Source organism: Contarinia nasturtii, unplaced genomic scaffold, assembly GCF_009176525.2.
Source record: "Contarinia nasturtii isolate CC-2019 unplaced genomic scaffold, AAFC_CNas_1.1 Cnas_scaffold_1240, whole genome shotgun sequence".
Classification (NCBI taxonomy): domain Eukaryota; kingdom Metazoa; phylum Arthropoda; class Insecta; order Diptera; family Cecidomyiidae; genus Contarinia; species Contarinia nasturtii.
In genome coordinates, this window is record NW_022198581.1 from 1,755,108 (window position 1) to 1,827,196 (window position 72,089).

Consider the following 72,089-nt stretch of genomic DNA (forward strand, 5'->3'; position numbering starts at 1 on the left):
GTCAACCGAAATTGCAACTGAACCTATCAATACTCTCATTTTGTTCAGGGATTTTGTAAGTGTCTTGGCCACATTTTATCTAGATTATAATCTTGAGTTAGAAAAGATAATTTTCATTTGAAATTTTGCGATACTAGGTACGTCAATCAAAATACATACACAGCCGTGGTGTCAGGCATGATGACGTTAAGCCCGAAAATATATTGCTTCGAAAGCATCGAAGTTTCTTGATCGACTTCAATACTAGTGCAAAATTGCTTGAAACTACTGCATCCGGTACGATCAAATATGTGGCGAGAAGATTTTACAGGGAAAAACGATTGCGCTATCCGGTAGACGATTGGGAATGTTTTCTCTATTCGATATCTGAATTAAACGGCGTTAATCTACAATGGTTCGATGAAAAACAATTCAAAGGTCTTAAGGGAACGGAAGTTATCAATAAGGCAATTATGGAATTGAAATCCAATACAAACTTAACTATTGTATGTATTCACAAATTCTAATTTTAAATTCATTGCATAACATTATAATTAATCAGCTAAATTTTTTTCTCACCTAGGATCGAATCAAGGAAAAGATTCAAGATACACGACTGCAAGAGGTGTTTGTTGCATTTGCAAATGAAGCACTCAAACCCGATATTTTCTTCCCAGATTACAACCGTTTGGAGGATTTGATCATGAAAAAAATTAATGAAATAGTTGGAATAGGCAGGCCTGCGCTATTCACATGGTTGTCGACGACAGAGCGCGAAGAAGGAATTGCCGATTTGTATGCAAATCCACTTGTTACCGCGCATGAAATCCCTCAACCACAGAAAAATATCAAATACAAACCAGTTGATTATGATTATTTCGAAAAACGAAAGAAATTAATGCAGAAAAAGGTGGCAGAATTAAAGAAGAAAGGAAAAAATGGATTCATGAGCCACTTGATGCCCAAATTTGGTAAAAAGATTGTACCTGTTTAACTTACAAATGGATAGAGAGAGAATATTTACAATAATTTATGTACTTCATTTTCCTCCAAAAATCCAAATATTGTTCTTAAATGTAAAAATACATTTAACATTTTCTCTTTGCTGAAAATAAAATAAAATATTTCTTTTTTATTCATTGTCAAACGCTAAACTAGAATTTCAAAGTACTTTTATAGTTTCATAAGCACTGAAAACAGCGTAAATATCTATTTTGATGAACAGAACTTTTCTCTATCTAATAATGTCATTATGTGTTATTAGATGAAGGAATTTCTTTCGAAGAACCCAGTCAAAGTTTCCTATGTCAATATAATTATACACACTGCACTGTGTAAACGGTTTTTTCATCTAATTTTTTTCACTTTTTTTCAGGAATCCGATTAAAGGCGTGAACATATAACCTCGCACAAATATTAAATTGATTCCTGTATTTTGCATTTTTATAGCATCGTTTTTATCGATGTGGTTTTTTTGAAAATTTTGTTTTTTTTAGCACTTTTTAAATAAAAAAAACTGAATTTCAATGTTTCACGTTTTAATTATAATTATATATGATGAAGTTTTTTTTTTCAATAACGTTTGAAACTATTTACTTATTTTGTTTTGCGCAGACTTATATAGAAATTAATTGCCGATGGTCTAATTCGAAATACTTGTCCTACCGGTGGGGGGCCCCCCCCCGTTTCTTCATTTTGACGGAGATTGTTTCTCTTACAGTTAAACATGAATTTGATTTTAAAAGTGTTTGAAGTGACTGGATTCCAAGCATAATGTTTAAAAAAAGATTTCATTTACGCCATCGGCACTTCCAAAAAAACACTGTTCTTAGAAAAGAAATAAGTTGATATGAATTGAATATACAATATGGAGCCAAATATTTGTGTGATAAAATTTATATCTCCAATTGGAGTATTGAACTTGTTGAACCGGCTTTTGCGTATTAAGCACTTCAAGCACAATTTATTTTTTCCGACACAAATTCTTTTGTCCCACAAAATATTATTCTCGAAATAAACATAATTAAAATATTATTCACTATTACCTTATCAAATGTCATCAAAGATTTTTTGGTGGGGGAAGCTGGATCAATACCAATGTTGTTTCCTCAAAAAGTTGGAGTTCGACTAACCAAATGGAAACTTAAGGAAAGATGCGTACACAGAGAGAAATTTTATAAAGAAAACTAGATTTAATGTCGTATAAAATTTGGACCTAGATGACAATACATATAAAATTGTATTTGTCCATATAATCTTCATGTAAAATATCGTTTTTGTGTATTCTCTTTTGTGTAGATCTTCTTCAAAAGACAAACGAAGAAGAACCGCACAAAGAAGAATACACAAAAACAATATTTTGTATGAAATTATATGAACAAATACAATTCTACATGGAGTGTCAACTAGTTCCGAATTTTATACGATAAACCATCTAGTTTTCATATAGCAATATTTCTTTGTGTGTAGCCCAGAGAGTAGAAAACACTACCGCCAAAGCACGACGACAATGAAAGCTGGGCAACACAGCAACTTCAATATGGTTGTCACTGTTTATGTTGGGTGGCACAAATGTGTACCATTTTTGATTTAGGCGATCGAAATTTATGCCATTTTTTAGTTTCGCTGGCAACCGCACCATGGCGCTACTGTCAACGTTGCTTGTCATCGTCGCGCTTTGACCACCGCTATAGTAATACTATATTAACAGTGCCTATAAATAGTTACTATTTTTACACATTTCGATTGTGTGACCACAACAATTTTTGCGAACTCTAATGTGAACAATGCGACTCTTTGTATTTAAAATCTACATACAAACTTCGATGGTTCGATCATAATTCAAGGGTTTACATCCAAATGCTGCACATAAAAGAATGGGGGAAATGAAGGATGACACAAACCTGACAATTGTATGTATTTATTGAAGTGTGAGGTTTTATATATCTACATAAGGTTTTCTCTTCATACATATGTGTATATTTAGAGACAAATTGAAGATAGAAAAAAGAAGGGTTCTTTCCAAAATATAATGATTTGGACGAATTGGTGATGAAAAAAATTGAAGAATTAATTGGAAAAGATGAGCCAGCGCTGTTCACATGGCTAACAACCAAGGAACGTGCAGAAGCAATTCAGAATTCAAAAAATAATCCACTTATCAGTGCGAAAGATATCGAACAGCAAACCAATTTTAATTATAACACAGTGCAATACGATTATTTCGAAAACAAAAAAGAAGAAATGCTGCTCAAGGTAGCAGAAATGAAAGAGAGGGAAAAAAGAGGAAAATTTCACTTCATCAAAAATGCGATTAGTTGCTGTAATTGAAATTCTGTACCAGTTCAAAAATTGAAATAAAAAAGAAAACAAGCGTTGTTTTTTGCTAATGTTTTTGTAATTTTTCTCTGAAACTTTTGCTGAACAATGTATTTTTTGTGAGTTTCATTCTCTCTCGACCGAAATTCATATCGCCCCTTTGAATAACATATGGTGCATAAGTTTTGGCACTAAATTTGGACATTTCATGCGCTACAAAATCAAAAACAAAAATGTCAACCAATACACATAGGACACTTACCGTGACTCCTACTCCACTGTCAAACAAAAACCATTCAATTATATTCATTCGCAATGGCGTACAAATTGGATTTATGAAAAAGTGCCTCAAATGGTTTTGGACAGCTAAGTTCAAAACAAATTCTGCATGTGTCTAAAGATAAACCAATCTGTCTTCGAACCATGTATCGTGTTTCATGGACTTAATATGAATATAAAGATTCTAGAGAAAGCTGAAAGTACAGTCGTATTTCTAATTTAAATGCTCAATCCCTTCAAAATTGTCATCATCTTAGGTTCTGACATAGTTCGCATAGGTCGCATTGACCCCCCCCCAGCGCCCGAGGACCCCCTCCAGAATTTTGAGAAAATATTACATTTTGCTAGGGTTTTTTGTTGCCAGCTCTTGAACACTACCCCCCCCCCCCCCTTCCGGAAAAGATATAGCATCAGAAAAAAAAATTTGCTACAGATTTACAAATTTTCAGAAATATTCAATTTTGCTAGGGTTTTTTCGGCTGGGGACCCCCCGTCGATTTTTGGCCGTGACCCGTGACCCCCCCAAAGTTTTGTAGTGTCAGAACCTATGGTCATCATGTGCCGAAAACCGGGTTGGTCAAGCAAAAATTCATTTTTGGTGATTCTTATGGTTACAACACATCCAAATTTGAACCAAAACAATAGATTTAGACACGATTATTAGGAAATATAGCAGTAATGTGCGAGCAAAATTTTTCAGGAAGTGATTTTAATTTTTTTTTCACAAAACCAGAAGTCACAGGGGGTCCATTTTGAAGCGAGAGATGAGCGCAGTCAATATGATTGTATTGTGACGTCGCATATCTTACAGAAAAACGCCATTTGTATAAAACAGGCTTACTACAATATAAAAATATAGCGAGGGGAAGTAGATGAAGAAGAAGGGGAAACAGATATACGTTTGATTCACATTGTAGTCAGCGTTTTTTACGTAGATGGTGTTATAAGTATCTGTCCAAATTGCACCTGGCCTTTGTTTTGAAGTCCTTCGCACATTACTGCACTGAAAAATTCATCATTTTGGATAGTGAAACATTCATCGCCATATCCAAGGAAGCACAGCTATTCTTGTAAAGTTCTTAATGGAATATAGAACAGAATAGCAAGTTCTTCACTTGTTCTTATATCGCAGTATAAGAATCCACTAAGTACAAAGGGCCCCAAAAAGGCGGGGCTTAGCGTACTTAATACATTCTTACTATGAACTTATATAGCTATATAAGAACAATTAAGCACATAGTAAGAACTTCATTAAGAATATCAATATGAACTTGGTAGAATTGTTCTCACCATAACATAATTAAAAAATATATTTTTTTTGCAAATTTGACGTGTGATAAGTTACAATCAAGAAACATGGCAAGGAATAAATATGAGATTAAAATCATGAATTCGAACATATTTCCAGCCCAAATTTTGAAACGAAAACCATTTTACCGTCAAATGTTGATGTGATAGCTCTTAAAAAATCATGCGCCGTCGGAAAATTGGAAAATATCAGAAAAATTTTAAAATTACAAAATTTTCATGTTTGTAAATATCGATATATTGCAGCTTAAATTTGCAAAATATAATATTTTAAGGTTAGTTCAATTGATTTTAGTATAGATTGATTTTAATTTCGTTGAAAAATATTAAAATTTCAAAATTTATTTTTTTGTTTCAAACCTTGTTTTCTTTCGAACAGCAAATTGTCAGCGTTAAATATGGCAATTGTTAAATGTAATTTAAGAATTCTTTAAGAATAAAAAAAGAACTCGTAAGAATTAGGTTTCTTAGTGCGCGCTAAACTAGAACAATAATATGTTAAGCACTTGCAAAGAATAGTGCCTTAGTTCTTAAATTATATTTTTATTTTAACATTGTAAGAATAGCAAGAATATCTTAAGAACTGGATAAGAATACGTTATTCTATAAAACATGATAAGAACAGCTGTGCTTCCTGGGATGTAAGTAGTTTCTTTTGCACTGATAACGTAAGGGCACTTCTATATGATGCTAGAGACGTCGACAAACCGAACTTTGATAAAGGGGTGTTTGTATGGTAAGATCATACATCTAATGCGCTCTATACTTTAACATTGTGACGTCGCAAATCTGGCACAGTGCACATCTGACAGTTGCCGAGTGAACTATGCCAACATTGCATTGTACGATGTTGAGGTGCAAGTGCAAGCGAAATCTTTTTACATATAAAGTAATGTGGTTCACAAGACAACCATCAGGTGGCTACTTGGAGCTGTCAAAACAGCGCATGAAGACTATGGGTAGGATCTTCTATGGAAGGTGTCTTAGAGCCATTATTCGAAAAGGAGAATGGGACTTTGTGAGTCAGTCACTCTTATATTGGTAGCACTTGACATATAAACAAATGGAAATAATGTCAGTGATACCAACATAGAAATGAAAAAGTTCCATTCTCCTTTAGTGCTGAAACGTATGGTTAAACCTTCATTACCTGATCAATTATCAACCAATTATTGTTGAAATCAATAGAGTTCGTTGTGAACTATCGAATTAAAAGAATTTAATATTGTGTGTTTGTTGTTTAAATGACTTACGCTTGAATTTAGTGCCAAAACTTATGCACCCAATGTTAGATGTATATGCATGTCCTTTCATCAAGTGAATGGAAGTCGATAAATGGAGTATACTCGACAAAGATATTTTTGTTCAGAACCTGTGAACTTTGCTCTGGAGGTCTTCACTTTTCGACATTTGTTAAAGAGTAGCCGATCTCCGGATAGCTAAGCTAGAAGGAAGAAAGAAGAAAAAGATAGAGAAGAGGCGCAGAACAGAAAGAGTTCGTTGCCAGGTAAAACAAGCGAGATAATTTTTGTGGAATTTTTTCTTTATTTTATAATTTTTCTTGTTTGTATTTACATTTTCATTCAAAATATTATTTATAATTAGACATGAGTGTTATTGAGATGCTTGTATAAATATTCGCCTATATGAATGTTTCCACGTACAAAGTGTGTTTACATAATCGAACACAAACCTGAAGTTTCAAAGCCACGTCGAACAACTGGTTGCCGCTTGAATTGTACATGCTTTATAGAATCTTTGACTTCAAATTTGGTTTCTAAATTACTGGCAGCCGCAATAATGTTGCTTGAGTCATTTTCACATGGGTCTGTTTCGCTTCCGCTAGACTCGCTTGAAATGCTATTTAAACGTACATCTTTGGACAAATTAATTTTTATCTTACTTGTGCCGATCGTAACTACTTGCTGCTCTTCCTCGTCGATTTCGTCATCAAGCAATGTGATCAATGTTGTCTGTGTCGGCGATTGAATATCTTCGTATGTACCAACTTCTTCGAAGCAATCGTCCTCATTGTTGTCGTCCTCAAATCCTTCGTACATGGACTCCTCTTTGATTTTCACCACCGGCAGAAACTGCGATTCCTCATCTTTATTCCACGATGAATTGGTCTCTTCATACTCATCCAAGTTAACCATTGGAATGTGTGGGTCCAAAATGAGCACTTCATCAGCTGATAGAAGAAAATTTAATAAAAAAAAAAAATAATTGAAAACAATTTTAATAAAATGTAAAAAAATATAAGTGTGGCTATTAATTAATCAAACATACCATCGTAATCATTTTTTTCATTTGAATTTCTTTGATCTACAAACATTATATCTTCATCAATAGTATCATCATCCAAAATCGGGATGCGTTGATTGGTGTTGATAGGAAGTCCAGTCACTGCATTGTAGTCCATTAAAATAACTCGAGGGTGTGCCATTGTATTTTGATTTAAATATGGATTGAAAATTCCAGCAGCAAATACTTTCTGATAGAAATCATTTGTTTCGATTTTTTCAGCTTTTCGTGGTATCACTTCATCTTCGTACCGTCTTCTTTTGCATGACCTTTCTTCTTGTGGTGCTAATGACCATTTCTCTAGACGCGGTACGTTTTCATCTTCACTGCTTGATCCAAAATCGTCCTCACTTTCGGTAAAACAATTATTTCGTTTGCCGGTGATACTGCTACCGAACGATTCGGAAGCTTCCGAATCATTTCGTGATACATTATTTGGTTCGTATCCAACTGCATTTTCAGCATTCGAAGTTTGAGCTGAATAAGAGACGTGTGATGGGCCAGCGTGTGATGGGCCAGCATGTGATGGACCAGCATGTGTTGGGCCAGCATGTGTTGGGCCAGCATGTGTTGGGCCAGCATGTGTTGGGCCAGCATGTGTTGGGCCAGCATGTGATGGGCCAGCATGGGATGGGCCAGCATCTAGCCTATCTATTTCTGCCTGCATTTCTGCAATTTCCATTTTCAATTTTCGAATCTTTGACAATCCATCTTCGAAAATTTGACTACTCGTTGGATGGGCCAGTGATATATCGTTTGGGTCGAATCCAAGTGCCTTTTCAGAATTCAACGTTTCCGCTGGATAAACGACGACTGCCGCCTGTGATGGGCCTGCATCTAGCCTATCTATTTCTTTCCGTGTAGCTGCTATTTCCATTTCTATTTTTTCAATCTTCAATAAGTCATCTTGTTTCATTTTCGGCTCGATTTTATTATTTGCTGGCATCGGCCAACAGGGATCAATTGCATTTACTTCAACATCAAGTGCATATAGTATTTCCGCTGAAAATACGGCATCCCATGTTTTTCGTTGAAAATGCATTTTTTTACGAACATCTTCGTTCACCTGAAAAGATGATTACATAAGTACAAAACACTTCTTAAGATATTCAAATATAGGTGGCCGCTGAAGTTCACACTTTTACCAATTTTCACCAAATAAAAGAATGTTGTCGTTTCAAAATGTGCACATCGGCTCAAAATTGAGTGCGCTTTCGATCTATGAGGAAAAAAGCCAAGCCAGTCATACAGTTTTTCGAGATAAATGACGATTAACTTCGATTTTCTTCGATTTTTCCCCATTTTTCGAGGTTTAGTCATTCTGATCTAACCTTTTGTTCAAAATTTCTTTATTGATTCATCAAGGTGACCTTATTGTCTTTCCAATAAGCTAAGAATGGCGTGATTCCAAGGCAATGGCACGTATATGAGAGACATGGCGACGTGCCAAACCGTAACGCCATCTATCGGATAGAATCTGAATTACAAATTTCGTATTGACTATCTCATATTTGTGTAATTTTGTTCATAGAATCATAAGGTTTATTCCGATAAATTTGTAAGGTTTTTGTTCGCCAACATTTTATATAGCATGCCATACCCTTGCGTGATTCTGTTAAAAAACACGCCGTATACCTGTGATGAAAAATGGCAAAAAATTGAAAATTTGCCGAACATTTTTTTGAACTTCGGAATGAAATTTTTTCTTAAAACAAATTTACCCAGATACGACACATACGACGAAACATCACATATTTGGTCCTCAACAAACGCCCAGTTTTTTGATTTTTTCTATGAACGTAATTTTTCTAAAATTTGGATCACGTGAAAAAACTCATGGTCATTTTTCGCCGAAAATGTCACATAATACGCCGCCTGTTCAAATCATTGTTGTACCTTACAGATGACCAGAAAAATGTGCGATTGATGAAAAACTAAAAAAGAGGCATCTGAAAAATATTCGACCCCAGACCAAAACCACTTACGCAACTAATTTTTTGAAACTGAAAAATTAGTTTGCTCAGTTTTCAGTCTACTTTCAAATTGGTTTCATAACTGCCAACTAATATAAGTGAATTTTATTTTTTATCGTTTTAGGCTTATGGTTTTCTTATGGCTTCTTTTTAAATTTTGTTGCGTAAGTGCATAATAAGGTATGGATTCGAAAAATGTTCGGACGCATTTTTCAAATTTTCATCAATTAGCCTACTTTCTAAGTATATGAAAGGTGCGGGAATGATTCATATATCGTTGGAAAGCTACGAACTTCAGCTATCCGGATCTGAAGTCAGAATGGAAAAAATGTCGAAATTGACCACTAGATGGCGCTTCATGTGAGTCTTTTTTCCAAAAATGACCATGACTTTTTTCAAACCAACCAAAATTTAAAAAATTTCAGCATTAGTTTTACGGTGGAAAACTGAGTGTTTGTTGGATCGAGTACTATCTGTCAAAATATTTCCCCCTTTGCCAAGCGAAATTAATTCGATACACGGCGCTGATGTAAATGTCACTCTGCCATTTCACAATAATACATTTTTTGGCTTGACAATATATAAGCTCTTCATTTAAAATGCATACACATGCATAATCATTGAATCGTTGAAAAAAAAACATCTCATAAAATATTTTTCTAACATTTTTCATTAAAAATTTTATAAAAAATTTAATTTGTTTATAAATTACAATAATTCCAAAAAAAAAATGTTTCATCGATTTAATAAGAATCCAATGTAAATAGTAATAACAATGCGATACCCACCGTAAAAATGCAAAAAAAAAAACTTAGTTGGTCTCCATTGTAGCATTTTAGTCCGCCATGAAAGCATCTTCGTTTTACTTGACCAATCACAGAGAAGCAAAACGAAGATGCTGTCATGGCGGACCAAAATGCTGCAATCCCAAATAAGACATAGAGTGACATTTACATCAAAGGGGGAAACGTCGTACTCGGTCCTTTGTGATGTTTTGGTGTATGTGTCATGTCTGAGAAAATTCGTAACGAACCAATTTTTTTGCCCAAAGTAAAAAAAAATCGAAAATTTTCTGAGAATTTCTAGATACCGGTTAAATACCCGGTTCTAGATACCTGGCTAGCAGTGCTAGTGCGATACGCTCGACGCATGGAAGACGCGTGTCTATGTGAAAGAAGCATTCTATATGAAGCGCTATGTACGCTCGTATTTCGATTTATTTTATCCGCTGTACTTCTGTTATGTTTATGATTTTTTTAAATAAATATAAATCTTGTAATTGATTTTACTTGACTTAATTTTTTCTGATTGTTTAAATCAGGATTCAAAAAAAATATATTATGTTTGAAAAAACATACACAGTAAGCGTCGGCTGATATTTTTTTACTGTGTAGGTTTTTTTCAAACATAATATTTTTTATATAATAAGTAAAATCACTTCCAAGATTTATTTTTATTGCTGTTTTCATTTAAAAAAGTCATGAACATAACAGAAGTACAGCGGATAAAATAAATCGAAATACGAGCGTACATAGCGCTTCATATAGAATGCTTCTTTCACATAGACACGCGTCTTCCATGCGTCGAGCGTATCGCACTAGCACTGCTAGCCAGCAAATGCTGGCTAGCACATTACTCTAAGTAAGTCTTAGTGTCAATAGCAATTAACGAATCACTGAAAGCACCCAATTTTGAACCAATGTGCACATTTTTTAAAACCAACATTTTTCAAAATTGTTGTTCAAATGACCATATTGGAAAAAGCGTGTATTTTAGCCGATTTGTATTTTTTAAAGATTTTTTTAATAACCAACTACAACATGCTTGGATTTTTTTGGATATCACATAATTCGGTTCCAAGGAATCCAATGAGATAATCGGCCTGGATGATATTTTGAGGGATTTATTCAATTGAAGAAAATGAATTAAAACATTGGTGCAATTAGTTTTGAATAGATTTGGTAACCATACATACTACAAATTCACCGTAGAAATTTCTCCTTTTGTTTCGAAATTTTACAAAAACAATTGAAAATGCAAAAAAAGATTTCGAGAGCAAACAGAAAATTCTAATTCAATGTAAAAACAAATGTAAAAAGTATGGAAGGAAGCAAAAATAAAATAAAATTGGCGTGCATTGCAAGAAATCGATTAATATAAATATTTTTGATTTCCAATGTGATCAATAAAAGAATACAAACAGAAAAATTAAATTTAATGTTAAAACAAATGACATAAGTAAAAAACACTTCTTTGGAAGTTCTCATTGTGACGAAATACTGCACATCAGATCTAAAAATGATCTGATATAAATTTTCAGTGACGCTTGTAATCAAATACATCAAACAATTTAATATTGCGTTGCCTCTCGAGAAAAAATGTAAATGAAATGCATCGCCTTGACTGGTTTTCATATTTATGTCTTATTTATATCCATTTTTGATTTAGGCGATCGAAATTTGTGCCATTTTTTAGTTTCGCTGGCAACCGCACAATGGCGCTACTGTCAACGTTGCTTGTCATCGTCGCGCTTTGATTGCGTCACAGTGAGAACTTCCAAAGAAGTGCTTTTTACGTAAAGCACGTGTATCATAAGTTTTGTCACAACTTACATGCGTTTATTGCGCTACATAAACAACAACAAAAATGTCAACCAATGCACGCGGTGCATTTATCGGTACCTCGAGACTACTATCAAACTCAATTCGACGAAATACATCCATTCGCAATGTCGTACAAATTGGATTTACGAAAAAGTGTCTCAAATGGTTTTGGAAAGCTAAGTTCAAACAAATTCTGCATGTGTCTAAAGATGAACCAATCTGTCTTCGAACCATGTATCGTGTTTCATGGACTTAGTATGAAGACAAAGATTCTAGAGAAAGAAGTTCCGAAAACCGCGTTGGTCAAGCACAAATTCATTTTTGGTGATTCTTACAGCATATCCAAATTCGAACCAAAACAATAGATTTAGACACGATTATTAGTAATCAGGAAAATAAGTTACGCAAGAATTCCAAAGGGTGTCAAAAATTGGGTGTTTATTCACCGAGAGTCGAGCGCTATCCATATAAATACATTGTGACGTCACACATCTTACACAGAAACGACATCTTTGTAAAAATGGCTAACTACAATGTAAAAGTATAGTGAGAGGAGAAGGGAGTAAATAAAAAGGGGAAACAGATACGTTTGATTTACATTGTAGTTAGTCGATTATTAATAGATGGCGTTTATATAGTGTGCCCTTATTGCGCTTGACTCTCGTTATTCACCTTGCATGTTGCACTGAAAAATTCATCATTTTGGACGGTGAAACATTCAACGCTATATCGAACCACGAATCAAGTGCAAGCGGTTTCTTTTGCACTGATAACGTAAGGGCACTCCTATAAGAAACTAGAGACGTCGACAAACCGAACTTTGATAAAGGGGTGTTTGTATGATAGGATCTTCTTTGGAAGGTGTTTTAGAGCCATTATTCGAACATTTAGTGCTGAAACGTAAGGTTAAATCTCCATTGCTTGCTCTATTATCAACCAATTTTTGTTGAAATCGATAAAATTCGTTGAGAACAATCTGATAGATAAAATTGTCTTTTGCAAGAAGAAAAAGCCACAATAATGGCTCACTTCTCAAAAGATAGCATTCCCATGAAAAAGCCATCTTTTTAACATCACCAAAAGACACTTAATTAATTATTTCTCGTCTGTTTTTGGATGTATGTTATAGGCAAAGATTCAAAACACTTGGAACGAACAACAATCAGTGGAAAGGTTTGAGAAAAAGTTGATAGAAATTGACAAATCGTTTGTCCAGAACATAATTTTGATGGTTCGATACACACTTCGAAAAATCGGAGACAATGGTCCATTCAGTGTACTGTAAATGTGTTTTCGGATTGCCTATGAATAAAGCTGAATAGCATTGAGAGAAATTTTCGAAATGCTTCTTTGGTGCTTAAATAGCGTGCGTATGAATTTGTGACAAAACTTATGATACACATGTTATAGAGTGACGCAAAATATACATATTTCATATGTCCCCTGTGATAACATGATAAATGAAATATTTTTAAATAAAATTTACTGATTGACACTTAAATTAACATAAAAAAACGAAACTTACCTTTTTGAATACGTCAACAAAGATTCCAAAGATGCATTGATCAAACAAATCAATGTAAATGCCACGAACATTTTTAACAATCGAATCAATCAAATACAAAATTGGAAGTTTGAATTGAGGTTCCACCTGAGATATCTGCTGCTTGATCACATCAACTATTGTTTGGCCATGTTGGATGTTCTCCTCGGCCAAGAGCGATAACATGGTTATCATTGGTTTATTGGTGTCCCTTAGATCGACCAAACTTGATAAATAGGATTCTTCTACTTCACGATTTTTTTGATTAACGTAATCCATTTTCGTTCACTTCTTGATATTACACTTTCTTTCTTTTAACACTTTCTTTTAACTTGTTGAAAATTTGGATGTATTGTTTCTTGTACGTTTGAAGATTTTGCTTTCAACTGATTTGGGATGTATTTCTTTTAACTTTTCGAAGTTTTTTTTAAATTCGATTTTGCTTTTATTTCGCTCTTGCACTTTTGTGGCCAAGTGTAAAATATAATTCAATACTTGCAATATGAAAGATTTAAAATTTTCAACTTTTAAATAAAACGTTTTAAATAAAAAATCACAACTTGTCTTTGGGATAACTGATGTATACTAGAGCAAGGTAGAATTGAGATTCTGCTAAAATTCACTCTGGACACGTCTTAAATACCAGTTGAGACCTCATTTGAAAAACCATAATTATGGTTCGGAAAATGTGCATACTGACCTTCTCTCTTTCATTTGCGTTTTCTAAGTATTCTTTGGGAGAAATTACTTGGAAGCAGGTAATAAAAGCTACGAATGAAGGATAAGATTAAAGGGATTGGTGGTAAATGATATTTTCATGATTTTCTTTTGTCTTGATTAATGACTCATTAGGAGTTAAGCGGAAAACTAAGGTCAGAGATTCAAAGGACGAGTGGTTTGGGTCAATATTCATGTCAAATTTCTCATTTTCAGGTAGTTCTTTTTCAAATCTACGAATCAATACGACTATTTCGAAAACAAAAAGAGAGAAATGATGCTAAATGTACCTGAAATGAAAGGGCAGGAAAAATATGGAAAACTTCATGAAGAAAATAGTTGTTGATAGTAGAATTGATATTCTGTATCAGTTCACAAATTGAAATGAAAAAGAAAAAAAACATTGCAAGAGCGATTGTGATGATCAAATGTTAAGCTTTAAATATGTTTAAAATAGCTTTTCATTTGTTAGCCCTTCCAAGAAAGGAACTATTCTTGGAAAACTAAAATAAAATTTTATGAATTGAACATCGTATTCTTGGAATATACAGGTGCATTTGTATGTTTGAATACTTATACTTCAGCCGGAGTATTGAACTTGATGTACTCGTTTCTGAGTATTAAGTAATTGAAGCACAATTTATTTTTGTCTGACACAGTTTCTCTTGTCCGACAATGTATTTATTCATAAATGTCACATTATCAGATGTCATCGTTGAAATATACAGTTAAAGTCATTTCGGCGCATTGTAAGATATGGAATTTGTTAATATTTCTGTAAACATAAAATTATTCGGCCTCATTTAAGTCGAATAATGGTTGTTTGATAGTGAAACGAAAAAATCAGATTTTTTTTGCAATGATACTTGTCCACCTCACAATCGTACTGTCAACAAAATCTTTGTTTGATAATAATTCAAATGAATGAACCCTGATAGCTCATTGTTAACTGATTAAAATTGGAAATGTGTTAATCTTTTAATTTTACTAACACATTCGCATTATATCAGACCAAATATCGAGATAACAATCATTTAAATCATAAGCTCAATGTAAATGAAGTGGTTTCCACGTATGTAAACATGTGTACAACAAGAATAATAGCTGATACTGTTTTATAACAATGCATATAGAGAAGAAAGCTTAGTTTGTCATTAGATTTAATGGTTGCTACATTGTTTTGTGGTCAACACACTTGATACTTACACCACAACAACAAAAAAACATTTTACGAATAAAATGTATCGTTTGATAGGCGGCTTAAAAAAAGTGCTGGAATATTCCAATCAAACGTATCTAAAATTATCCGTACAAAATGCAAGTTTTTTAGCGGCCAAAACATCGGCCGACAAACGTTATATGATCGTTGACATCAATAAAAGTGAGAATACCGCAAATCAAAGTGAACAATTCAAATATCCGTTGATTTGGCTACGTGACAATTGTCAATGTTCAAATTGTTTTCATGACCAAACAAAAAGTCGTACGATAGATTGGACTCAATTTGACTTTAAAAATGCTCAACCAAAGTCTATTTCGGTAAGTAAATGTTAAAACAATTTTAAAAAAAATGTAAAATGATAATGAAAAAAAAAAAACAAAAACAACCATTTAAATCTAGATCGATAAGCAATTACAAGTAACATGGAACGACGATCACGTGTCAACATTCGAATCGGATTGGTTGTACGAACGAAATTTCACCGTAGAAAATCGAAAAAATTATTTAGATAATCATTATCGGCCAACGCCGAAGCTATGGTCCAAAGATCAATTTGAAATGAAAGAATTTAATGCGGCCGATGTATTAAAAAATGATGATGGTAAGCATGCTGAAAAATACTTATCGCCGTTTTTTTGCTGCTGCTGCAATGATTGCTAATTTTAACACATTTTTATTGGTAGCATTACATGATTGGTTGATGACATTAACGAAATACGGTGTGGTAATGTTAAAAAATGCTGTTTTGACTGAAGATCAAGTCAGACGAGTTATCGATCGCGTTGGATTCATTCGCGAAACGCATTATGGAAAGGAATATGCTGTACGAGCTGATCCAAATGCAACAAATGTCGCATACACATCAAATCCATTACAATTACATACAGACCTACCTTATTATGATTACACACCGGGTGTCACGTTATTGCATTGCATTTCACAAACAAAATCGGCGGGCGCATTCAATTCCCTCGTGGACGGCTTCTATGTAGCGGAAAAATTGAAGAAAGAAAATCCGAAAGCATTTGAATGCTTAAGTACAACTATCGTGAATTGGTCGGACTATGGCACCCAAGATGATTTTCGATTTGAAAAAATTATGCGAAAGCCGGTCATTTGGTAAGTAATTCAGCGCGTTAAAAAACGATATCTGTTCTGCATATAATCAGAGCTGTTATAGGCACCGTAAAGGTGGAGACACTTTTATCATGCGGCATTTGAAAAAGTATATGGATAAGTGCTTCAGGTAGTTTTCGAACTTCACTGGTGCCAATAACAACTCTGCACACCATTTCAGTAGTTAAGAAAATTCATTATTTCATGTTCTGAAGTAATTTTAAATCAAGATCCTTCTTTCCCCTCCCGACGTCTTGATAAATATAGTTTAGATTATGAAGGCAACATGATCCACATAAATCACAGCATACCACAACGAGATACAATATTTTCAATTGATGTGGAAAAAGTGGACGAATGGTATTAATTATTATTTTTCGATTATTTTTCGATTATTTGTCGATTACTTTAAATTAATTCTATTCTTTTCTTTTGTGATTCTCCTCTTAGGTATCATTCATTGAAAGCCTACGTTGATCTATTATACAAAGAATCAGTTTACTTTAAAACTGAACAAGGTTTGTTTGGCCGCCTCACGAAAATAAAGATCGATTCTTATTGTTTTTTCTGTTGGTTCTAGGTTCTATCTTGGCCTTCTCAAATACTCGGCTCCTACATGGCCGGACTGGTTATGAGGATAAAGAAGGTAACGTACGTCATTTGGTCGGTGGATATCTTGACTGGGATGAAATTTATTCACGGTTACGCGTTCTAGCAACTGACAAGCGAAAGAAAAGTTAAAAGATACACAAAAACCACTCAATATTTTTGCAGCAACAGTTTATTTTAAATATTTGTTTTTTAACTGGATTTGTCCAACATCATTTAATCAATAATTTTAAAATGTGTACAAGATCATCGACGAGATGCTGGATTTGTAGCCAAGAAAAACTATGAAAATCAATAACAATAAATTGACATATTATAATACGATCATTATCGTATAAGATCTAATTCAGCATTTTCTAATTGTCTGTCAATGTGTTTTCTGTTTAAGATCAAGCTTTTTTAAAATAACGACGAAGAAATATAGTATAATATAATAATAATAATGTGTATTGTATATATCAAATATTGCATCCCTCACTCAACGCGTGTCGCATTCAAATCAAATATCACAATTCGTTTCGATCAAAACAAAAATGAAATCTCCGTGGTTGGAGATCACTGGTGAAAACAATGCCAGATGAGTAACTTGCACGTGAACCCATAATTTGTGTTGTTCTTTTTTAAATTCATGGCCTAGTTAGGGTGTCTATGTCGTGTTCCAGAGTTAACGGAAAGTATTTCTCTTTCAGACTGCGATGAAAGTCATCGATTTTTGTGATTGGCAACTGGCATTGTCGATTGTGACATAAATAGACGGTTGGCTCATTTCGTACCATTTTGAATTTTGAAATGGCTGGACGCGTCAGCATTTCAGGTGCTTGCTCTGGATCATAATGCATCAATAAGAGTCCAGGTATATAAAAATCACGTGCCACATCGCATAAATTATCAAGTGCTTCACTCTTTGGTCCTGTATGGAGGGAATGACAAAATTCAAAAATCAATTAAATTGATTCAGTATATTTTGGTTGAAAATGTCACATACCAACAACAACCATCATAGCCAAACTGTCGGCTCGCATCATTTGTGCGGAAAACATTTCCGGCAACGTGTAACCAAATGGTTTTTTCGATGAAAATGATTGCATTAATTTGCATGCCCGCTCTTTGTAGCTTTTATCATGAAAATATGCCGATATAAGAAGGAGATTTCGTGCAGAAACACTATTTCCCGATGGTTCAGCTCCATCGTGATCGTCTTTCAGGCGTAAAATTACGTTTGCCGAATCTGCTTGCGAATAAAAGTATCCACCGTTTTCGTTGTCCCAAAATAGACGATCCTGGGTATCTTGGAGGTCTTTGGCCCACTTCAATGCATCCATGTCTAGTGTTGCCAAGTAGTAATCAAGCAGACCTTTTATCAAGAATGCATAATCGTCTAAGAATCCTTCGATCGGATTGTCCCTGTAAAACACATTTCAATTATGTTGCAGCAATTTATTCAATTTTCAAATGGTATCGGAAGAAATAAGAAAAAAACTTACAAAATCGTTAATGTTTCATCATTTACGCCTTCTCCATAACACGATCGAATTAATGTTTTCTCATTCGGTCGATATGCATACTTTTGCAGGAATTTGACCAGATCTTTTGCAGTTTGAATATATTCATCGCGTCGTCGAGTATGATTAATTGTGGACAAAGCTGATATGCCCGACAAAGCCAATCCATTCCATGCGGTGATTATTTTCGTATCCCTGTAAAAACACATTTAAATTAAAGTCAATTTGTTCAATTTTCAAATGATATTTTTGAAGAAATAAGAAATAACTTACAAATGTGGACGTGGACGCTTGCAACGTTCAGTGTGTAAAATTTTATTGCCTTTATTTAAAACGTCTGTGACAACTTCCTCATCGACATCATATTTGTTGGCCGTTTCACCAAGAGTGGTACGAACCCGAAGTATATTACGACCAAGCAGATGACCATGTGGATCACTATGTGGTTGTACATTTCCTTCATCTGTGATTCCATAATAATGACAAAAAATGTCTAAAGCTGTTGCGGCATTTGAAAATTGTTCAGCATTTTCGGTGAAAAGCATTTGAACTTCATCTTGTGTCCATGCATAAAATGCACCTTCAATTTTTTCCGTATCACCATGCTCACGATAGGAGTCAGCATCTTCACCGCTGAAAAATCCACCATATGGATGACGCAGATCAGTTATTAAATATTCAAAAATTTTATCAGCAACATCAATATAAAATTTATTTCTTGACAATTTGTGAGCATTCACATAAGCAGTTAATAGTTGACCTTGATCATAGAGCATTTTCTCAAAGTGTGGCACATGCCATTTTCGATCCTGTTAAGAAGAAAATCGATGGTTACAATGTCATATTGTTTTGACAATTTCGATCGAATTACTTACCACTGAATAACGACAAAAACCACCAAAAATGTGATCATTTATGCCGCCCTTTGCAATGTTCACCAGAGTCATCAATGCATATCTGCCCATATCACTGTCTGGCTTGTGAATTTGTGCATGAAATGCTAAATTCAATTTCGAAACTTCGGGAAATTTGGTTACTGAACCGAAACCACCCCAAACATCATCAAAATGTCGTTCATAAATTTGAACAACTTGATTGAATCGCACTTCAATATCGTCTTCAGATGATTGGTCCGAACTATTTTCGCTTTGTTCTTTTTGTTTGATAATGTCAATGATTTTTTTGCCCATCAACACCAATTCGTCACCTTTTTCACGCCACATTTCGGCTATTTTCTCCAAAACAGTTGTAAAACCAGACACACCCCATCGATCATTTGGTGGAAAGTATGTGCCAGCCGTAATTGGTGCCAAATCATTTGGTGTCAACCAAACAGACATTGGCCAACCACCCGTTCCCGAACACATCTGAACAAAATGCATATAAATCTTATCGATATCGGGACGCTCTTCTCGATCGACTTTAATGTTTACAAAATGTCGATTCATGATGGCCGCTACTTCTGGATTTTCAAACGATTCTTTTTCCATAACATGACACCAATGGCATGTCGAATATCCAACGGACAAGAAAATCACTTTATTTTCAGCTTTTGCCTTTTCAAATGCCTCCTCACCTAAGGGGAAATATATATTTTTGTTATGCAATGAGAATTTTTGTCAAGTTTATTTTTGTTATTTTGGCAATTAAGGCTCACCCCAGGGATACCAGTCGACGGGATTGTGAGCATGTTGCAAAAGATACGGTGATTTTTCATTGATTAGTCGATTCGTATTCATCTCTTCTGGTTTTGATGCATACAATCGTTCGTGTTGTTCAATTTTTTTCTCGTCAGGTAAAACAGCCGTTGTTGATGTACGCGCCGACCCAGAGCTATCCAAATGATTTTTCGGTGGCCAAGAACTGTGCGATCTGCAATGTGTGCTGGGAGGAGAGAGAGTGAGAGAAAACAGAGGAAGTAAGTTAAATGCAGTTTTTCAATTTAATTATGAACAATAAAACGAGAAAAAAAATGTCAATTTTATCTTTAATTATATTCAAGTGGATGAAAAAAAAAATACACACAGCTGCATTGCCCTCAGCGAATACAATCAACTCAAATACGAATAATAATATAATTAGTGATCAATGAAATTCGATTTTTATTGAACTGGAAAACTTGTCCGCGCTCAATATTATATACAAAAGTCATGTCAGGTATGTACGCACAATACCAGCTATAAGTGTAGGTATAATGTGTGTGCTGTGTCTGTGTCTTGTAATAAAATCATGATATTTTCATATCGCATGCAATGCATGTGATTCTAAAATCATCAAATTTATTTCCTCGATCGAAGCGCGTATTGCCTTGCATCAAAACATCAAACAACAACAAAACGCAGAAAAAAAAACGAAAACTAGAAATTTCTGTGTCGATGTTCAAATCACTTTAATGCATAAAGCCGCACGAAAAAAAAGTTCACATTATTGCTTTATACGGTTAAACGTGAATTTCTCGATTCGTTGTTGATCATTTTTTTTGCAGTTCTTTCAATCTATTCGTGTATATTAATTTTTCCGTTTTTAATCAGATCTTGTTGTTGCCTTGTGTTTTGACATATGTTTGAAGATATGCACGGTGCATACAGTATTTTGATGCTATCTCACTTCCACCAATTGCCACACGATTTCCCATCAAACCACACAACACTCGCATCACTCGTGTGTATATTTTTTACTTCTTTTTCTTATTCGTGTGTTGTTTTTTATTCGCTTTGCTTCATTATTATTTTATTTTGTGTTTTTTTTCTCGCTTGTTCAATCAGGCAATTCTCACACACAACTGAGTGTACGTTCGCTCATTTAGTGATGTAAATGTTTTGGCGTGCGTTTGGTGTGTTAATGTTATGTTTTTTTTTCTTTGCTTGACTATTATTGGCAATGTTGTTGTGGCTGTTGTTGTTGTTGGAACTAAATTCAAATGAATTCGTTTACCTTTTGTCCTCGAAATTGATTATGCTTAGATTACTGTTGCCATTGCCGATACCGATGCCACTGAAGCTATAGTAGCAGCAATTTGTATTTTGACTATTGTTGTGGTTATTGTTGTTATTTTTCACGTAACACTTTCTCAAACAATTGCGATGATTTGCAATCCGGCCGCTCAATCGGAGTGTACAATTCAACATATCAGCAATTCGGCACGTGAAGACGTCAACAAATGACACACGATGATTGCGAAACTGCGAGAAATGGCGCCGAATAAACACGAACACCTACAGATTCACAACACCACAGTTTGACGACACAAAATATTCCAAAAACTATTGTTTTTTTTAAATTAAAAACGCACAATTGTTCTTTTGACGCTATCTCGCTCTCTCTGGCTCGCGTTGTTCAATTATAGCCGAAGATAAACAACGAAAGAAAAACAAAATCGAACAATTTTTTCCAAGTAAAATCCTGAAAGGTTTCTTCCGTTTATTATTATATATTTTTTTTTCGTGTGTCTTTCCAGTAAGAAATCCGGTTCACGCGGTAAACAACTCAAAAGAAGACTCTGATAGATTATTTTCACCTTGAATTTATAGTATTCTTTTTTCTTTTCCTTATTCGCTTTCACTCTCAACTAAAATGTGCTTTTTTTAAAATAATTCTTCTATGTGTGTTGATCGTTTTGGGCAATGGTATCGTATTAAATTTTCAGCATTTTATTATTGCGTTTCAATTTTTTTGGACCGAAATTTTGTACCGAATTAGCGCCACCGTATCACTGCACTTGATGTGTATGTTTTTTTTTTAACTCAATTATTATAAACAATGCCCTTCTATCTGAATGACTTTGTTTCAGTTTTTATTGTCTATTTGAAACTGAATACCAAATGAAATAAATATCTATATTTAAACAACGATGATTGTAATGTAATCAGTGATTATTAATCACATAAACGGTTTATTCCTGCACAATTGTCACTGCAAAACTGTCGACTGCGATTTGCGACGCAATGCCGATTATATGATTCTCTTGTCTTCTCTCCACTGTCAGTCGTCTATACTGTGATTTTTTTTCTTTCAATTTCCAACACAAATGAGAAGAAGAAAAAAAATAATAATAACAACAATCACATCAATGTGTTTATTCGAAAAAATTAGACCATCCAACTTAAATGTGATAGACGATTCGAAATTTTTGTTAAGTTTGCAAAGATGAAAGTTAATCCACTTGAATTTTTATCGTATTTTTCATGTTTTGATTTTTAACACATGCAATGTATATTTATTTATTATTCACTTTGATTTGTAATTGTATGTGTATTCAATAACCGAATGACAGAAGTCACACAAACAAACAAAACACTCACTTGTGACTGGTTTACATGCAGAATAAATGTCAATTTTAAGCACATGGAAAAGCTTCTAGATATATCTATTCAACGTCATCTTCCTATTTAGACACAAAGTTCTTCCTATCATATGGAAGCTGAGAAAACGTGTAGCGCCATCGTGTGACTTATCATTTAAAGTTAAGAAAGCGACATAGAAACAACACACTGCTCGTATTTTAAAGTCCAAAAAGCGTTTGTGCTCAAACCAAATATGAGGCATTGCAGTTTCAATGACAAACTTTTTATTATTCAGCTTAAACCCGTTATTTATCTTCGAAAACGGCGAAGTGGAATGATATAAATATTTTTTATTATTAAATTTATTTCTTTTTATCGGTTCCTTTATTTTATCATATGTTTTTCAATAAAAAATGTTGAGTGAATTTATTTTAATGAATAGTGGAGACAATCAAAAAAATGATTCAAATGTATTAAATTATATTTCAGAGAATTCCATAACTGAAGCAGGAAATGTGGAATAAAAACTACGATTAAAAAAAAACCTATCAAAGAAAGATATGTTACAAGAATGTGTTTTAGAAATTCAAACACAGATGGCATTTTAACTTCGAAACTCTTTAAAGATATTATTTTCAAATGGAAATATTTCAATTTTATATATTACATACAAAGACAAACAGATGCACAGATAAATTATGACTTTGATGTCATTTAATAAGAAACAAAGAGCTTTCAATTGACCAATTTGGTTTTTTCTCACCTTTATTGTATCAGCATTTAATTAAGTTTCGGTGCTATTGCATTCACCATGACTGAAACGGAAGAAAACGAAAGAAAACTTGAATCCATAATGATGAAAATGAAATAATCAATGTTAATTATGTGATAGAGAATATTTATTTCATATGAAGTGGATAGTCTGTGTGTCACAGACTCTGTGATAGAAACGACTCAGTAACGTTTAACGTTTTGCTAAGAGATGTCACATGCCAAATAATTATTTTTGATAATCAAAATCAAATATTAAAAGAAATTAACCAGCAAGTATTTTTGGCCACATGTACTGCAACGATGCCATATGGCATTGCCAAAAAAGGAAATTGTTTCAAGCAAACCCAAATTATATTATATATTCACAGACAAATTGGACTATAAAAGCAAATAAATAATGATAATATGGAGAATTTCGCCAAAGGCTATTGTAATGAATTTAAAATAAGTATTTTATACCCCTATTCAATCTACCATTCCATGCAGCAAACTTTGCCTAGAATATTAAAAAAAGAAGTAATTTCTGCCACAGTGTCCGTTTTTCTAGAAAATTGTTTTCTTTTTGGTCCGTAAGAGAAGTCAGGTTTTAATTATTATGTAACTCACATAATAATAATTAATTCATAAGCCACCCACATGATAGAATTTTTCGAATTGTCTTGTTAAAAATTCATTAACATAAATATTCAGTATTAATTAATAATAATTAGACATGAAGTCAATGTTTTATGTCTCTCTTATACCACTGTGTTTTCATTAAACTTCTTGTACACCCATGCATATTGTTGATAAGAGTGACAGAAACCATAAAAAAAGCAAGAAAGCAAAAAAAAAATGCAACCCCAAAAATGTTTATTAATTACTGTCACCGGAGTAGGCGGCGATAATCATTGCGATTGGATGAAATGTACACATTTTCCAAAGAATGCATTGCACACCCTCCAGTATGTTACTTCAGCTTCTAGCTGAAAATGGCCTAAATGAGAATTTTATCCCTTTTCTAAGTTGTTCATGCTGTTTCGCTTTGCCTCTCCTTCTCTCTTGCATACTATTTAACCCTAACAAATAAGCAATCCACTTTCATTAACTATGCTCCGCGTTCACACAATCATATGTATATATGAGGCGAACGTGCGCATAAAGAAGTAAATGTATCAATAGAACAAGAGTACTGGAAAACTGGTAGCGGCATCGGCGTTCGGTAATATATTTCGGTTGGCTAAAAAAAGGCTGCATAAGGCAAAAAGACGATGGATGGTAAATTAAATGAGTTGAGCCGAGAACGAAAACGGACGGGATGGTGGTACCGAATGTCGAAACAATACAACCAAATGCATGGATGCTTGTGTGTGTGTGCGTGCATGTGTTAATGCCTTTCGAAGATGTAAAAACAATACTTTTATCGCGCGCGCGTATGCTTGTGTTTGAATGGACCGTACACCATCCCCTGAATCATTGTTGTCGCTTCGTTTCACACTTTCAGCTTTCAACTGGATAAATGAGAATGAGAGAAATATTTCTATGCATCGCTTTGCATGTATTTGATATGCGAGCTCAAATGAAAGTGAATGGATATTCTTTCGTATATATGCACATACATATACACCGATATTGACTCTATTGGGGTTGTTGCCACAATCTACAACGGTCAAAATGTGTGTGTACATTTTTTGAACGCGCAAACACAAATGCTGTAATTAAACACAGTTCTATAAGAGGGAAGCAATTTTTCCAACTCAACGCAAGCACATATACATGCATAGTAACATATATGTGCATAAAAACACATGGACAAACACTTCTCGTTCGTAAATAGTTTGCATACCCTTTTTCTAACTGGCCATTGGCTGTTTTCACCAGCTTCGAAAGAGAAAAATGCAATTAGTTCGCTTACACCGCATGTGTAATGACTAACTGAATGATGATGATTCATCGATGGTATAGGGTACACTCTATTTTGATTGGTAACTTCATTTTGTTTTTGTAACCCATAACATTCGATGATTTATTCACTTTCACACCAAACATAATGGAGTTAAATGCATACAAGTGATGAAATCTCACGGCATAGAATCTGTTTTATTAAAATACTCCATGAAAGAAATAAAAATTTGTTTTTTTTTTTTTTATTTGACCATGATTTGAAAATTAAACGGTGTTCGGTTTTCATATCGCAATCGTTATGCTGCAAGTGTGCCTTTGTTCATTCAAAATGTTTATCCAATTAATTTGTGCATCAGAACGACTCGGCATACGTTAAGTGCAAGCAAAGCTACATGTCAAAATTGTTTGAATATTAATTTGGTGTTAATTCAATTTGCACATCAATTAGTCGCAATCGTTTAGCTTGAATATGTTTAGTAAACATTGTTTACCAACAAGAAAGATTGTTGTAACACCTCTTTTTAAAACAATAATTAATTAATTGTCAATTAACAAGATTTAACCATACCATCTGATACATTCACATTATCATTACACATGGAATTAAATCGAACTGAAAATTTTGTCAAGTAAAATAAGTAGAGAGTTGCTATAAATTTAACATTTTTTTAATCTTTTTTAGAATATATTCCAAAACATCGATCTGTATTTTATTCAAGATTTACAAGTTTTTAGTAACCCGTTTTGATTGCCAGAATCATCAACAAACCGTTCAATCTGAATGAGTTTTGTTTTCAGAATTACACGAAATTTTGAAAGAAAACAAAATTTCGTGTTTTCTTTCAAAAACACAGCCGTTATTTAGCCAATTATACAGAATGTCACCGTTAGCAAACAAATGCTTACATCGAGAAAATATGTACAATTGTTCGAACGGAAAAAATGCGATAAATTTAATTAAAATCGATGTGAAAGTTGATGGTTTTCTTTATATTATGTACAATTGTATTTTGTATCGTTGACAACTCGGTTCGATTGCTAAGAATACTTTTTAAAAAAATTATCGTTGTTGCCGGGCCGAATATTTTAAATTTTACTAATAAATTATGCGTGGCTATAATTTTGATTTAGCTTTGTTGTATCGATTCACACTTTTCCAACTAGCTTTGAATGAGTTACGTATACGCGACCGAGACGATAAACAACCGATTCCATATAATACGAGTCTTGTTATGAACATGGAGATCTCTTTTTCATTCAGATACGATTCGTAAGCGATAACAACTGTATGAAACAACCAGATTGATCTTACGATCAATGAATTATACGCCGAAATAAGTTTTTGGGAAGGGAGAGAAAGACTTGAACGGCAGAAAAGGTTCACGTTCACGTCGAAGAGAATGAATTGCTGCGCAAGCAAGCAAACACGTTGATCTTGAGGCTGAGGAAATTAGTCAACAAACAGAGTTATCAAAGAATACAAGACACAATCGACACAGCATTGTGCTTCGAACACCATAGTGAGGGAATTTAAATTTTTAAGTGTTTTGTTGTGTGATTTTGATGTGTGTTCTTTTTCAACGAATTTTTTCTTTTCATTCCAAAATAAATACAGTGAAATTATTTGGAATTTTTTAAAAGAAAATCTGTCAAGTGGACTACAAAAAAGAAAAGAGTAAGTCGAATAAAGCAACAGACAAATAACAGTTATGCAATTTTAAGTAAATAAAAAAAAAATAACGTTTTCAAATTGATAAATCAGTTGCCGTGTAGACGTACGATAGAAACTAAAAACACTTAATGGTCAAATAATATTCTTAAAATAAACTGTGCGCATCACAAAATATCAAAACATCATTAATTTCGAATCGAAAATCGACTCAAAATCAAAAATAGTTTTATTGTTATAACAAATGAATGTAGTCCAGACAGTAAACATCGTTTAAATGAAAATAAAAAAAAATAAATTTTATTTTTCTCGAAAATGTTCAGTTTAAAGTCGAATGTACCACATTGTAGTTGAAAACAAAAACAATATCGGTTATTATAGATGGTATCACAACATTGTATTTTATTCATGTGTGAGTATATTTAAATAGCACCCAGTGCACGGCAGACACCTTGAATGATCTTACTTTCAATTGTGAAATGTAGTTGCGATGAGAGTCTCTTTGACTGCTTGTTCACTTTTCTCGGGCAAATAATTTGAGAGTGAATTGAATGTCCGGATTTTGTTTATTTTTATTTAACCAAACCAATTCTAAGCATTCAATAATTCGAATTTGAATAAAATTCTAGAAGGTTTTAAAATCATGATCATGCACACGTCGGAAGAAAATGTTATTGCTCAAGCAACTGGCACTGGTCTTTCTGGTATGCGTAATTCGTATTGCGCACACAACGATAATTAAACTTAATCATTTAATCGGCATTTATGTGATTCATCGCATCTCTATTAAGTTTGAATTTTGTTTATCGCATCATAAAATCGCACACGAACATAGCGAGCACTTAAAATGAAACGGTTCACATCATTCAAGTTTTAAAAGTACGAACGTAAGCACAGCGTTTTGTTTACTTGTGGATTTTCGGTTTTTTGTTTGCTCCCAATCGTTTCTACATCCATACATACGGTATTCAGTTTTTTCCACGCATTTTTTTTCTCTGTGTTTTCTTTTTTTCTCTGCTGGTCTGACCTTGGTAACGCAAACCCGATATATGCATACACGATACAAGTTGAAAACGACAGAAGAAAAAACGCACGAACTAAACGCAAATCAAGTGCTAAGTTGACATCTCCATTGAATGTTTTCATGTTTTACACCCATGTGAGCGAGCGCTCATTGCAAATAACATGTGAGATTGCTTGTCGTGGCCGTTTGTTTGTTTTTGCTCTTCATAACTATATAATTTTATAACGCTGCCATTTAATCCATTAAAATAGCCATGATTATGAATTTAAGATCGTGGATCAAATTTTGATTGCCATGCATTGACAGATCAACTAGCATTGAAATTTTAAACATCGAAAAAAAATATGATTAACTTCTGCAGATGCACATGATCAAATGACTGAGTTGACGATCAATAATAAAAAATAATTGAACTTGAATGACCGGCGTAAGATTTGGACCCAAAGCCAAGGCCCAAGAATAAGATACGTTTGAATACGTAAGTACAATTTACTGGGTACAATGTATTGATATGGAAACGAGTTTAAATTTAAAAAAAATATTTTTGCGCCGACAAACTGAGCAATTTTTAATCAAAATCGTAGAATTTGAACACGATTATAGTTATTTTTATCTGAAAATTCATGAAAATACACAGAAATTTCGTGTTTTGTTGTACTAGAGATACTCTTCATAAGTTTAATTGAGTATTCTGGCTATGTTTTTTCAAAAGAGCATTTCAAAATATAGAATCTGAACAATTTAAAAAAAAAATATCCCATTTTCAAAGAAAATCACTTTTCTGGATGAATTTTTCAATAGAAAGGTTTCACGTGGATAGCTCAAGGGCTCTTGCAAACAAATCGAAAACGGTTTTAAAACTTGATGATACATCAAGCAAAAGAAACATTGATGATTGCATTTGAAATAGCTAAAAACCGGTCATCAATTAAACATTTTACAGAACAAACACCATAAAAATGTTATTGGCATTTCCATTTCAATGCTCGATGCTCGAAGTGTAATTGAGGAACAAGAATTTATTTGTTATCTTTATCAGAAGAGAATACGTGCGATTCAACCAACATTGCAATGTGCACATTAATCCACGCGAAATAATTGACATTTTACTTTTAAATATCAACATCTCTTCTTTTCCAAATAATGATTGCTTTTTCTTAATGTTTATTCAAGAACTAAAGAAGAAAATGTCATCAAGCCTATGCGATGAAAAATAATAATCGTAAATGAAGATGCAATGAAAATAATGCAATTTAAACCGGATGCAAAACCTTTGAGTTATCTTATTATATCGACAATTACACAAAATATCATGAACTTTTTTACATTTATTTATTGCATTTGCTCGATAAATGTTTTTTTCATGTATGAATTGAACCTTCAATTGATTCCATCGTCGTCGTCGTCGTCGTCGCCATCGCATCAATACTGTGGGCTTGTATTCAAATTCCATTTTTGAATGGCACACATTGACAATAGAATGGGCTGCCGATGAATAATCACAAAAAATGACCCTTACGTTCAATGTCTTATCATCGACTTAAATCATTTAAATTCGCATGCATATTTTAGATCTTGAGCGAATGAAATTTTTTGTCGCGTAATAGAAAAACTGGTTTATGATTTTTTTTTTGATAACAACACCACACCGAAATTTGAATATAAATAAAATAAAATGTCGTGTTAAGTCAATTAATGCGCGAATTCATGTGTCAATGATAGCATGCGATTATCAATACACGCACCTTAACCTTAACACAATTTTTTCGGTTATCTACGTTTGTGAAGAAAAATGTTCGCTACAACAACAAAAAAATCTGACTATTTGCCATTAAGATTTAGCACTACATGTTCATAGAGTTCGTTGATATTTTATAACTCAAAACAAAAAATTCGACCAAAAAAAAACAACAAAACATTTCAGACGATAAAGAATCAACACACTCAAAAAAGCTACACTCATTCAAGAAGTGATGGCAACACTCATTCGAATAGTAAAGTCACTGTGATGCGTTTTGTACAAATGAAAAAGAAAAGAAGATGATGAAGAAGAAACCGGGAAAAATGAATACGCTTGAAATGAACGAAACATATGTGTATTTTGCAATACATGAATTTCGATTGAAATTTTTATTTTCACAATAATACCATTGCTATTAAAATGTGTTTCAAGCATTCAGTAATTATATTGCTTGCATCTAAATGAGGCTCACAACTGAACACATACATCGTATACATAGACGATCATAATCATCTTCAGACGGTAAAAATGTCTTGATTTCTTTCTCTCTTCTTTCTCACTCGCTTTGGTTTTTTCTCGGCGTTTCAAATTAATCATGGCAGCGTGAGGTGCGCTTTTTTTCTAAGGTCAATAGGCGTTTCAAAATTTGAAAATTGAGGAACGTCATATGAAATGTTTTGAAGGCCTTCAGCAGATGAAAAGTGTTACGCATGCGAATCAAATGAAAACGAAACAAAAAAAAAACAACATATTCACGATTTATATGTGCAACGGTCAAACGTGCCATCAACTTGATTGTTTCAACAATATTTTCAATGTCATTGCGTCAAATGTGAGCTAATGAATTGCGAATATCAATTGCAATCGATATGGAAAATTGATCGTATTTAAATTTAAATATTCCAATAAATTGTCAATTCAAATTGATATGGAAATGGAGGAATCACTGCGGTTACCGAACAAGATTAAAGTGTGCTCATTTCTCCAAAAAAAAAAAATATGCGTATTGCGTTTGCTTATGAAATCGATTTTAGGCATGCAAATATGCTGTGTCACAATGATCCGATTTTTTTCCAAAGTTTCCCAATGAATTACACTATAATACAAACATGAATTCACAATTGTGAATATTTTCAGCAAATTCTTGTGACACACGTTTGATAATGAATGTCAAGGCAGTGCCTTTGTTCCAGCTTCTAAAGATTGACTCATTTTATGCAGACTTCCGGCCTTGACTTCTTATTGGTAGACTCCCATCCGAAGCAAATACACCGATCGCGCATTAGCATTTTTCATGGTTTTTCCAAATGATTTGACAAACTGTAACATTAACATTAATTCGTAGATCCTTTCACTCAGCTCACAGTTTCTTATTGACAACGTGTCCGTACACGTACATCTCATCTTCATTCTTTGGCTCATTTAATTGCTTTGCCATTAAGCGCATGGTTCATTTCTTGTCAAAGAATAAATTGTGATTGTTATTTTTAATAGAGGCAGAATTATAAAAATAAAATTAAACAAAAAACATCAAAGACCTTCCGCATCCAAATTGTGGTCGCATTTCAGAATTAAGTCTTCGTCAATTGAGATTGTCGATAACCCTGAAAATCTATGGCCATAGACAAATTCACATCGCATCGTAATAGCAAGATGCGGATATATCAAAAAGACAAATTATCGCTTTGAAATTGTCACCAAATCATTATTTTTCTATAGTTTAATTGGTTGTGTGTACCAGCTGCAGACAGTGTTGCTTTTGTTTTATGAACGACATTCAGAAAATGCCAAACGAAAACGGTAGTTCGACAAAATTTGAAAACAAAAAGTGATTATAAAGTGATTGCCCTCAAGTCATTGTTTCGAATCATGTATGTGTATGTTTGTGTTGTGTGACAGACTGATACAATTAACGTGCACAGTTATTACCATTGACCGTGATTTTTTTTATTATCTTTCTGTCATTGTATCCCTTTCTATTCCATGTTTCATTCACCTTTTGCATTCGTCTTAGATGAGGCGTGTATCAAATTTTTTCATTTTCTTTCGATATTCTCACTTGATGTCAAACACTCTGGTTTCGTAATAAAACTTTCGATTCTTTACAATAACCTGATTAAAATGTGAAAAACTCAGAGACTGGTTATCGTAATAAATTTTAAATTTGTAGTGAATTTTTTTTCGGGTGTTTCTAAGACAAATCTGGTTCTGAACGATCGATCACCATAAAAACCGGTACGAAGAATAGTGGCGCATCACAATCATTTTACACTATCCACATGTCTCATGGTGTTATGTGAATAAATACCAGATGGAAACATAGAAAATTCACAGTCAATGCTTCGCAATTACATGAAATGGGCATAGATACATAAAGTTCAATGGATTTGTAAATAAATCAACGCAATTGATAATTTGTTGCGATCATAACGATAATGTAAATAGTCTTACGAATTGTTGAAAATCTCATTTGTAGACAATTTTTTTAATTCGAGTTCAAATTCACACAAAATCATTTTTAGCTATTTTTCTGCTTCACATCTTTTCAATCTAATAATACAAAAAAAAAATTAATGAGAAATTGCCTAACGACAAAGAGCAAACGATGCGGATATAAATCAAATTCATCATATTTTTCGATTTGGTTTTTTATGAGAATTACCCGAAAAAAACTGAACGTGAAGTCAGCAATATACAATTGAAATTTGTCACGGTTTTTCTTGGTATACATTTATGCTAAAAAATACGCGGAAGTTTTTAAAATGATGTGTCATCGAAACATAAATACAATTACTGTAGAAATAAGGTCTTTTGTTTGTTCAGGTCGTGATTGTTTAATAAGTTTATTGGTGCAATTTGGATCAAACTATAGAAATTAAATAAGGCCATAAATTGTAACATACTGATCGAAATTTATGTTGTTTTTCTCTTTTAGTTCATCAGTGACCATTGACCAGTGAATATTATTGTTACCGAACTCAAATTATAAAAGTCGGACGGAATAATCAGTGAAAATTGACAAAAGAAAATAGAGAAAAAAAATGGCGTTAAATAATAATGAAGTGAGTGAACCGTGCATCGCGGAATTTTATGCGGGAAAGAGTGTTTTTATCACAGGTGGTACTGGATTTCTTGGCACTGTACTTATTGAAGCGTTATTGACATCGACACCAAAAATTGGAACGATTTATCTACTTATACGCGATAAATATGGCTCAGACACACGCGAACGAATCAAGCGATTATTATCAAAACAGGTAAATCTCGTCGAAATTTACATTTACTTTTGAAGTACTCTCATTTTCGTCGATTATGATCAATGCATGTATATTAATAACAATGTGTCTGTGTGTGTTTGACTTATTTTCAGATTTTCCAATCGCATTCCGCCGAAACATTGAAAAAAGTTGTACCGGTTGTTGGTGTGATGGATGCCGAAAATATGGGTTTCAGTGATGAAATATTAAAGGAATTACGTGAAAATGTGAATATAATCTTTCATGTTGCTGCCACAATTAAATTCAATACGCATTTACGTGAAGCGATTCGAACAAATTTAACGGGCACAATGCGTTGCATTGAATTCGGAAAAAGTTTAAAAAAATTGGACGCATTTGTGCATTTATCGACGGCATTTTGTAATAGTAACTATGGTGGTTTATTAGAAGAAAAAGTTTATGCACCCGCTCAAGATCCATACGATATGCTGAAAATGGCCGAAAACAATGAGGCTTGGAATGATATTAAAGCACGCGCAGATTGGTTGCACATAACAAAAGATCATCCAAACACATATACATTTACGAAACAATTGGCGGAAAATTTAGTAATGAAAGAGTTGGCTGGTTTCCCTGCTGCCATTGTACGACCTTCGATCGGTTAGTGTTCACGGTGTGTGAATTATTATGCGTAAAACGCACTGCACGGATTCCAATGCATTCGTCATGCTCTCAAAATGGCTTGTGATGTAATTAACGCTGAGTTTTTGCTCTTTTCTCTCTCTCTTTTTCGTTTAGTTTATGGAACGTATGAGTATCCCGTTGAAGGTTGGGTTGGCAACGCAAGCAGCGGTCATCTTGGATTTTTCGCCGGCTATTACAAAGGTGAATATGAGAAATTTGTGTTTTATTATTTTTAAAAATAATCGGAATCAATCGACATAACATAATGAGCTAAAATCAAATTTATTTTCAGGTTTATTCCGTACAATTTATGGTAATTCACAATCAAAGATCGATCTTATACCGGTCGATTACACTATAAATGCTTCACTTGTGCTGGGCTGGTATGTTGGAACACGAAAATTAGAGTTGCCCGAAGTAGTTCATTCGACATCGGGCGATGTGAATCCAATCACATTGGGAGAGTACACAGACATTATAAATGATCGAGTTCGTGTACATCCCAGTCAAACAATGGTATGGATTCCAAGCGCTAAAATTCGTAATGGTCTACGGTATACCGTGTACTTTTATTTATTCCAAATTTTACCGACGATGCTTTGGTACTGGCCAGAAAAATTATTGGGCCTTGGCATCAAACACCACACGTATGTATATCAAACACTTCTATAACTAAAAACTTCAACTTCCTTATTATTAATTGTTTCGACTTTTTTTACCGAAAAAAAAAACAGGAGTTTGGAATTCATGCGTATTTTCAACAAAGGTATAAAAGCATTCCACTTTTTCTTGAATAAAAACTTCCAATATTCGACGAAGAATGCGATGCGCATTGGAACACTGATGCATCCTAAAGACATGGACAGATATAAGTTTGACGCAAGTGATATCGATTGGAGTGAAATGATTGAACGCAACTTCTCTGGTGTACGACGGTACTATTTCAGAGAAAAAGGCGAAACATCGTTAAAACATGCCATCATTTACGCAATGTAAGTAAATGTTTACTCGAATTTATGTGACACGACCGATTCGTTGAAACCTTTAATTTTAACAATAAATTCTCTTTTTCAGATTCAAAACTTTGCAATACATTGGACTAGCAATAATGATTTGGTGGTCATACAAATTGTGCACCGGAATTAATTGGATGTTTGGTTTGGATCTTTCATCACCGGTGTTGCTCAGTCTAGGCTTGTTGCTTGGAAGCTTTTTGATTTGGTTATAAGTTCTCTTGTTAGTTGATAAAATATGTTTTTCCGTTTTTTTATCACTTTTTGTTTACTTTAACACACGGCTCAGACACGGATCATTTTCGAGCACATCTTCCACTTTTGTGAAATGTTTGAGAAGAAGATCGCATTCTTTTTTTTGTATGATGTTTTGCGTCTGATCGATGAATGCAATCGAAATCAATTTTTGATTTTTTTGAATCACACAGACAATGATCATTCTCTTAAAGCAATTCATAATGGCGGAAATTGGAATTGAGAATTTTTTTTCGTGACAAGCAGCTTAAATCTAGGCTTTAATTAAGTATTTTTGTTTTTTATCTAAAACAAATAGTTATTTCGTTTCGCAATTGGTACTTTACGTATTCCAAACAAAAATCGAAAAATTAACAATCAGGAATGCATCAGTTTATATTGATCAAATTTGTCTTTATTATTTTTGATAGATATAGTAATTAAATGCGATCGCATTTTGATGACAATTTCAAAACTAGAATAATGTCAATTTAGCTGTATAAAAATATGCAATAAAAAGACAACGTTAGAAAATATACTAGTAAAAATAACAATTTTGTTTTTTTTTATATATATTAAAATTAAACTCCCCACAAGAGATTGGTTCCCGTTGGAAATATATAAATTGTGCGGTAATTATTTATGTAATTTGTGCGAATGTCTTAAAGTAAGGTCACGTTCAGCTAATTTGTAATCGACTATTTCTTGACGGTAGCTTGCATTTGTCTCAATCGATTCTTATTTAACGCAATCAGAACGTCGCCACGATAAAGTTGATCGTCGTTTTGCACCGGTATTCCCAACAGCTGAATATTCTCTTCATTTGGAATGACACTTGCCCGTAACGCTGACGATGTATCGAGACGATTTAATAGAATGGGCAATTGTGCTTTATTGATAAAAATCGGCTGATTTGGTGATGCCAGTGTATTCCATTTTTCGTTGAAATCCATTAAATCGTTGCTATGTAATTGTTTCGATTCGGTTTCGATTTGATGCGCTTCCGAATAATAATTAAGAACGATCGTAAGCACTAAATTAACAATTGTCAAAATGCAAATGAATAAAAATGACCAAAGATACAAGAAGATAACGAACGGATTGAAGTGATTATCTGCAACTAGAACGTCGTAAATGCCATCCCAACCGGCAGTGGTGCTTATTTGAATCAATAAAATTATAGCTCGTCCGGCCGTTTTGAATGAAATTTTATCGTTGATCAAAATAACATTTGGCACATTTTTAAATGCAACCACACCAATCAACGTATACACAAAAATCACCAACAATTGGAACAGGCACAGATTGTAAGCAGCGGTTACTGAACGACGTAATGCCTTTAAGCTTAAATTTAGTGCCGGCGAATATGTAACGAGAAGTGAATTGAAACGAAGAACTCGAATTACACGCAATAAACTAACAGATAGAACGCTCACACGACCAAATTCAATCATAAAAAGTTCTGAAAGTATGCAATAAAAGAATGGCGCAAGATAAATTTCGATTTAGTGGATAGAGGAATTGATTCAAACTTACCAATCAATAGCAGTATCACTGTAACCGAATCGTAAAAGTTCCAAAAACTTAATAAAAATATGCGTCGCAATGAATTCAAACGCAGCGCTGTTTCAATCATAAATAACACCGCACACACCAAATCAATGTACTGAATGGTATTGGCATATTTTTCAGATATTTGGTACTGATCGAAGGCAAGGCTTATAATGTAGAACAAACATATCGCAAATGCAACACAATCAAAGTATTGATTTCGCGCTAACATCGCCAGTTTCGATGCAGTCTGGAATATTATTGGAATTTAAAGAAGAAAAATAATGTTGATTTGAGAGGATATTTTGAATTAATTACCGATACATCATGAGCCCTTTCACCATTGTTTGATCCATTTTGGCTTAATCTATCTGTTGACAATTTTTTCGACGAACCAAATGCATCACTTAAATTTCCCACATTTAAAATATGCTTTATGAGAATTCCGATGATCAAATTTGCACAGATGAACACCCCAAATACGATGAAAATAACGAAATAAAGAAACATGTAGAGATTGGCATCTCTCAGTGGTTGAGAATCAACTTCCTGTAATTCAAACATTTATATAAGTTTGAAAGTGTTAAAATATTCAAAATCACAACAAATAACAAATATTTTATGGGAAAAAAAGCATTTGTAACGTTTTGTATCGTAATTTTTAATGGTATTACCATACATACATTACTGGTTACCTATTCGATGTTAGGTGGCGTTACATAACCACTTTTTTGTTTACATATCTTTTTTTTTAATCGGCAGAGTTTTATTTTCATTGCATTTGATTGATTTTGGGCTGCATAATTTGAAATCCAGATAAAACACAATTACAATAAAATGCAAATGTGGTAATATCATTTTTCTTTTTAAAATCGATAATAGAAGCGTACATCAAAAACGAATAAGATAAACATAAAATGCCAGACATTTTGTAAATTATGCATCTTATTTTAACATGAAAAGTGTAGAGAAAAATGCTTCACTCGAAAAATTTCAAAATGGATATTCATTAGTGTGAATATTCAAGAACCTTTAGAAAAATCCACAATAATGTTTTGTGTGTATGTGCTCCTCCTTTAGATCGTTGAATCTGTGTAATTTATACGTAAAAATATGTTTCTTTTTCAGCGAAGCGTGTTGCTCTTTTATTTACTTTACCGAAATCAAAGTCGACAATACATTGAATACACTTTAAACTAATGAACACGATGAACATCTCAATTTGGAGCACAAACACACACACACACACTCTGTCTCACAATAGTTTGGCTTTCATAAAGTTGCAAAATTTAATTAACCATTTTGCAGGAATTTTTCATCCTCTCTCCCACTCCGACGTCACGCACACAAAGATGGCTTTTGTTGAACTGAGCACCAAGCCAATTGAGATGAAAAATAGCTCTAAAGAAAAGTCACTTTAATAAATGTATGGATTTTTGTGTTTGACGCAATTGAAAGTTAGTTTCTCGTTTGCATTTTTCATTCTTCTTCTTTTTTTTTCTCTTAAAGAAAATGAAGAAAGCGAAAAAACGAAGTCAACAACGTCCATAGAAAACAAGAGAATGAAGTAGCTGAAAGCCAAACAACCTAACAAAAAATGATAAGAAAATTTCATGCGAATGGTATAAAAAACAATATCTAAAATAAAAAGGTTGCAACAAAATATGCGAAAAAGGGAAACGAGAAGAAAGTATGTGAACTGCACTGAAATTTCCCCGATGGCAATTCAAATCGTTCAATCCTCCTTTTTTCTCTCTCTCTTCTTAAAGGTAAACATTCAAAAGCTTGTTGCAAACTTTCTTTTTGATTTTTGTATTGTTTGCATACACGATAATCACTTTTAATATACTTTAAACAGGATGAACATGAAGAAAAAAATTCGCAAAAAAGGAACAACTGTTACGAAGAAACTGTGCAAAAAAAATCCACTGAAATCTAACAAAATCGTTCAAATGCAATGTAAACTGACCACAAGCCCATTTTGTATTTTTCGGTGTAAGGCGTCGTGTGGCACAGCGAATAGAGGGAGCGAGATAGAGGGATAAAGTGAAAAACCGCAATAAAACCGTTTGTCTGTGGTGAAAAGTGGAAAAGTGTATAAGTGGAGTGATCGACTTACCCGTGAATCGACGGCGTCTTGAATGACTCGAATCCATCCTTTAAATGTAGCCACTTGCAACAAACTGAGATAAGCCTCGATGACGTTGTCAAAATTGACCGCCGAATTCGTCCATTCATAGTGTTTATCAATGCATGTATTGCGAGAGTCCACAAAATCGATGCCCAATCTTGTTTGATTTCTATCAACGCACTGCGTCGCGCATATTGCATGTATATAAATTGGATATTGGCCGACACAATAGTATACACACATATAGATATAGCATGTGTTTGTGTTAGCATTGTTGTTATTATTGAGGATGCGAATTGTAAGTGTTGGTTTGAATCAGAGGGAGAGAAAGAAAAAAAAATATTAGCAGAGTTCAAAATACACTTGTGTAGCTACGCATACCGGGTGCAAACTGAGAAAAAATCACTTGTGTGCATGCATTCTTTTTTAGCTCTTTTTGGTCTTCAATAGTATTTGCTCAATGCTCGTTGTGTCTCGGATTACACACAAAAATTGCACTATTGAGCGTAAATCTTTTGAAAATAACCGAATCAAAATATCCATTGCCATCAAAAAGCCCAACACAAATTTACGGATTTTGAATGAAAATGAAATTGTTTTTCTCTTGCCAGTTCCTAGTTTTGCAAGAAACAGCTGTACAATTTACTGTATAAACATTACTTTATCTTTTTTGTATTTATAACAAAAAAGAAATAGAATACACGAAGATGACATTGACATACGGACGCATTTTATGGAATGGTTGCGCCACAAAATCGATTTATTTGACTGATGAGAAAATCGATGTTCAGAAATACCAAGGTTTTAAGCACAAAAAAAAGAAATATCTTTCCTTATCACGACGAGACATTACTCATTCTCATATAATTTTTATAAATATTCGACGAAATTTCTTTGTTTTATAATTTATTTGTTTTTTAGGATTTTAGCTTACCATTTCTAATCAACGATATCAAGACAGCAATAATAAGAAATTTCGCAAAGAATGATTTAGACGACATCTTAAAATATAGTCCGTTGTGCAAAAATGTTGGGGATTTTGATGGATCGAAAGACTTTTTTGCAGTTGGTGTAGAAAGTAAATATGAATTTTTAGGCAAATAAATAAATAGCTTAAACTAATTACCTGATAAAATTTGCCGGCAAACATTTGAACTCCCATTATTGCAAATATTAACCAGAATGCGCTGCAAATGAGTATTGAACTGAATAGCAATCGAGCCTGACGGGCAACTGTCACCGCAATTATCTACCAAAAGAATGAATAAATACAAGAATATTTGATTATTCCATGAGCAATAATTGCTGTCTGTTTTTCTTTGTGTAGAAATTAAATGTCACCATATTCACTATAAAAAGATTTGTTTGCAATCGATTTAAATACTCGATTGATTCGGTTATTCGATGTTTTGTTTGTTTGTTTGTTATATGAATGGAATACGAAGCCATATGGATAGAAATTTGCGTTTCCATTTAAATTATTACAATTGTAATTTAAAACTGTTTGTCGAACCTTCGATAAAATAGCTATATTTAATTTACGATTGATGGCGTTTTTTCTTCTGGTATATGTTTTTTTTTTAATTTGTTCCGTCTTCATTTCACTATTAATTTGCGATAAAATGTGAAGAGAAAAGAAAAAAAAAACCGCAAATGAAATGGAAATTCACTTGACACGAAACAAACATATGACAATAGCATCAAAGAAATGTGGTGAGGCGAGGGTATGCATAAAAATCGGTCTTGAAAAATTAATAACCAGCAAATCGAACGACAGCGAAAGGAGAACATAAAAAGAAATTACGACAAAGAAAATTGGTGGAAAAACGAAAAATGAAATCAAATATAAAAGCGATTTTGCAAATGAATTACCTTGAGTCCTGAACATCGTGACACCAACGATAACGGGCGCAGCGCATTCAAAATCAATATTGTCTGATTCACAGCAAACAAACCGACGATGGGCACCTATTTTCATTATGCATTGAAGAAAAATCGTGAAATCCCAATGACAAACAATTAATACAAATTTTTCAGTTTTGAAGTTATAATAAAAAAAATAGAAACGATAGCATATGCTACAACAAATGAGGAATGGAGTCAATATATGCATTGCATACGATTAAAAAAAATCATTTGCCGAAATGAATGGGAAATTGACTTGTAGCACAAAATGATAAATTAAAATAGTAAAATGAGCGAACACACGAATATATATGTATGATGGAACGAAGTGCGCGATTTAAGAATTTTTCGAATCGTTTTCATTTTCCTTCTCACTCTCCATCAAATTCATATCGTTCGCAACACATTTATTATGATTTTTAATAGAACTGCAAAAGCGAATAAAATATCAAATCAAATGAATAACGACGAATAACAAAAACGGCGAACGAACGAAAATATTTATAAAAATCCAAAATGAAATGAATTGAATTGAAAATGGAAATGAAAATACCTACAAGAATATCAATTGGGCAAAATGTGATACCCACACATGCACATGGATACACATAAAACACTTGCATGCAGAGAGAGAAAAAAAGTAACCCGTAGAAAAGTAAAAACAGAAGAAGAAGAAACAAAGGCACTTGACGAACTCAGATAGAGAGACAGAGAATACTCACAATGGTATTGAATAAATCGATCAAACACCAAATGTTTTTGAAATACGATTTCCAGCCACAGGATATGGTTTTCGATATAAATTCAATAATCATTACAATACAAAATGCTAATTCGACGAGTAATGTTCCCGCTAGTGTAAGGCTGTTTACCGTGTGTACCTGGATCAGAATGAAATGAAGAGAGAGAGAGAAAAAAACAAGGAAAATTCATTAAATTTTGTTTCTGCTTTTTTACCCGCTTTTGTTCTAATTTAAGAAGGGCACACGAACGAATGACACAGACAATGCATTCGTGTGCATCGCATGAGGAGGCAAAAACGCAAAATATATTCACTCCTGTGTGTGTGCATGCTTTTTTGTCGATATTCATTCCATTCGCTTTTGTTTGGCCTGATCCTAATTGTTTTTTTTTTTTTATTCGTATTTTGTTATTATGCCAAAAACAGCGCACCAAGTGCAACTTTCTGAGCACCACCACCGTCCCTATCTCTCTATATTTTGTGTGTCATTTTTTATTCCATTCCATTAACTATCTAACTTGAAAGGCTATTTTAACGTTGTTTTGCTTGCTTTTGATGCGATTGCGAATTAATACTAAATTTCATTTGTCTCGAGCCCGCTTGTTCTTCTCGCTCACTCCAAGTTTGGTCGGATGGAATTCCATTTTCGATTACAATTGAAATACGATTCAATATTGATGTGTATTCGTCTCTTACCAATGCTATTGAACCAATGAATATGATGGCCAAGACAATGTATCCAAAGTAAGTGCTTTGATTGAATTTCAATGCTTTAACGCGAAATTTGGACCACTTGTTAATTGTCGCATCGTCCTCATTGTCATCTTCGGTTGTGACTACTGGCGCACTCACAACCACACTACTTGCTCCAGTTTCTTTTACATCAGCACGGCCCACTAAAATACGGATACCAAAGAGAAGTAAAAACAACAACGATCAATGGATTTTTTTTTTTCGTTTCGTTTGAATCGACCAATCATCAGAACCATTGCGCAATGAAGCAAAGAACGGCCACAACAACGAATCATTTTTCAAAATGTGAATGTGAAAACGAAAGCTCAACAGAACATTTGATTATATGAGGAGGGAAACTCTAATATCGTTGGGTGATATGTTTTTTTTTTCTTCTTCGTTGTTTGTTTGGTTTTCACTGCATCGTTTCTCGATTGGAAAAAATCTCAGTCTTACCCGATTGTTTTTTACTGTCCTTAGTTTGACTGTGATTCTTATCGTCCGGTTCATTCGATGAAAGTGTAATTGTTGTGGATGGTGCATCAACTGGCAGCGACTCCATATCATTTTTAATTGGCTTATTTGCATCTATTCGAAACGAAATCGTTCGAAGTAAAGAGATAGAATAAGAGAGGCCATAGTAAGAGAGGATATATAAACAAATCAACGAATGAGAATTCGTAACTTGTTTAATCTGCGCTTCGATTGGACTTGATGTTCTTTTAATGCAAATGAAATTCGAAATTGATCGAATTCATTTTGTGCCTGCTTACAAATGGGAAAATGCGGCACATAAAGCCAGGGCGCTAATAAACATTCCATTGACTACAGTCACTACAGTGAGCTTACCATAAATCTTTTGTATGTTCGGTTCAAGTAATTTTTCCTTCAAGAATATGTGCAAATTGAATTTTCTATTGGACGACAACGACGACGGTGACGACGACGACGACGATTTGATAGTTGATTGCTTTGCATGAGATTCTGGGATGGAATTTGGTACGATGTTGTTCGACATTGAAGAAAGCACAGACGAATCGTCATTTGTCAATATCAGAGCAACGAATATATGCATTATCTGTAACGCAGAAAATAAATGATTTGAAATTTTCAAACAAAGGCCATTACACATATAGATATTCTCTCTCTCTCATTTCGTCCCTCTATGCACGGTTTTATTCTTGTAATACACTCGCAAACAAATTCTTCTCTACATACAGAACGCATATACATAAAACACACGCTTGCATACAATCACACAAAACCAAATTCGATTGTATCAGTAAAATATATAGGCAATTGTCTTTTGAATTATGCATGCATGACTTAACCATTCGATGGAAACTGTCGGTGCGTGCACAGATCGGGTTGAAAATGCATGTGTGTATATATGTGCTTTCCGAATTTGATAGAGCGTAAATAGCAAAAACCGACCGATCGACATCGACATTCAACCAAAATATGCTTATTGTTGATTTCACGATTATTTCGGTCGTTCGGCTCTTTTTTTTTATTCCACGCCAATTTTACAGCTCACACCGATACCTGCACTCATAACACAACAACAAATATGAAAACCCATTCACATTCATACATATAGACAAAATCACACGCCAATAACATTGAAACAGTAAATAGCTGCCGTACCGAACACAAAGTAAATTACAATAATAAATCTATACAAAATATGTGTTCAAAATATGAATATGAAATTGCTCTAGTAAATCTAGTGAAAAATGTTTGTGTGTATGCAGTTCAACAATGCAGACAATATGAAGTGTTGAAAAACAAAAAAAAAAAACGAACCGTCCGGGCAACGCGAGTGTTTGGGGGAGAAAGAGAGAGAGCGAAAAAAATCAACACACCAAATAATAATAACTTACACTAAAACTTCCGATAAGTGCCAAAGCACAAAAATAGACAAAACTCGATGCATCCAAAACCAGCATATTACAATCATACAGTGATTCAACCCATTCGCCGCATAGTGAACGAAACACTACCATAAACGAGTGGAAAATGTCGGTTAAATTCCAACGAGGTAGCTCATGGACTGGATGTAGTTTTGTTGGCATTTGCATGTGTGAACCGAAAAAAAAAATGCAAAAAATTCATATATCTAACTGGAATTGGTTATGCGTGCGAAAATGTGTAAATTGATGAGTTGAAGAGCAGCAGCAGCAGCACACACATATACAGTACCAATCACGTGATGACTACAAGCAGTTCAGAAACACATTCAAAAATCCCAACACCAAACCCGTCGATGTGAGCAAACGAGATTCTGATTTAATATGACGACATCCAAATTAATAATGATACATTTTACATTTTGCGTTTTACTGTGGTTTTCCAATGCATTTGCGAAAATTTAGTTTGCTTTGGCATTTTGCTTATTTTCACAAAATTATGCTACCGATGCGTGTGTGCGTGTGCGCGGCGCTTTCACCCTTTTCCATTATGAAATATAATTTCCATATATGCATTGTGTGTGAGTGCCATACACGCCATACACAATTCACTTACCATTGTAGTTTTTGGCAAATGTACGGCAACCGAAAACAACGAATATGTAAATAAATATGCATAAAATAATTGTCTGGTTGCGCAATACCGAAAATAGATGACGGACACGTTTCATCAATAAATCGAATGCAGGCACAATTTTACCTAAACGCAATGGTCGCAACTGAGTTCCATCGAGAGAGAGAGAGAGAAAAAACATTACACAGGTGAAATTGAATTCGCAGAACAGCAACGTCATGAAAATAGAAATAATTAATATCATTTACTTCGAAAAAAAATATTCACAAACAACACATGCTCGAATTTATGATTTATTTAATATTTGTTTAATTTATGGAAAATAATTGTTAAATTTTATTGAAAGATTCGTATGGATTAGGGTATGAGTAAAAAGCGGAATAGAAAATGGTCTATAGAACGTTCCATATGGTTCCTTTGTGAATTGTGTGCGCATCACTCGAAGATGATTTTTCAATTTCTGTGGTGAAAAACGGCTTTAAATCGAAATTATCAAGAATTTTCCTAAAAACAAGACACTTATTTCTCGAAGTAGAAGCAACAAATCTACTAAATTAAATTCAAAGCGTTGAATGTATGTTGTTCCCTCTGTCGTTATCCGTTATTATTGTCCTCGGCAACAACTGTATCGAGTTGGTTGTTGTTGTTGCGATTGCTACTGCTATTATTGAATGTACTTTTGAAAATGAAGTCAAAAGCATAGACAGATAGAAGGAGAGACCAAGTGCGGGAGAGAAAAAACAGACCGACCGTTTGGCAGACAGTCGATACACCGACGAACGAAAAAGAGAAACAAGCGTGCACACACATATCACAAAAGCGAAATGGTGAAAACACTTACCAGTCGAAAAGCACGCAAAACAGATAAACCTTGAACATTTTCCACTCCCAATTCAATAACCCCGAGTGCTGTCACAATAAAGTCAAACGTATTCCATTCATCTCTAAAATATTGAGCCGGTCCAAGTGCAGTCAGCTTTAATATTGCTTCAATTACAAAAACCAATACGAAAACCTGTAGATGTGTTGCAATGCCATCACATTTTCATTTCAGGACAGTATCCAACAGGCATCAAGCAGGAACGGCGACCATCAGAAAAATGTATATAAAGAGGAAAAGAAGACGGAAAAATAAAAGAATGAATGATGATAAAACTGCCTAAAAATAGCCACTCATAAATTTAACTATAAAATCAAAATTGGAAGGAAACGGTTGAACGATGTTGAAAAGAAAACGCATGAGAAAACCACTTAAATGTGATCCACATGAAATCGTCGACGGCAACTTTTAAATAGGCACAATGAACGTCGATTCATTTCATTTTTCTGTCGTCGTTTTTCGACTATAAAATTCGCCCGGTCACATTCGATAACGCTTATTCATTAGACATTTCAACGTCCGCCGTCATTCGTCCGAAGTACGAATCATTTTTGTACGACGTGCATGTCAATTGGCATAAATAAAGATGATAATGCTTGCGGTTTTTTTTTATTTACGTCGATGCATGTGAATAACTTACGTAGTTTCCAACAGATAAAACATTCTCCAAATTTCGGGGCATGTTATGATGATCTAACGCCATGAACAATGTATTAAGCAGAATGCAACCAATTATGAAGAGCACAGCAAATGGATTGTAAATGATATTGAAGATAATGCGTTGAAATTTAGCACAACATCCTGGATCTGATCAAACGAAAACCACGCAAATGATTATAAATGCGAAATTGACCGTGCAATGATAATATTAATTAATGATCTCAAATTAATTCATATGCAAATTAAACTTACTTTTTGCTTTGTTTTCACTTGCTTTTGATTGTTCTTGTGCCTGAAATTTGAAATTGAAAAAAAAAACATCTCGCTGGTATTTTTTTCATTTTCTCGAATATTGTTTCGGTTTGTCGAACATTTTCTTAGGCTGTTTTTTTTTTTGCTATTTCGATTGATAGTTAATTTATCGAACCCTTGATCGAAGCAAAAGAAAATAAAGTGTGTGCAACCAGACACAAGCCTGGCAGCTATTGAACACCATTTACGATTTAAAAGAAAAAGCGACAAACCGAAACAATTTCTTGGTTACTGTGGGCCAGCGGCACCACCACAAACCTCATTCAAATCGTTCAATAAATCATTTTCCCACTGTTCGTCCTTTAAATAATTGTAGGCAAGAGCGATCGGTGTCCAGAGTAACGCACACAATTGAAATGAAATGTAGTAGATAAGCGCAATGAATAATAAAATGTGCCATTCTCCAGCTGTTGCAGTTACATATTGCATGGTCTCTTCCCAAAAGTCACGTTGAATTAAGCGTAGCACAACCAAAAATGAACGAAGAAACGTATCAAAGCTGGTAATACCGTAATTTGGATTTAAATTATTGCCTTGTAGGCAAACATAGTTTGTTGGACAATCTTGAGCACCAGATGAATTGCCACAGGCTGGATACACTCCACCCTCGTACAAGAAATGGACTGAAAAAAAGAGTGTGCGAGAGAGTGAGGGACAGAGAAAATGAGAATAAAAACAAAACACACATTGAGAGGGAAGAAGAGAAAAAGACTAAGCAACGGAACAAGAAAACTCATTTGAGACACTAAAAGTTCTGACTTTACATTTCAAATAACGCCGTCAAACATGCAAAACCACAAACACAAAGCCTCGGAAAGAAGAAAACGTATTAAAGAATTGTACAAGCTCGACGAAGAAAAAATGAATGAAAAAAAAGAAAGAGACCGAAAAAACAACAAACAAACGGACGACGATTGAAATGTGTACGAAGTAAAATTGGAAATGGTCCCGTGTGTAAAAATTAATAGTCACACATTTTCAGATTTTTATATGCATTTGTACGACACAAATGGCATATGACTTCAATCAAACATTTTTTCTTTACTTTGAACTATTTACATGCCATGAATGTGACAGTCAATCAATCACCCGACCAAATTCTATTTATACTCGTACGAGTCGATTCTATTCGTATTTAAATATTTCATTGAATTTGTGGCTTTTGGTTGCACTTGTCATACGGGTAAATGTGTTTTCATTGGATTTCAAGCGACCTTTTGGTTACGGAAAAAATGAAAAAGGTGAAAAGTGCCAAACAGAAAGTTAGATGAGCTTTCGAAATAACTTATTACATCCAAGCACTTAAGAATCAACATTTCACAGAATACCACAGAAATGACAGTGGTAGTGAGAGGGAGAGGGGAAGAGAGAGAGACGGTAAAAAGAAAAAGAAAAACAGATTATATTGGAAAAGTGGCAAAGGTAGCAATGGCAATGGCGCGAAAAAATAATAGAAACAACACGAATCCAATAAATTTGTAATAAAATGCATAACTTACCCGAATTGGTTGTAAAAGTTGACCAAAAATAATCGCTGGTCACCACAAGTGGTGTTTGAACACAATGCTGTGATAAGATTCCCATGTACATTTCAAGACACATTATTGATATTACGATTATGGCAAATGTGATGTACAATAGAAGGTCACGCATTTTCAACAACGATTCCAAATAAACGTTAACCGTGCGTCGAAGTGACAACGAAAGTGAGCATAGCTTAAGAACACGTAATTCACAAAGACTTGGACAACTGTAGATTGCCTTTTCTGGATTTACACATATGGCACTTATTCTGGTGGTGACATTTTGTTTGTGTTAAATTTAACAAAAAAAAAAAAACTGTTTTTTTGTGTATATGAATACTTACGCATGTATAATAATTAACAGATCAAAACAGTTCCATGGATCACGTAGATATGTGAATTTCTCTAATACAAATCCTCTGGCCAACACTTTTAATATAAATTCAAAAATGTAGATACACACGAAAATCAATCTGCAATCAAATTTTTATGTGAATTTAAGTAAAAAAAAAAATGTAGAAAAAAAATTGAAAAATAAAAAATTTACATACTCCCATGGAATATCCAGCAGTTTATTGGATCCAGTTATCAAAAGGGAGATGAAGCAGTTGACCAAAACGACTAAAATCATAAATGCTGTCCAAAGTGGGTCCGTCGAAATACGAGCTGATGTCCGACGTAATACATTGTTTGGTCGAAACAACCACAATGATTTTGGCACCGAAAAACGAAACAAATCTTTGTTTCGATTGACAATAATGAATGTCTGAAAATTATTTTTTTTTAAGGTAAAATCAACATTTCATTGAACTTTCTAAAAAAAAGGTGATTCGTGTTTTTATTTAGATAGTTTGTTTTCTCGTGTTGATTTCAATTTATAGAGTGCGAACTGTTTCGTTCCCATGAATGATTGTCATTAAGAAAATTACGGTTGCGCGTTATTCAAACAACAATGGTGAAATTAAATATGTTGTTTAATTTTTTAATTGCAATACACAGCGATGATGGACAGCGGTCAACTGAATTAAGTTGCAAATTATCGTCATTTCGTCAATAGAAAATCAAAATGACGATTTCGATGTGTGGAGAAAAGAGAACAAGAGCAAATCAGCGAAGTATACAAAGTAATTAACAGCACTCATAACACATTAGAGCGTTTCGTATCCCGAAATGAGGTAGAACAAAATTAACAAAAAAAATTCTGATTTGAAGAAGAAAAAACAGTGAGCAAATGAACGACCGAACGAACGATTGTTGTACATTACAATTAAACACATTACTATGCATTTCAAAGCACCAGCTACCCGCAACAAATATCTAACCAAATGAAATATGTTTAATAACCGGATATTAGTCTGTCTCATTCGCTCCAAAAAAAATACCGAAAGATTTGTTCGAACAAAGGCAAAAATTCAAACACAAAACATCGGCACGAAAACGAACCATCAACAGTTCGAACGAAAAAGAAAAAAAAAATCACTATTTAATAGTTTAAAAAAAAAATCATGAAGAATTACGTTAATTACTAATAATTTACGGTGTTCAATGTGACTATTATAAAAGACCAATATTCTTATATATGTGTAGATCATTGCATGGAACGAAAAATCACGTCACCATAAAATTTGACGCGGAAGAAATAATCCCACAAACAAATCATTTTTGAGCGAGATGAACAAACAAAAATTAGACCGAAATTAAACGAAAGAAAAAGAAACACACCAAATTCCAAAAAATGTTTCATTCGACAACGAAATCAAAAAGACCCAGCAATTATATTTTGTGTACAACTGTACATACTTTAGATTTGTCGGCGACAAATTGTCGATGGGTCTTTTCATTTTTTGGTCAATTTGGATCTTACCAATTCGAATAGAGATTTAAAAAAGAAACAAACTCTTACAAAATCTGTTAAGTCATTGCGGTCAGAAATATGATTTTAACGAGAGAAAAAACCGCATGGATTAAATCTATAATTATCGTTTACCTGTTTATCCTTGTAAAATGGGTCGATGTCTTCGAGTGGCGTTCCAATTAGATCTTTGGCCACATATTTGCTTAAACCCAATGGCAAAGTCGATAACTGTTTGAATCGTTCAAATTTTGCTTCCGATAATTGCGGTTGATCATCTTTATGACTGCCCGGTTTCGGTGCTTCTTGATCAGACAAATTGCTTTGCTTCTAAAGAAATAGAAATCATATTTTTAATTTGGCGTCTCTGTCATTATAGCCTCTTACACCTCCCTCCTTCTTTCTTTTTCTAAAGATTTTATAAAAATGCGATTTTCACAAACAACGAATTTTTTTAAAAGAAAAAATGAACGGGAAAAAAATCGTTCGGAAAAAGTTTGTCAATTTGGTTTTGTCTTAATTTGAGGTTGTTTCATTGTTTCCCCAATGCACACTAATGTGCAAAGTGTTTTCTTTTTATTCACAAAACAAAACAAAATATGATGACAAACAAATGCGCCCATCGTTAAAATTAAACTTGAGATAATTTTAGCTAAAACAAATTGTCGCTTACAACATTCAGCTCGACTGTGAGCAAAATGTAGTGAAAGATAGAACGAAAGCAGAAAAACAGACATATATTTAGAAGACTATGCGCTATAAAAAGTATATAATTATAAGTCGCTAAATACGTACAATTGGATCATTTGTTTTGTTGACATTCTTATTTTCTATGCCTACTGAGGGCACAATAAATGCTTGAAATAATGATGATTCTTGGTCGGTGCCACCAACATCCATTGTTCTTTTTTATGTCTCCTCTCTTTCTTTCTCGCTCTCTCTAACTCTCATTCACTTTGCACTATTTTTGTTTTCTTTATTTGTCCCACCTCAATTTAAGCTGCCGCGTATTGAAAAACTGGTTGTGTTGGTTTTTCTTCTTTTCTAGTTTCTGGAACAAAGACAACAGAAAAATAGATATATTAAATGAATGTGTATAATAAGAGTGTAATATAAAACATGTAAAGTGCCACTGCTGTTTTTTTGAAGATTTCCAATTTTGCATTAATACTAAGCTGATATGCGCTTGTGTGTCTGCCAAGGAATTAGTATGATTATTATTTGTTCCGCTACCGGATAGCGTATTTAAAATTATGACGATGTAGAAGAAAAATAAAAATGTTACAATAAAACACGCAGAGCAAAGAAAAGACAAAAGGAAAAAGTGGATATTTCAATGGCAAACATAATTAAACAGACAAAATGCAATTCAAGTCTTGAATTTAGACAGCGAAAGAGAGAGATAGAGAGAGAGAGAGAGAGAGAGAGAGAGAGAGAGTGAAGAAATTTATTCACTATATTACGACAAAGAAATAGATGAAGAAGGAGACGAGAAATGAAGAATGTACAAGTACACAGGGCACATCAAGAGAGCATCAATCGCTTAACGGTGCGGGGCTTAAGAATAATGCGTTCACTTATTATATTTTTCATTCGCTGTTGTTTCTACCGTTTGTACATTGTTCTCTCTCTCTCTGTGAGTTTTTTTCCTGCTCACTTTAAATCGTACAATTAAAAACCAAAACACATAATTAGAGGAGCTGAAAAAAGAGCGTACACTTTAAATTGCGATTGAGAAAATAAATGTATGAAATGACTTGTGTGCGCTTCAGAACTTATTGTTTGCCGGCTGTGTTAATTTAGTAAGATCAAAGTCATATCATCGAAATGGTTATTCCGGTTGCGGTAATCTGTTTGCCGTTTTTTTTTTTTTTTTTTTTTTGATTTCGAAAACAGTTGACAGTCGCTTGGAAAATTACTTGCACACGAAAAATGCCGTGTATCACTCTGGCTTCCTCGGAAATGCTTATTATTGTTCATTTTATTTATGTTTGCCGTATTCTTTTCTCTCTCCTTCTGCTCTCCGCTACAATGTTGTCTCTTTTGTAATTTATTATTACTTTTTTTTTCACTTCAGCTTGCATTTAAAGTTGTGAATTTGCTGAAATTATTAAATGTAAAGACAAACTTGCTTTGCTAACGGATGAGAGAAAAAACTGCCGATAGAGACGAAAAAACGCATGTTTCTCACATGCAGGCACAATGGCACACTTACATTTGGAAAGAAAATATATTTAAAAAAAAAATCGCCAAACGATGACAAAAAAAAAAACGCACGTAATAAATGGAACTAACGAAATTGGTCTTGGAAACAAAACAATGAGCGATGACAACTCAAGAAAACAATAACACAAAAGTTCGAAAGGCATACACACGAAATAGACATAACGACCAGGATGAAGCTCAGGAGTAAGAAACGAAAAAAAACGGCATAATTTAAATATAAACAAACTGAAGGCAGAAAAAACGCCGCAAACGAAAAGAAAAACAAAACGAAAAATGTGTGCGCTTACACACAAACACACTGCAAAACTGTTTATGTACACTAATGAATGGGCCTTAGCATCGAAAATTAAAACAAAGCTCAGTTTTCAACACGCAAAACGAATTGAAAAGATGATCAAACAAACAGCGGAACAGAAGGAAAAACTGTGTTGTTGAGACAGTGAACACGTTCGGCAATACTTCATCAATCGAAACACACAAGAGATGCCAAATAAACAAACAGAAATGAATGAATGATTTTCAATGGATTTACACTAACCGAAAAAATGGATCCGGCTTAGTTGATACACTCGAAATGCGAGACGCGAAAAAGCTGATTTGCGATGCGTTCAATTTGAGCACAAATTACGTTCTGACCCGTTGTCCACACGATCGATTGTATGCTTATTCACTTCTTGCCACGACCCGCTCTCTCATCTCTCACATCAATGATCAAATAACTCGGCTCACAATATGTTCGCTTGCACTTTGCATTTTTTTTTTATCTTCCTTTTGCTGCTCATATATCTTTTGCTCCCGAACAATTATTATCTTGTCTCGTCTCAGCTTTGGTGTATGGTTAATTTTAACAACAACACAAAATTAAAATGAATATCTTTCCATCCACTTGTACACATGCCAGAATGCAAAGATGCCATGAATTGATCGTTTTTCAACACATTGAAAATGATTTTAATCATAAAATACGTTCAGTGGTTGAGATCATAAACGAATCCAATATGTTATAACGCTTAAATGTGTGAACAAAACACACAAACGACGATCAGGGTTCAAATAGCAAAAGTATATATGCACACACAACGTTTTCAATTCGCCCATTTATGTTTCTATAGATATGAATTGTTTGTTGTTATCAAGCTATATTTTATTTAAACATTCGTAATATTTGTGCCTCATATTGGTTATGTTTGTATGTGTTTGTCGGTCGGTTTTGCAATTCTTACTTGCCAAATGTCTCGGTACTTTCTTCTTCTTTTTTCATTTCCAGTGAATCGAATACAGTGACTGATGAATGCTTCGGCAAATATTATGCTCTTATGCATTTAAATCGCAATCGGGATCATATAGAAAATGAGAATAGAATGGTGAAATGAATGTGATGTATAAATTACTGTGTAGGAATATATCAGTTTTGTCAGTAAATTCTCGCATTGTGCAAAAATAGCACTGGAAACGATTTCGTTGAAACAATTTAAATTGAAATATGGATGCGTGAATTTATATATATAAATGTGCTTATTCGATATGTGTTTTACTGTGTGTTGTGTTGGTCGCGCCATGATGAGCGCACGAATAAAAGAGAGTTATGCGCAAATGAACATCTTCTCGCCACAAAATAATCTCATTCACACATATACACGCACCATCAGGAAGAGAAAGAGACGCAAAGCGCAACCGACAGCCGAAAACAAAAGCCCACTGTTTTTAGTCATGCATTATATTGTCATTGTATTTTTCATTCCATTTCTCAAATGCAAACGAGTGTTGTCGCTGGTGTTTGTTTGCTTTTTTTTGCTTCAGCTCCCATCTCTCATTCTTGAGAATGATTATTTTTCAATGGCTGATTCCTGGCCAAAGTTTTCTCTCTTCTTCTCTAACGCTCACCGTTCTCCGTTTTCTATCTCAATTTTCTTTGGATTGTCTGTTGTCGTGGATGTCGTTGTCGTTCTTTTCGATTGACTTTTGTTTAAATGTTTATTTTTTTTAATGTGATAGAATTTATTAATAATACTCTTTTCTCTGTTTGGCATGTATGCTGAACGCATTTATTGTCGCTTCACCACATACATATTATTCTTTATAGTTCAGACTATTATGGTTTAGAATGTCGTCTTTAATTATAATTTTAATGTTGAGGGGGTGCGCGTTTCATTAACGAACGAACATGGAATGGATCTTTCTCTCACATATAATAAATGTACAGAGTCAGATCGGAACCCAACTAGAACCAATTTTTTGCTTCTGTTTTTTCTGTTCTTTGTATGTGGTTTTCGTTTTCGTTTTCAGGGAAAAGAAAATATCACAGACTGAGCTCACAATGAGATGACAGACAAATTGAATAGTCACAGTGGCTACTGGAATTTTGTTTTTGTTTGTTTTTGTTTTGCTTCGCGTCACATTCTCGAGATATGAACTGAAGCGACAAAAATGCAATGTACATGCGTACAAAACACAGGCACGTACTATTTAACAGAGCATTCTAATTGCATTGGATTTGGTTATTGAGAGAATGTGTTTTTTTGTTTGTTTCTTTCTATCGTTCACCGTTTGTAACCAAGAGAGAATCGAAGTCAAAACACAAACCAATCACAATCGGTGGGAGAAAATTTTCTATGGAAAAAGGTTTTTCTATGCCACAGAACGATATGATGCACCAAAGTTTCTTCGAAACCCATTAAAAACTGTGCAACAAATACAACTGCATCCAATATAAGCAAAAGTGCATGTTTTATGCGCGTGTAATGTTACAAATCGATTCTCACTACTTTCTTGATGACACTGTGGCGAATAAAGTGGCTTTGTTATGGGGAAACACAAAAACCTTGGAATGATTTCTTTACTTCTTCTCTCGCTCGCTCTTTTCTCTGGACGATGCGCTATGGCAATCCAATGCAAAATATTCGAAACGTAAAAGGAAAGCCGGTAAAACACGCGAGATGTGCAAAATATTTGTATGAATGTGAAGAGAAAAAAATGCGCGCGGCAGTATCATAGGCAGTAAACCGTTGAAACCGAAGGCAGTATCAGCAGCAGTAGCAGCACAGGCAGATTGACATTTCAGAAAAGTTCAAAATGGAATCAAGTTTCAAAAGGCAGCATAATCTGTACAGAAAACAATGAGCGATCGAGCATTTAGAGGAAGAAGAAGAAAAAAAAATCATGGAAATTCTCGCGCATGCCGATGTTTCAGGAACATCAATAGAGACATTTCAAGAACAACATTCCTTTTCGCCGTTTCGTTTGCAATCTTGTTCTTTGCTTTTGTTCGGTCGGTTTGATTCTTTTTGCGAGCGAGCGAAAAGATGAGCCAGATGCTTGTATTCCCATTGGTAATATAGTGTTTGACACAATCACTGCGTGTTCCGAGCATTCATTTTGATGTGCCAAAGGGAATTCTCGGCATTACAACAATTCATCCAGAGAACCGCATACATGCTATTGTGATTATGTTTTGTTTTCAATCATAAAATCGAAGTAATCAATTAACCGCATAACATGCTCCCGTATGCATAGTCCATATCGAGAAAGCGCCCGATTTGAATATTTACTCTCTCCCTCTCTCTTTCTCTTTCTCTATTTCTCTCTCTCTCTCTCTCTCTCTGTCTCAGTCACTATAGCTCAGTCAGTCTCTTTTCGAATCAACATACATTTTACAAACGAGTCGTGAACGAGCGCGTTGATTGAATCCAAACAACACAAGTAATTGTTTCACCATCTCGAAATTTCAATGCATTCTTGCAAAGAAATGGCCTTTGAATTGGTTTGATCGTGCGGCATTCGATAGTCATCGACTGTTAGTTTGGAATGGAATTTATCGAAAGTTTTGCGTCTATTTGATATGGCTATGGCAACAAAACGATCAACCAACAATTCAAAACGAATGAATGCAGTAAAATGACACACCAGCGACAGCATCAATTTCATTCGCAAACCAACAATGACAATTGCGTGTGTGCGTTGGCATCGTATATCTATTTAAAGAGATCGATTATAATGATGTCATTTCTTATACAACTAAAATACAAAAAAGAATCAGCAGTTACACATTATCGCATTGAAATGTGCAAAAAGATATGAGAATATCCATATATGACGAGGCTATACGGGATCCATTTAATGTAACATTCAACTAGACGCATTAAACCGCTTTCAATCCAGCTTCGTTGCAGTTCGTTTCGATGGAAAAATGCTTAAGAAGAAGAGAAAAAAAAAGAAAATGGCAACCGCTTGCCAGATCGTTTGTTTTTCTTTCTCAAATTTCGTTTTGGCGCGGTTTCAAATATGGTATTTGATGCGCGAAGAATCTTTCCATACACACACAAAAGGTGGTGGCGTCAGTGTTTGCCCAGAGATAACTAAAAATGTGTATGCTTAAAAGTTGAAATAAATGACAGCGAATCAATCATCATCATCAGCAGCAGCAGCATCACTGTATCATCATGAATGTTGTCACTTAATTCGCACACCCATACGCACACGCTTAAACTCATGCACACACACACACACACAATCAGAAAGCATCAGAAAGACTCACTCATTTTTGTGCAATATCATCAGTGACATTCATTTGTAAAAAGGAAGATAAGCTGATTTGGAACGCAACGCACACCGAACATTTCACATTAAATTGTGTTCGAGAGTGTAGAGCCAAATAATGACATAAAAAAAACTCTTCTCAAAAGTGGTCTTGCGAAAATTCGCCAAACAAAATGTAAGTATAACAAAATTCTAATCGAATCAAGTTCATTTTAATTATAATTTTTTTTCTTTGCATTCACATGTCGCACCACCTTCTAATGTGTCTAATTGAATGAACTCGACATTTTGATATAGAAGCAAATTGATGAAATTCAACTGCATGCAGAAAAAGAAACAATCAACATAAAAATAAACAAACGACGCTTTGACCGTTTAGTGTCATCGTGTCGTTTCTTCAATTCGAGCGATCTTAATTGAATTATCCAACTTTTAATCTAAATCATTTCAAACATTATCGCATCGGCTTAACAGCCATAGCAAGGCAAACGAATTAGATGAATATAAACTCTATCAGCAACAATGAAATTGAAAACTTCTCGAAATGCGAATAGAGGATACGAAACAAAATAAAAGAAGAAAAAAAAAGACGAGGAAGATGTTAGCAATGATACAAAAACATCGGACCGGCAAACAAGTGACTGTGTAAGTGCGGGCGCGAATAATTCAATTTGCTTTTTTTAGCAATGAATTACCGACCGCATGCTCATCAATTGATGGCTTTGTTTGCATTTAATTTGGTGTTGAAAGAAAACGAAATTAATGGAAATCTTTTTCTCGCTTTGTTAGCAATGCTAAGCCTATGTGTTCGTTTGTTTCTCATTTTCTTGGCTCTCGTTGATTTCTTTAATTCTTTCACAAAAAAAAAAAAAAAAAGAAAAAAGAATTCACTCCCACAATGCCAGCCGATGCAAGAGAATGTACGATTGAATGTGAGACTCGCCCTGATTCAGATTGCTCAGTTAATTTCGCTTTGTTTCGTTGATTGCCGGTAAGTAATCAACGGTAAGCATCGAACGCACACCGGAATGCTCTTCAGCCCAGAAAAGTGTTCGAGTTAGCATGTTTATAAACATATGTGAGTCCAGTGCAGCGTTGCTCTGTTTTTACATGTTTTTTTTTTCGGTCAATTTGAGTTTAGTGCATGTGAAAAACGATTCCCTATCTTAAACATCTTATCTATTCATCTACCACATCAATTTAGCTTACAGTTTAGTTAACTGCGTTCCCGATCTCTCTGTATATTGTTCGCTTTTTGGTTTCTTCTCTTTTCTCAATTCCATCGTATTCTCTCCCGTTTCGATTCGATTCCTTTCTTATTGTTTCCATTTATTTTCATCTGTTCACAGGTTGTTGTTACTTCACTGTTACCTTTTTATGTGTTTTAATTTGTATGAGCACATTGGTAATTTTGATATTGACCGATATGTGTGAGTTGGTGAGACAAAAGGGCGGAAAACGAAAGGAAACAGCAGCAACAACAACAACAACGATGGTGACAAAGGGAAAAAGGCGATTTTTAAAACGGCCAAATGAACAAGAGATTCGTTTGCCGTGTAACATGGTTTCTGAAAAATTTGCTGGGCCGAACAAACAAACGAGATTTATTTCGCCGTTTTCCGTTCCGCTTTTTTTTCTATCCATTCCTTTAACTTTTGATCAATTGTATGGATTGCGTGCGTGCTGCTCCAAAGCAAATTTGTTCGATATTTCACACAATTTGTAATTTTTGTGTGTGTGGTGCGCGCTTTTTTATCTACATTCCCTTCGAATTTTTGTTTGACCATCACTGCTCGTGTTTCTTTCTACTGCTTTATTCTTTCATTCGTACAATGGTTAGACTTAATTAACACATGCGAATGCCGTTACTCGTTTAAAATAGGCAAGAATCAAAAGAGAGAGAAAAAAGCGGTTCGACTGACCGTATGATAAGAGAATGCAGTGAAATAAACACGTCACGATTTTTTTTCGCCACTTTGTGATTGTAAGTCGAGACAGACGGACATACGGACGAACAAAAAAAAAACGGGAGAATAACACATGTATAGGATTATGTATTTTGGTCGATTTTCCCCTGTTTTTTTTTTTTGCTCTGAATCTATTGTGGTCAACGCACATTGAACGGCGCTATATTTTGAATGATCATTTAGCTGCTGTTGTTGTTGTTTACTTTTTTTTGTTCATTTCACTCTCTCTTTGGTCACTTTCATTATCACGACCCCAAAAGTCGTAGCATCAATTTCGACACGTCGAACAACAACAACAACAACAAAAAGTTTCTGTCGGTTTTGGTCGATTGCGTTGCAACACGGTTCTTCAATACTCGATTGCTCTTGTCTTATTTGGCAAACGAGTGTCACATATTGTATGTCAGTTTGTACTGGAGAATTGCCGGTATGTGTTTTTTTTTTTTGCTGGGCCACATTGTTTACAGTATATGAGGCGCGAAGCAACAAAAGCCAAAAAAAAGGTGACAGAAAACAACGGATCCAAACCAAAATCGTACTGCACAAATAGAATAGCGTAAAATTGACTGTCTTTCGTATTGTATTCTTCCGGAATGGAGTGTAATAATCAGTCTATCGGCGGTGGTATTACGGTTTTATTTGATTGAAGAGGAAAAAGCGCGATGAACTGGACACACAAAACCGGCAATCAAGATAATTGCTGTTTACACTTAACCAATCTGATTTTGAAGAAGAGATAAAAAAAAAATATATCCATCAGAAATTCGATTTTTTTTTTCTTCTAAAGATATCGAGTCCACGATGTAATTATACAATATTTTCTACGAATGTAATTTTATCAAAATTTGATTTATTTTGATTGAAACTATTGTGATGATTTTATCATCATTTTGTCCTTTGCTACAAGGACGATTGAAATGAAAAATTGAGCGTATAAATAAGAACAACGTTTGTCATCATAATTTGTTTGTATTAATTAAAAATTCAGTCTATGAACTACATCTTGATATCTTTCAATTATCAAATTAGATTTGTATATGGTCAATTGAAATTTGCAATTCACTTGAAATCACAAACGCGCGCGCACACACATACGGACACTGCAAATAGTTCAATCAATTGGAATGAAAAGTGCAATATTGTAAAAGATACATGTAGTTAAAATATATGCAAGAATTTATTCAGATTTAATGAATTCGAAATGACATCGCGACGATTCAATGGACAATTGTTTCAAAGTTGTTGCTTTTGTCGTCATCGTCTTCGTCGTTTCTTCTCTTTTTTTTTGCCTTGAACAATTTTCTAGCATTGATGATTTTCAATTTTGAATGAATAATAATCAATACATTATACACATTAAATGAGCAACGAGATATCTTTGGGAATAGTTTTGATTTCGTTGAGCTAAATGAGCAAGGGAATAAGAAAGAAAAAAAATGCATATTCATTGACAAATGGAATCAATGAGCCGTGGCATGTTTCGAATGCGATGACGATGATGACGACGACGGGCGACGGCAAGCAATGGTCATTGCTCAGCGTTTCTAATATTCATTTTACGTTCCATGGTGTATGGCACACCATATACTAAAATAACAATAGCTGCATTGGAATTCTGCCGTTAGTGCATTGTTTTCATGTGGAAAAAGAAATGCACGCTTAATTGAAATTAATTTTAATTACTTATTAAATAAGCTGTGGAATTTCGAATGTAATATAACAACCGTGACGATTGACATGGGCTTGTGGATGCGTGCATGCACACAATCATTGTGTATTAACAATTGTATTGTCGATTTTTTACGTGCTCAATTATTGACTTTTTGGGTAATTTGTTTATGTTCAATGGTCAAAAAGACGTCATTGTGCTCTCTGCAAGTGACGAGAAAGAGCAAAAAGTGGAAAGCAAGAGAAAGTACCGAGAGAAGAACAACAACAACAACAACACGGTGCGATGAACGTGAATGAATGCATGGTGGAAAAACTAACGAAAAACATATTGAACGCATTCATAAGGATACGCAGATAAAATAATAAACACACAATCAATAGATAAAGCATGAGCGACGTTGTGTTACATCAATATAATACACAAAAAAGAATCAAGAGCTAGAGAGACGGTATGAGCACAATGTTGTGTTTCAAATTCACCGAGACACACTCGGCCACGAGGATGGAAAGCGAGTATGATGCCAGTGTGAATGGGCGCATTCATAAAAAAAACCGCATTGTTGATCGAATCGCACCGAATTATTAACGTCCATATAAATGTAAGGCTCGGACATTCACTCACTCACTCTCTCTCTCTCTCTCCTGCTCTTATTCTCTCGGTCAGTGGATTCGGTTCGATTTAGCTTCTTGTGTGTACTGTTATATTCAGCAGTCAAAATGGTGCATTATTTTATGTGTACTTCTATTAACGGTTGCTACTGTTTGTCTAACATTGGTGGGTGCAAAAGTCCTTGTTTACTTTGTGTGTATGATGTTTCTTCTCTGTCGTTGGTTTTTTTTTTGGTGTTGTTGTTCTGTCCATTACCATCGCCGATAGAGAAGTTTCGCGCGTGTTTTCCGTATTGTATTGGTCTTTCCTTCCGTTTTTACCACCGACTCAACTATTGATGCCGCCGTCGTCGTTGCTATTGCCTGTTTTCTTTTTTTCTTAGTTTTTCTATGTATTTGCACATACACATATCACAATTGAACGATGTATCGCCCACGGTGTGGCAAAACTGATATCGGCGATTAGATTGTGTATATATACACGCACATTAAACGTAAGCCTATTGAGGCAAGATTGTGTGAAACTTAGCAGAAAACTAACACGATTATCCGGCAATTTATCGGCTTCGTGCCACTGTTTTTCTCACAAATGCTCTGTCTCTCTATTCATTTTTACCACGTAAAACATTCCATTCTCATTTTCACAAGAAAATCAGGTTTTTCTTTTATCTTTACAATTCGAACGTCGATTATTTGTTTATGTTAATCGATGAAACAAAGTCTAATGCATCGGAACGGAGTGCATTTCATGATCCATCGAATCGTCACTCAAGCGACATTTTATTCGAATGACCGATGTGAGATGATGACAGAGAGAGAGAGAGAGAGAGAGAGAGAGAGAGAGAGAACAGTTGTCCGCACCAATGGTCAATAGAAAGCAAAACAATGAGCATGAAAAATAAAAGAAAACGTGCAACATGTTAACCAATTAGAACATCACACCCAAATAAATCAATGCGTCCGAATATATTTTCTATAGTTAATTCAATAGTATTTTGTTTATTGTTTAGCTGTTTCGTGGCTTCACTTTGTTCTTTATTTAGCTTCTATTTTGAATTCCAAAATTGCCGTAATGGATGTACATTATTAAAAATGAATTTTCCTTTATTGATAAAGCTAACCATTCTTTCCCAACTAATTTTCGTCCATCAGTTATTTACTCAGTCATAATTACAAATGATAATTGTTCGATTAGGCAAACATGAGCGCACCTAACGAGAAAAAAACCTTTATAACAACATCAATATGCCATAATCAAAGCAGCTACAATAACAACAAAAAAAATCGACCAATATAATTTAACTGTCGTATGTTTTTCCCGTTTTTTTAATTGGAGTTGACTGAAAGAATGAAAAAAAAAAGACTCTAATAACTAGAAATCATTATTTATTTGAACGAACAAAAGGGTAGGCGCCTTCATGGCTTTGTCACACAAATCACAATGCACACACCGCATTTTCTGCCCCGAAATGAGCAAATAGCCCAAAGTACTAATTACTAAATTAGTATGTCGTAGTGGTGGTCGCGACTCGCCACTATTCACCCGCTTTCGGAATGATATATTCATTAGGATATCTTTCTGTCTCTCAGACGATGAAATATACATAAAAAAAGCAAATTCATAATTACTGCTACGAGATAATAATCGGGTATCAATATGACATTGAATATTGAGCTTAACATGTCCGGTCGATTGGTCATAAAGGGGCGCATTTGACTAGAAAATGTCAATGTAAAGTTTGCATTTCAAAACACAAACAAAAACGAACCACGACAACAGCAACAACGAACCGACATTAAATTATGTGTGTGTGTGTGGATCGTTTATTGATTAACACGAAACACAATTAAAATGAAGCATAACAAAACAATAACAACAACTCAGTGAATTTTGTCCCCCTCAATTGTGTGGCGCGAGCGCACAAATACATTGAAAATTGCAATAAGCGCTGGCGTTGAACACCTTTCACAATCTACCGTCACAAAGAATTATTAATCTCTCATATGGCAGCAATTATAAAACAGTAGCAACAGCACCATGTCTATCCAAACTATTCAAATATGGATTGTAATGTGCGACTTAATTGCTGGCATAAAAAAAAAATGTGCAACGTTGCACCCAAAACGGGGTAAAATACACAAACATATAATTAAAAATAAAGTCGGTGCTATCAGTTAGTCGGTTCAAAAGTCTCGATAGAAAGAACAATATAGAAATCGAAAAAACAAAAACAAAACACAGACATTGAGAAAAGCCAACGGAAGCAACAATCGTCGTATAGTCTCTCATAAACCGTTTCAATCTAATGGCATCGTAAATAGTGAGATTTGTCGCATTGATTTAACAAATCAAAGACATTAATTGTTACCAGACCGCGCGCGTCGTTTTCTTTGTTTACCGTGACTTGATTGTTCGATTCGTACACCCTGATTGTTCAAACAGCCGGCCATTTGACAGTGCACTCACCACGGTGTTGTGTACTTGTCTTCTTTTTATTATTGCTGTTGTTTCTTGCAAGCATATATATATTTTTTATTCATTTAAATGAGATTGATGTTTCGAATAGTTCGTTCAACGCAAGACAACATATGTTTGACATATTGAAAATTTATTACTCATGAATGAGGTAAAAATTGATTGTGTACGAGTGATGTAGAGAATGCAATTTCCACTTAAAAATTTGCATTGCTCACACTCAAACCATCCACATTCGATGGCTATGAACAACAATTGTAGCGGCAGTGATGACAACAACAACAACAGCGACGAGGCTAAAGTGACCGGAACAGAAAATGTGCAGAATACGTAACACACGAACCAACTAATTTGACAAGCACCAAAGAACCAAACATTGTACCAATGTGAATATAAAATGCGTAAATGCATATATATAGACGGTGCACTGTGCAAGTACACACGACCTCTGCTTTCTTTATTGAATAAATAATTGGTGGTGAGTGCTTGAGCTACCTTTTTCGATTGCACATTTTCGGTTCATTTATGATTCGGAATGTGTATAAAGTGTAATTATTGTGTTACACGCAATCGTCAGTGTTACTAATTCTGTTTGTTCAATCATGTGTACTGCCCTACACATACACAAAATATAATTTGGCGTAAAGATTCCATTCATTTCGCATTCATCAGTCGGGGCATTTCAATTTTAAAATCAATTAAATGTCATCGACTACAAATTGGTTAAATAGTTTTCTTTTTTTTTGATTTTTTCATTTATTCGCCGTGCATTTATTTATGCATTGTATGAGTAAAATACTTCAAATGGGAGTCTTCAATGTGTTTTTGATAAACGAAAATAATTCAATTCAAGCCCTCGTTTAACAGAAAAACTTTCTAAAGTTTGGATTATTATTGATTCGAACTAAATATGACCACTATTTTTTCATAAAATCAAAATTTAAATAATTTATAATATCGAAAACTAAAATAGATAAAATGATTATTATATTCAATTGAGTTTTGATTCAGACATAAAATTCGGTGTTTTTTCGTATTGGAAATCAATGTAATTAAATTAGAGTTGTTTGGAAAGTTGCCCATAGTTTTTAACGACATTTTTTTGAAAATGCTTCAGAGAGAAATTTCTTAGTACTTGCTTGATTGTTTTCCATTAAGGGGTTAAAATGGTTTTTAATAACATTGAATATTCATCATAGTTTTGTGCCATTGCAATATTTCTATCAATGACCATCAAATCACAGTCAAGTCCATTAAAATATTGATCTATTTATTTATAGCATACATTTCACGTTCTTCGACACTGTTTATTTCACATTTAATTGTCGTTGATGCATCGAGGCTACTAACGAATAATAAATGTATTTCAGAATGAATTTTACAATAATTTATCGAATAACAAAAAGTTTGCAAACATTTTTTCGTTAGTTTTGCTCTATTCTAAAGAAAGTGCTGTAAAAGAGGTCCGAGTGTATAATTCTTGGTAAAAAAGTATTCACTCTCATATCACGTTTTTGTTCGAGCAATCAACAGTTCATAATTTAAGGTGATGGAAAATAATCATCATCTATATATTGGACCATGGTGTGTGTTTTTTTTTTGTGTAAAATAATAAGGTGAAGATGAATGTGAATTTTTTTTCAATCTCGTTCAATCGTCAGTTGTCACATTCGCTGCAGTTGTTCGCGTCAATGTTTTATAGTACAGGATGCGATCATACTATAATTTACGTCAATAAAATCGATGAATTGGATGTTTGCATGGGAACGTGATGTGTGCGATAGATATTTTTCTAAGGTAAGCTGTCGCTTGACTTGGATGTATCACATCCCGACCTCAAATCGTTTTCGTCTCTCTATCTCTTTCTTTCCTTCTCTTTCAGAAAGAGTCTCTCTCTCTCTTTCTCACCTTTTTCTCCGATATACATATTATTGAATAGTTAAACTTGGTATATGGTATGTGATGCGTTGACTTACATAAAAACGTCAATTTTATTTTAAATGGTGATATAATGAAAAATTGTGGGCCGAAGTTGTTCATCGCTTGAAGAATATGTTTTTTTTTTCGAAGAATTATTCATACGAACTGTGAATGTGTCGTCCAGTTTGTTGAAGCGCACACCTGTAATGCGGCACCAAAAACGTGATTGCTAAAGAATGTGTAAAGGAAGTGAAATTCACATATCGTGTTTTACTTTGATTATAATTTCATCGACCTTTACAATTACACAACCAATAATTATAAGTACGTTCGCATCGGCAATTGTAATGATGGTGTTCGTAAATCGTGCTTCGAATTTTGCTGCTATTCAATGTGCATTTCATGTTTGTTCCCATGTTATAGTTTGTAGTTGATTTGTTTCTCGTTTTATGTTCACTTCTCTTTCATTCTCTATATCTCTGTGTATGTGAGTGTTTCTGGTTTCGATTCACTACACGTTTGAATTAATCAGCAATGCTACAAATATGAACTTAATTGAATATGGTTATTTCATCGATATCATATCATATCATCGGGGCCCGGCGAATAAAAGTTCAATTGCTACATAAACGAAGACAAAATAAAAAAAAAAAACCCTGGCTAAACGCGCAATCTCGGGGTATGGGAAACCGACAGTATCAAATGGCCGGGAAAACAATGTGTACTATAGCGCCAAAAGCATTGTTTCAATAAATGAAAATTGTACAACAAATAATTCACTTTGCACCCTTTTTTTCGTTCTTTCTCTCGTTCTCATCATTCAGTTTCATTACGTGCGCACGGGCATTTTGCATTGTTTATTATTGGATTCGTATTACATTTTCATTGTTGCAGGCGGTATTTTTTTTTCGGAATATAATGTACACCGAATACATTTTGTATGTACTGTGTTGTGTTTGTGTGTTAATGTCGAAAGTTCGGTTTGCAAGGAGCCAAAATGTGCGCGTCTCTTGATCTCTTCGACACATAGATCCAATTGATTTTATTCAATGGCTGGCGAATCATTTTCATAACAAAACATTGAGAAACGGATGAGCACCCATTGATTGTTGAAAGCATTGAAAATCATAAAACAGAAACTTTTCGCTCCACAAACATTTGATGTGCAATCATTTGGATAGAGAGAGTCAACAAAATCAACAATTCGAATGAAAAGCATCAAAAACCATGCCACCTTTTTTTTCTCTCTCGAATGAAACGGATAAAAACCACTTGCACCTAAATATTCCACGGATGGAACGAGAGAATTATTGAGAAAGAGTGAGTGAGAGATAGACACAGCAGCACCAGCAACAGTAGTAGTTATGAAACGAAATGGGAACCCTAATGAAACAATCAAACTTTTTCATGGTTTTTGTTTTTTTTTTGTGTGTGTGCCATTGTTGTTGCTCTTGTAAATGGCATTGTCTTCAATTATGAATAACATAAAAAGCATTGTGTTCATCCTTTAACTCTTTTGTTCGCTAATTTCTTGAGAAAATATCCATATTTTATTGGTTTGTTCCCATATTTTGTGCTTTCCGTTGGCCACTTTTTTCCTTCTATCTCTCTTTCTCTCTTATCTCTCTTCCCTTTCATCATGGAGCGCGCCCAACAGTCATTGATATTGCCGAACTGACTGCGCTAATCGAGTTAATTTATTTGCGGAAAAGGGATTGAAACCGCGAAGGACCACGAAAGGAGTTAGAGAAAAAAAAAACCAAATACACACAAAGAATGAATGGCAACAACAACGAAACGCTCCTGTTGTCGCTAACCGTTTGTTTGGAATGAATGATTGAGACGACAATGTTGATTTGATGGTTGTTATAAATGCTTGATAATTTGTATGAAATTCAATCAAGAATGGCCTTTTTGGCCGGGACGAGGTCAAATCCAAAATGAGTTTTCTCTCTCTCTCACTCTGCATCGTTTTTTTTTCCTTTCAAATGCCGCCACGCGATGGATTAAAACAAGCAATTAAAATCCACGGTTTGTGTTTGTTCATCGTGAAGATTGTTCCCTATAATCATGTTTAAACATGAGATTTCATTATCATAGGCACCAAGCGATTTATTTGCGCCTCGTTTTTCAATCGCTTATGCAAATGCTTCTTCAATAATGTCTCTCGCTCTCTTTTTAAATCAAAGTACATTGTATTTTATCGCAACGATTTTTTTTTCGTTGGTTCTTCATTCAAGTTCGTTGTTGTTTTATGTCGATTTCCTTTCTTCAGATCGAAGACCGCGTTCTATGTTTTAATGACTTAATAAATATGAGGGGAGAACCAACTATTAATGCAACCCGGATCGTAATAATTAAAATGAAAGCTGTTCGATGGCTCTTTTTTTCCTAACTTTTTTTTTCGCGTTTATTTCGGTATTATTTTTTTTCTACTTCTCTCCATCAAGATTAAACTGTGTGTGTATATCAGTTTGTATTATTTCGTTTTTTTTTGTGTGTGTGTTGTTGTTGTTCGAACCCCAAAATCAATATCATCAAATTAAAATGGAAACATTTTCCAAGAAATCACATTCGCATTCCCTGCCGATGAAAGAATGAAAAAAAATAAATAAATTGTGTGTCTAATCACTTTAATCATTCAGCTAGAAAAATGAAAGTAATTTATTTGGTTTGATATTATGTGTACGCGCGTCGCGCACCACACATACAATATATTATGTACAATCATTTTTGTTTCTTTTGTCAAAATTTAAAGCATATTTTGTCGCATTAACAAAAATGATTTCTCTCTCTCTCTCACAATTTTTTCACAGTTATGAATAGAAGGAAGACGGAAATGAACTCGACAGAATGGATACGAATGAATGAGTAAATAAATGAATGAATGACAGAAAAAAAGTGTATAAATATCGAACGAAGAACTCTTCAACGCAATTGAGAAAAACAACGCAGAGAAAAAAAGTCAAACGGATCTCTTGAATCAGTTTAGATTTAATTTGATTGCAAGTATTTTTGGTGGGGTTTCAAAAGAGCTAAAAATGTAAATTGTACCACAACTTTGTCGTTTGTTAAGACCCATTAAAAGTGGAATTAATGAAAATTTCATAACAGTAACCATCACCAAAAGTAAAATGAAATCACGCGATAAAAAATGAGTGTAAACACTCAATTAAAATGTTTAACTGGAAATAAATGTTGTGTTTCCTGCAAACAGTTTCCACCTTCTTCTTGTTTTAATTCAACAATTAATGCTTGGAATATGTTTTGTTTGTTGAAGTGGTTTTTCATAATTGTTTTTTTTCGTACTTGCTCGTTCTATTTTCTCCCGCCTCTTCATTTAAATCAAAATGTTGATTTTTTCACTTTTCATCCGATAAAAGATCTCAAATGCTAGTTAAGTCAAGTTAAATTACTGCCAACGTTTAATTCGAGCAATGCAGAAAAAAATGCGCATAAATTAACAACTTCCATGAAATACAACGTGAAAAAAAAGTGTATGGCAAAATGATATTCACACCCTACTTGGTGTCAGTATCCAGTTAGAATTTTTTTTTGTCTCTGGTTGGTTGTTAAAATGTTTTTTTAGCACGAATTTTAACTCTCCGTTTTGTATAAGGGTGACTTGATGCCGCTGAAATTCGAAGCACCAAGGCCGCAAACCATCGTGATGATACAGCATTCAGCCGAGAAGTTCATTATGTCATCAAGAATAAGCAACAACTTCCGTAAGTACAATTAGCGATTCTAATTGCCGCAAACAGAGGCTAATTAGAATAATACCAAAACGTACGGAATAAAGATGGTAAACTTGGCTTGGCGATGAACAGAGAGTGATTTACATGCTATGAAGTTCATTTGCACACACTTCTTGCCTTGTGGTGCTGATTTTGATTGTGGGCGCTACTTGAATGTGTTCGTTAGCATTCGTATAAAATGATAGAAAGACGAAAATGCTCCTAATTTGATTGGTGTAACTGTGCACTTTACATCGTTAATTTACAAGTAAGATAATACACCAATTGAACTTTGTACCGCACAGAGTACAGAGAAAAACGAAAGAAGAAGAAAAAAAAAACGACCATATCAAAAGTGACAATAATTATTGCATAATTACGGGGGTAATACGATTCGATCCAACAGAGACTTGAAATCCTAGCGTCTGAGATGATATTATGCATTCAATTCAAGAGCATAAAATACTCTTATTAACGAATATTATTCGATATATTATATATTTGAATATTGAGCGAACCGATAAAAGCGTCATCACATTTCGATCATTAATTAGAAATTCGTCACGGCCAAATAAATTAAAACAAAGACTGACAGTTTTCTTGGCTGAACATAACAATATCAATGACAATAATCAAAAGACAGCGAATGACAAACGAAAAAAAAATACCGCTTTTTTGTCAGTCTCTTTTCAAATTCATCATTACCGCTTTGGGAAAAAAGAAATATGTGTTGAGATTCTTATTTGTGAACAAAAAAAAACGTACGTCCATCCATTTACAATATTAATGACACTATGGATCAAATTGGAATCGATCACAATGAACAGAAGGAAAAAAAAAACGCGTGTTCACATCGTTAATGGTAAGCAGCGCGTGATGGTGCTGCTTTTTTTTTATCAGGAATATAAAATGAATTTCTGAAAATTAATCGAAAGCAGCTCATTTATTTTGTTTTGTGTGTGTGTATATGTGTTGAGAATTTGGTCCCTTTCCAACCAATGTAATCAAAATGAGAACAAACGTTATTATTTAAATGTTTTTTTTCTTTGTTGTTGTTGTTGGTTGGTTCATTCGGTACAAAATACATAACGCATCTAGTATAGGTATCAGCTACCAATGTATGTGGAACAGTGAACAGGCTCATTGTATAATGTGAGCACATTAAATGTATTCGTTTGCCTATAACTGTGTGATGCCGGCAGAAGAGTCTAGAATTGCCGAAAACAAAATCAACAAACAGCAACCAACAATCAATTTTTTCCAATACGAAATATATATAAATGCGTTTACATAGAAGCTATACGACATATAGCGCGCCGCACATATGCGATCAATGCGATACTGCTTTTTTGTGTGTCTGCTCACATAAAATATATCGACAAAATATTATTTTTAATTGAAAATCGAATAACAAGTAAACCAACACACGCGCACACAACGAACGAGAGTGAAAGAGACCGACCATAATTTACCGACATCAATGCCATATTCTTCACATATGTGAGCTCAAGAGCACAGTGCACACACAACAACTTCATCCATCTCATTTTCTCACTCAGTTTATTGGCCATAGCATTGTCTATTGCTCACTCATTCTCTCCCTTGATTTTACAGTGCACACATTACCAAAAAAAAAATGCGTGTGGAACATTATATTTGCGAACCTGAAAAACCGATCAATGTGAGTCATTTAATAACAAACTCAGTGGAAAAAAATGCGTAGCGAAATAAGAAAATGTTTAAAAAAAACGGCGAGCATGTATGTAGAATAGGGTAAAAAAAAACAACACACACGCTCATAAAAAAATCTACCCTCAAGCCTCTACCCTCGTCTTAAATTCGAACAGCAGCGAACACAAAAAATGACAATGTACGATTTTTCCCGTTGTTCTCTCGTTCTCTCTTTCTTTCTCCACTCTTCTGCCGCTCATAGGCGCTATGCTAACAGTGAACATAAACATAGACACATCGTACTCTTTATACATTTTATGTGTGCCATGCATAAAACTACTTCGAAAGCAAAGCAGATATATTCGTACATTTGCACTTAAGTGTACGAGAATAAAATTATCGGTGGCAGGAAAAAAAAGAAGAAGAGAAAAAATCGGCAATTTTTTTATTCGTAATACTAAAGAATCAGAAACATTGCGGAATGAAAGAAAGAAGCTGAAAAAAAAACCGAAGCACTAAGAGATAGGAAAACTTCTTTAGCCCGCGAAATGTGTGTGTGCACATACACAAGCACGCTTATGAGTATACGCATTGACGCGAGTTCTTTGGCAACAACAAAGCAACATCAGCAACCCACAACCGGAGATTTCATTATACATATGTGATTCAAATTTGCATTACGTTGCCACATAAGATAACATATTAAATCTTCTCACTGAAAAGCCCTTATACCCATACATATGCACGTACGCACACTCATACAATCACATCTGAAGAAGAAAAAAAAAATGAGCGTGCAAGAAAAGAAATTCTGTTCGGCATTGTGATACGTGCACATTAGATTGCCTCGCAGCAAGTTGACTGAATGAATGAACAAAAATTATTTTATTTTTTACTTTTAGAGGAAAGAATGGCAAATCAAAACCGAAAACACTAAGCAAGACTTTGAAGAGAAAAAAAGGTTATTTTCAAGTTGGAATTCACATTTTTATCACAAATAAAATTATCTCTATGTTACTCTAGAACTTTGAGTTCCAAGTTTTGAATTTTTTGTTTAAATTTCGTTTATTTCTCTTTCGCTCTCGCTTCATTTTTTCGTTGTTGCCATTGTAAATTGTTTGCCTATTTAAAAATTCACAATAATCAAGAGCGGCAAACGAATGAAATAGATAACATGAGCCCCAATCGCATTTTCTTTTTTCACATAAAGCGCAAATATGTGTATGTGTGCTTTCTTGATTTTTTTTTTTTTTGTGTATAGTCATCGACAAACACCGCAGCTCTACCCACAAGCGAAATACGAGAGGACTCAAAAAATCTGCCACCCTCGTGAAAAGACGACGGTGAAAAATGCCGGAGAAAACGAAACATATCGACCCATACACACCGAATCGAGAGTAAGAGAGTGAGAATGAGCGAGCGAGAGAGAAATCGTAAACAGAAACGA

The 72,089-nt window shown here is 34.1% G+C and overlaps 6 protein-coding genes across 10 annotated transcripts in view; 3 read left to right on the top strand and 3 right to left on the bottom strand.

Moving 5' to 3' along the window:
• The window catches only part of LOC116345126 (casein kinase I-like), a 2,109-nt gene extending 709 nt beyond the window's left edge, over positions 1–1,400 (top strand). Inside the window, exons 3-6 of one of the 2 annotated variants that reach the window (XM_031774220.1) lie at positions 1–55; positions 138–485; positions 563–950; positions 1,355–1,400. The exon at positions 1–55 is cut by the window's left edge and continues 223 nt beyond it. In XM_031774220.1, coding sequence (XP_031630080.1) covers positions 1–55; positions 138–485; positions 563–950; positions 1,355–1,374 — 811 coding nt within the window. In that variant the 3' untranslated portion in view covers positions 1,375–1,400. Of the gene's footprint in view, positions 56–137; positions 486–562; positions 1,102–1,354 lie in introns of those variants that run through there. The other variant, XM_031774219.1, reaches the window with a different exon arrangement.
• Positions 1,401–6,532: 5,132 nt separating this feature from the next.
• Positions 6,533–13,586, bottom strand: LOC116345060. The gene is made up of 3 exons (XM_031774107.1): positions 13,290–13,586; positions 7,174–8,254; positions 6,533–7,075 (listed from the first exon to the last, which is right to left on the bottom strand). Exons 1-3 carry the CDS (start codon positions 13,584–13,586, stop codon positions 6,558–6,560), a joined length of 1,896 nt encoding a protein of 631 aa, XP_031629967.1. The 3' UTR covers positions 6,533–6,557.
• Positions 13,587–15,159: 1,573 nt separating this feature from the next.
• Positions 15,160–17,316, top strand: LOC116345422 (gamma-butyrobetaine dioxygenase-like). The gene is made up of 6 exons (XM_031774757.1): positions 15,160–15,563; positions 15,646–15,847; positions 15,930–16,365; positions 16,630–16,722; positions 16,813–16,880; positions 16,943–17,316. Exons 1-6 carry the CDS (start codon positions 15,264–15,266, stop codon positions 17,101–17,103), a joined length of 1,260 nt encoding a protein of 419 aa, XP_031630617.1. The 5' UTR covers positions 15,160–15,263; the 3' UTR covers positions 17,104–17,316.
• Positions 17,128–22,642, bottom strand: LOC116345420 (spermatogenesis-associated protein 20). The gene is made up of 7 exons (XM_031774752.1): positions 21,408–22,642; positions 20,131–20,357; positions 19,349–20,049; positions 18,747–19,282; positions 18,456–18,668; positions 17,957–18,375; positions 17,128–17,881 (listed from the first exon to the last, which is right to left on the bottom strand). The coding sequence occupies exons 1-7, from the start codon at positions 21,599–21,601 to the stop codon at positions 17,598–17,600; spliced, it is 2,574 nt and encodes an 857-aa protein (XP_031630612.1). The 5' UTR covers positions 21,602–22,642; the 3' UTR covers positions 17,128–17,597.
• Positions 22,643–27,040: 4,398 nt separating this feature from the next.
• Positions 27,041–35,476, top strand: LOC116345421 (putative fatty acyl-CoA reductase CG8303). 4 transcript variants are annotated; one of them, XM_031774753.1, is made up of 7 exons: positions 27,041–27,089; positions 32,784–33,105; positions 33,219–33,726; positions 33,865–33,951; positions 34,043–34,397; positions 34,485–34,742; positions 34,825–35,476. In XM_031774753.1, exons 2-7 carry the CDS (start codon positions 32,890–32,892, stop codon positions 34,976–34,978), a joined length of 1,578 nt encoding a protein of 525 aa, XP_031630613.1. In that variant the 5' UTR covers positions 27,041–27,089; positions 32,784–32,889; the 3' UTR covers positions 34,979–35,476. The 4 variants fall into 4 exon arrangements, with proteins under 4 accessions (XP_031630613.1, XP_031630614.1, XP_031630616.1 ...); XM_031774754.1 differs by lacking the exon at positions 27,041–27,089 and adding an exon at positions 28,469–28,585; XM_031774756.1 differs by lacking the exon at positions 27,041–27,089 and adding an exon at positions 31,304–31,322.
• LOC116345419 (sodium channel protein para-like) lies at positions 35,463–52,729 on the bottom strand. Its single transcript, XM_031774751.1, has 22 exons — positions 52,594–52,729; positions 50,625–50,880; positions 49,965–50,159; positions 48,529–48,743; positions 48,322–48,450; positions 47,954–48,246; positions 46,713–47,077; positions 46,395–46,434; positions 46,123–46,289; positions 45,444–45,617; positions 44,585–44,747; positions 43,942–44,111; positions 42,908–43,136; positions 42,515–42,646; positions 42,023–42,222; positions 41,307–41,465; positions 40,552–40,647; positions 39,806–39,928; positions 38,668–38,859; positions 36,867–37,097; positions 36,534–36,798; positions 35,463–36,459 (listed from the first exon to the last, which is right to left on the bottom strand). The coding sequence occupies exons 2-22, from the start codon at positions 50,727–50,729 to the stop codon at positions 35,696–35,698; spliced, it is 4,407 nt and encodes a 1,468-aa protein (XP_031630611.1). The 5' UTR covers positions 50,730–50,880; positions 52,594–52,729; the 3' UTR covers positions 35,463–35,695.
• Between the last annotated feature and the right edge of the window lie 19,360 nt (positions 52,730–72,089).

Excerpts from the sequence above, each read along its gene's own strand:
- LOC116345060 (XM_031774107.1), bottom strand. The coding sequence starts at position 13,586 with ATGGATTACGTTAATCAAAAAAATCGTGAAGTAGAAGAATCCTATTTA. Across the intron at positions 8,255-13,289 it reads TTGTTGACGTATTCAAAAAG|GTGAACGAAGATGTTCGTAA; the intron begins GTAAGTTTCGTT and ends TCATCTTTTCAG. Across the intron at positions 7,076-7,173 it reads TGAAAAAAATGATTACGATG|CTGATGAAGTGCTCATTTTG; the intron begins GTATGTTTGATT and ends TTCTTCTATCAG.
- LOC116345422 (XM_031774757.1), top strand. The coding sequence starts at position 15,264 with ATGTATCGTTTGATAGGCGGCTTAAAAAAAGTGCTGGAATATTCCAAT. Across the intron at positions 15,564-15,645 it reads CTCAACCAAAGTCTATTTCG|ATCGATAAGCAATTACAAGT; the intron begins GTAAGTAAATGT and ends ATTTAAATCTAG. Across the intron at positions 15,848-15,929 it reads TGTATTAAAAAATGATGATG|CATTACATGATTGGTTGATG; the intron begins GTAAGCATGCTG and ends TTTTATTGGTAG.
- LOC116345420 (XM_031774752.1), bottom strand. The coding sequence starts at position 21,601 with ATGTTGAATTGTACACTCCGATTGAGCGGCCGGATTGCAAATCATCGC. Across the intron at positions 20,050-20,130 it reads CGTCGACTGGTATCCCTGGG|GTGAGGAGGCATTTGAAAAG; the intron begins GTGAGCCTTAAT and ends ATTTCCCCTTAG. Across the intron at positions 17,882-17,956 it reads GGCTATGATGGTTGTTGTTG|GACCAAAGAGTGAAGCACTT; the intron begins GTATGTGACATT and ends CCCTCCATACAG.
- LOC116345421 (XM_031774753.1), top strand. The coding sequence starts at position 32,890 with ATGGCGTTAAATAATAATGAAGTGAGTGAACCGTGCATCGCGGAATTT. Across the intron at positions 33,106-33,218 it reads AGCGATTATTATCAAAACAG|ATTTTCCAATCGCATTCCGC; the intron begins GTAAATCTCGTC and ends ACTTATTTTCAG. Across the intron at positions 34,398-34,484 it reads CTTGGCATCAAACACCACAC|GAGTTTGGAATTCATGCGTA; the intron begins GTATGTATATCA and ends AAAAAAAAACAG.
- LOC116345419 (XM_031774751.1), bottom strand. The coding sequence starts at position 50,729 with ATGGATGTTGGTGGCACCGACCAAGAATCATCATTATTTCAAGCATTT. Across the intron at positions 48,451-48,528 it reads CTGCTGGATATTCCATGGGA|ATTGATTTTCGTGTGTATCT; the intron begins GTATGTAAATTT and ends ATTTGATTGCAG. Across the intron at positions 46,435-46,712 it reads TATTGAACGATTTGAATGAG|GCACAAGAACAATCAAAAGC; the intron begins GTTTGTGGTGGT and ends TTCAAATTTCAG.